Source organism: Cryptomeria japonica, chromosome 11, assembly GCF_030272615.1.
Source record: "Cryptomeria japonica chromosome 11, Sugi_1.0, whole genome shotgun sequence".
Classification (NCBI taxonomy): Eukaryota; Viridiplantae; Streptophyta; class Pinopsida; order Cupressales; family Cupressaceae; genus Cryptomeria; species Cryptomeria japonica.
In genome coordinates, this window is record NC_081415.1 from 385,330,350 (window position 1) to 385,402,438 (window position 72,089).

A 72,089-nucleotide genomic window follows, 5' to 3' on the forward strand; every position below is an offset into this window, starting at 1 on the left:
TATGTTAGACATGTTTGATTGAGAAGGTGGTGTGATGTTATTGAAAGAAGGCATTGATTGAGAATAGGGTGGTGGAACACTATGGTAAGTAGGCATAGGTGATGATTGAGTAGGAAATGGGACACTAAAAGGAGAGATAGAATGATTGGATGAATTTCCCCCTTGTGTCACATTGATTGGTTGAGAGACAATAGGAATACTCATTAAAGGCATAGATAAAGATGGAGGATTGATTGAGGAAGAGGGATTGCCCCCATGACTAATGGTTGTAGGTATGACATTTTGAGTTGATGTAGCCATGATGTTTGAAGTGAAAGTAGGAATGCTAGTAATTGAAGTGGTCAAAGGAATAGAATGATTATTTTGTGTACAAGGTTATGAATAACCTAAGGTCTCAGCACAACTCTTCGTAGGCATAACATTAAAATCAACAATGTGATCAATACCACGCAATATATTAATTTCATTCTTATCACTTTGAATCATGCATTTTAGACCTTCAATTAATGGAAGAGCTTCATTATTAGGATATTCTTGGGACATCCATTGTTGGAAATTGTCAAATTTATTGCCCAATTTTGATAGTTGATCTATGGAAACTCTAGTCAAAGCTTCTTCTTCATCATGGGAATCATCAATTGGGTAGATAGGGATGTTATTACAATGGGAAGTATTAGAATTATCCTCAATGAAGAAGTCACCCAAATTAGGCTCCATCTCTCCAGGAATTAAACCTTGGGAAGCCTTAATTCTAATGCTTCGTCTAACAGGGATAGTATAGGTAGGACTAATAGTTGTAAAACGCATGCACTAAAGGGAAAAATTGAATTTTAAAATTGAATTTTTAATGTTGGGAACAAAGTATGCAAAATTGAATAATGCCAAAAATCCAAGAAAATTATGATTAGACAATTTTAACTTTGTGGAAAGAAGAAATGACACAATTTCTGAGAAAATTTATGATGAGTAAAAAGAAATTAGGGCCAATGGGATACCACTTAATTTCAAATTTAAAATTGACAAAATTAAGATTTTAAAATTAGGGAAGATTATAATTAACCACTTAATTTTAAATGTTTTCTTGAAAATTGTAATATTGAAATTGGGAAGTGTTTTTTTATTTTAAAGGGATCAAAATTCGACAAAATCAACCAATTTTTTGGATTAAGCAATTAAATACAGTCATAACAGTCTCTCAAAATTTTGAGAAAAAAACCAGGGACTAGGTTGAAAGTGTACCTGGTCCGCCCACCTTTTTGGAAATTCTCAGGGATGAAAGCTACGATGATTTGAGAGCTAACCCCCAAAAAATGATTGATTTTACTATATCTAGATAGGCGAAATTAAGATTTGAATGTCAAAATAGGACCCTATTAGGGTTTTGAAAAGGATAAGAAATTGAATTGCAAATTTGAAAAAGGTCAAACCTATAGGATAGGGCCACCTTGAATAATAAGTAGAAAACTAAAATTGTTTGAAATTGATTGAAATTTGCACAAAATCCAAGTAAATTTGAAAATTAGGGTTTTAGGGCCTAACCACTGAATTTTGAAATTTTGAATTTTGGAAAAAGGAGGGAAACTAAAAATTTGAATTTTAGGCAAGAAGACAAGTCTGAAAATAGTCCTTAATCTGAAAATTAAATGTGAATCCAATGTTTGCACAAATTCAAGTTGATTTTTGAAAATTAGGGTTTTGACATGTTAACCACTTAATTTTGTAAATTTGATTTGCAAAATGAAGAAGACAATGAAAGAATTGAATTTGATAAGCAACGTAATTTTTATATCTAAGACAATAGATAGTATTTTTTTTGCAAAACACAAGTTCAATTTCAATTTTGACAACTAGGGTTTGGAATGAATGTCACTAAGTTTTGTAAGGAAATTAAACTTGTAAATGAAAAATATGCAACAATTTTTAATGTAAAGCATGTAAGATGGCGGGTTCACCAAAATGTAATGTGGTGAAAAGTGATGAGAGGAGATCAAGTGGAAATTTTTACCCTCCTCAAGAAAGGAGTGAAAATTTTCACAAAGGATTCCCTTCAACTTCTCACATACATTATATTTAAAAGAGGGGGTTGAATTCACTAGATCCAATCTCAATGGAAAGAGATTGAATGCTAAGTGAATTGTAGGGAATTTGTAATAAATTTGGAAAGTAAAGTAACCCTCTTTTAAAATAGACAAGTTGAATTAAGCGAATTGAGACTAAGTGTAAAGGTGACAAAGAACCAATTATATCTTGAGATGGAGATGCGGGATGAAGTTGTGCACCTAGAATTAGTAGTAAGGTGTTGAGACAAAGCTCCCCTAAAAATTTGAGCAAAAGTTGTTAGGAATGGGTTGAAAGTGTACTTGGTCCTCCAAAAAATCCGTGCGCCAAAAAGGGCTTTTTTGTCTCTGAAAATGGAGTCTAAACCTGCAATTACAACTGCGCACCTGCAACCTACACATAGAAAAGAGAGGAAATGTTGTTGGGATTGGGGGTTTGCCTTCAGGTCAAACCCCATTTTGGAATTACCCAAGTGATTGAAAATACTTGCAAGTAAATGAAAGGAAATGTCTGAAGTAAAATTCACCTCAAGAGAGGATGCAACTAAAATGTTGATAAAATTGATTGAAAGGATACGTGGAATAGAATGTCTTGAATGTTGATAGGGATCTCCTCTTCAATGGTTGAATCCTTGACTTGAATGCAACACCTAGCCTTGAAAGGAGACTTGAAATGCTCAATGCTTGAAGGGATGTTTGAATGCTTGATGATAATGTCGCTTAGTAATTTCACCTTATGATCGCTTATGCTTGATTTCACTTCCTGAACTTATGCAAATATGAGGGGAAATGATCCTTATATACTTTCCAATTAAGCATTTTTAACTATTTTTCCATCTTAGGCTAACATAGGAAAACTTTTTCCCGCTCACAATTGACAAGCCCAATGTAGGATTAGGTCAAGGGAGGCCCAAAATAGGACAGGGATAGGGGTGCCACACCCCTATCCTGCCCTAATTTAGGTCAGGTAGTGATAGAAAGGCAGTGTGAGGTGCCAGAAAATGCAAGTTTTTGATGTTTGAGCATGTCCTGGGTCTCCAATCAAGCTTAGGGATTCATCCACTCATGCGAAGACCCAAATGCGGTCGGAAATTGCAAGGTCACAATTTTATGACGCTACAAGGGGTTTATCTCAAATGGAGATGAAATAGAGGTTTGATAGTGACAAAGTGGAGATGAAGTGAAGATGTGCCCTTGTGCTCCACTTGTTTGGATTTTCCCTTCTTGATTGATGTGGATTTATCTCCAAGATGCACAACAAAGATAAAAGGATGGAGTGATGGGTTCTTAAGTGATGGATATGGATTCTAAGTGGACAATTGACTATAATGGTGATGCTCTTGATGGATTTCTAAAGCTAAATTGACAACATGAAATTACTTGACTTGGAGATGGAAAATGAAGTGGAGGAGACCCCAATTTATAGATTTGAGAGAGGATGAATGGATGGTCAAGATTGAAGATGAATCAAGGGTGAAGATTGAAGGAGAGGGAGCACATGGATTGAGAAAAAATGAGGTGACAAGTGTGGAGATCAAGAGATTTTCCATAAAGGAATTTCTTGTCTCCACACTCCACAATGTACATGGGGAAGATATCCCCAAGTACATTGGAGAATAAAAAGGAATTAAAAATTCCTTGGGCAATGGATGAGGGATTAAAAAATTCCTAAATAATGAAATGCATGGGGAAAGGGAATAAGAAAATGAATTTCAAATTCCTTGCAAAAGGGATGTTGGCATTCTACACTCTTATGAGAATAGTTGATGTTGTCATTGATGGCAACTAACTGGCAACTCATCGGCAATTGGTTTCTACATGCTCAGCATCACAAACTTCATACACCGGCACCGGTAAGCACTTACACTGGCATTCAGATTACATTGGTAACAAAGCATACCGACACTCCAACCAACATGGGATGTACTTTTTTTAATTGTAATATAATTATCTTTTGTAAGCCGACATGGTATATTGTAAAAGACTCATATATGTATGAGATCTTATAGGTCATTTTGGTAGTAGATGAGAAGATATGTATGGTAGAAAATAATTGTTTAGTGGCAGTGAAGGTTTTTGGTTAAGGTATCTATCTAAGCTTAAACTAGTACTGAACCTGGCATTAGAGATGTTGTTTTGAGAAGTACATTGTATTGGATTTAATAATCCATTTTGTAGTCAGTGTGACTCTTCATTGAGTAGTGAGCTCTAGGGTGTTGGCCTCCCTACATGTGCAGGCCCCTTATTTGTCTTTGGGACTGTCATTGGATCTAACAATTGGTATCAGAGCCTGGTCCTCTATTTGCAAAAGCCTAACAGCTTGAGGGAGATTTTGACACCGATACAGATGGAGAACTTAAGAAAATAGTTGGAAGGAGCTCTTGAAGATTTTGATGCAGAAAAATTGAAGAATATCAAACTTGAAGATGATCTGAGGACTACTAAGGAATTCATTAAAGGACTTCAAGAAAATCTAGTTATATCACAAAATAAGAGAAAGGAACTTCATGAGAAGATGCAGAATGATGATGATGAAAAGGAAACTCTTAGAGATATTGCAAATAAGTTGAGACAAGAAAATAGTAATATGAAGAATGAAATGCAAGATATGACTATGAGGTTATGTAAGGATATTGAAGATAGGAAGAATAATGAAGAAGACTTGACTAGGAGACTTAATGATGCAGGAAATGAAAATCTTAGACTTGGTCATGAAAATGACATGTTAAAGACAGATCTGATTCACATGCAACATGATAAAGATGAGCTTGTGAGACAAGTTGTAATTCCGGAAAATGAGTTGGTTACTACAAATAAATACAAAGACAAATTCAAAAAAAGTTCAGAAGAACTTGATGACATTCTTAAAAGATAGAAACCTGATGGAGATACAAATGGACTTGGATTTGACCTTGGAGAAAGTTTTGGTACTGCAAATAATCAGGATCAGAACAAACTGGTAAGACAACCTAATGCTTATAAATTTAATGGGAAATGTTTCAATTGCAACAAATATGGTCATAGAGAAAATCAGTGTAGATTTAGAAATAATCAGAATATAAACTCACCCACTAGTCAATGTTCCAAATGCAACAAAGTTGGTCATAATTCAGAAAATTGCAAAATGAATGTGAAATGCTATGTTTGTGGAAGATTTGGGCATTTATCTAATCAATGCAGATCACAAACCGGTCAAGGATATGGAAAGGCCATTCAGAGGAATAATGTAACTTGTTATGCATGCAACAAGATTGGACATATTGTAAAATTCTGTAGAAGCAAGAATACACTGGCAAACAACAAAGGATCTAGTTTGAAGGGCAAAGAAAAGGTAGATGAAGTAAAGAAAGAATTCTCAAAACAATGGATTAAGAAGAGTGATTAGAGAACTGATGAAACTATCTTTGCACCGGTAGAATAGAGTAATCCTCCACTGGTAGGAGATTCTTCATCTAACTGAGGAATAATCCTTAGGGGGTATTACAACAAGTTTAAAATCATGCATTCTACCCTTGGTTGATGGTGAGAAGATACATTTCTTTTTAACCGGTAGATGTGTTAATTTTTCACTTAATCGGTGAGCATTTAATGCAGTTTTAAAGAACCTTTTTGGCAATAAAGCACCAGAAAACCCTCATTTCAAACTCATCGAGCATTCAAACAATCAGAGAGCATGAAACTGAGCAAGGGTATTCTAAGGTGAAGCTGCAAAGTGATTTTTCAAGCATTCAGAATTTTGGTTAAGAGGTATTTATCTTTTGAAATGGCAACCTCATCTTTTGTTCCCGAGTATATTAAAAACCCTATCATTGTAAAAAATGTCAAACGCCCTAGACTGGTGTTTAAGATTATCCCCAAGATTGCAAAACAAGATGATTTTGTCAGGGCTTTTTCAAAAATTCCGAAGGGTGTAACATTTGTAGAAGACCCTAGAATCTACATACATTGTTACATACAAAACCTAGGGACTGAGGATTTGAAGAAAATATTTAATGAGGTTATTACTGATGGAAATGGTGTGATTAAACCTGAACATAAGATTGTGGAAGACTTAGGTTTTGTAGAGATTGAACATTCCTGAATTTCCAAAGGAAGTTGTAAGACTTGTATTGAGCAGAGTCCATGGAGAGTTTATGTGGTTAGAGTCAGTCTGTAAGATAACCAAGGAAGCAATTAAGGCAGTTACTGGTTTACCTTCAACCGATAGTAGGCCTGATAAAACCAAGAAAATACCTAACAAGGGAGTTATGGTGTTAATCAGAGCCACATCTAATAGCAGGTCACTTAGAGTGAATGATGTTAAGGATATAAATGTGAGATATGTGAGTATGGTACTAGGATACAAAGCAACTCATGCAAATAGACTGAATTTTGTTTCTAGCCTTTGTATTCACAGTGCATATGAGATGGTGAACAATAATGCTAAGATTGATGTGTGTGAATGGCTTAAAGATGAACTAATTGATAACTTAAGGAATATTGAGGGAGACAAGAAAGGTACTTTCCATTTTGGAAACCTACTAGTATGTCTGATGCTATACTTTACCAAAGAGATACCCAACATAGGTCACAAGGATTTTGGTTATGACATCCCGGTAGGAAAACAGATACTTGAAGCTTTCACTGGTATGGGCACTAACTATGATAAGAACATTACAGACTACTTCAAAATGTTTCAAACTAAGATGAGAGCAAGAGAGAGACTACCACAGAGCATAATTGACAAGTATGACAAGGAAATCTATTTTTTCATTAAGCGAGATGAAACTTGGATGGAAGTAGTAAGCCCTAGAACTATTTGGGTTACTAAGATGGGTTATGAGGTAGACCTATTTGTTCTGGAGACATATGCTAAAGCTCTACTTAATGCACCAAGGGAGCCATCTAAGAAATTCTTTGGTAATGCAGAAACTATAGAGAGCAATGTATCTACACAAAGGACAAAAAGAAGAGAAACATTTATCAGAGATGCCTCCAAGAAGGTAAAAGAAATCAAATAAAATGTCATGAATATCAGTGGTATATCAGCAAGTGAGCTTGAAGGAATGCAACCTGAAGCACATGTTTCACCGGTTGTAACATCCTTTGATACTGATAGTGGTAAGGCTATTGAGTTTAAAAGAGTGGAAAGGAAAAGGAAAACCTCACCGGTACCTTCTCCTACTCCTAAGAAAACCAGGACACTAAGGAAGAAGCAACAAGTAGTTAGGGAACCGCAGAAGAAGCTTACACCAAAGAAGAAACAGACACTAGTTACCCCCACACTGGATGATCTATTGAATGAGAATACACATGAAGGTAATCTAGTAAATGTAAATAAATGGTATAACTTTTCAAATGATTCTGACAAAAACACAATTGAAGAAAGCATTATTTTACATTTAGATATTTACAAGAAATTTTTGATAGAAGTGATTGATGAGTTACCGAATGATTTATACATGAGATTGGAAGCCAAAACGCTATCTGTGATGAAACTGGACAAGAAGTTGAAAGTCGAAGCACTCTTGGTTGTACATCCAATAAATTCTAAGGAAGAAATAGATGAGCTTATTTCTGAAGCCAACCGGTCAGTATTTGTTAGTGGACACCAACAAGTGAACCTGATGGCTAGAAGGGTTAAAGAAATTGCAAATGAGGCTGCAGATAAATGGGACATATTCTTTGTAGAGAAGGAAAAGCAAGAGGAAAGAAGCAGACCAAAAATGGAAAAGATATTCAAGGTATATCAAAAGGACAAGGTAAAAGGTAAAGTAGGTGATGTACCCTTTGTAAAGATAACAGATAACATCCCTCCACCAACTCAGGACACCCCTCCATTAGCATCTTCATCATCGGTTCATACGGCTAATCCACCGAATATAGCTATTGAAGGTTTAACCCATGATGATACTAACCTAGAGTCTAAGATACTTTTTACAATGAATGTAGATACTCGGGATATAAACATTGTTGTGGACAAAGAAACTACAGAGGTTAACGCAGATAGTGTTGAGGACAACAAGATTTCTGAGAAACTGGCACACATAGTTGACTCTCAGAACACTGAGATACCAGCTCAAACAGAGCAACCGGAGACTGAGAAACAAACAGAGGACAAGACAACTTGCACAGGGCCACCAGAATCTGAGAAACTGGCAGTGGTATTGACAAAGAAACAATTTGAGGCAGAGGTTCATGTTGAGTCTGTGACACCGACAGTTGTAGAGAAGCTTAATCAGACTAAGAAACCATTCAAGGTAGAGGTACAGACACAGACAGATCCATCGGAAGAAAATATAAGTAAAGTGGATGCATCTGATGGAAGTAAAGAGGATACAGTGAAGGTGATTGGTCAAACATTTGTTGAGAGGAAACCTACAGCAGAACCAAGCACATCTACAGGTGAATTTAGACCCACTAATATTACAGAGGTACTTTTGGATTCCATTAAGAGGATTTCTGATTGCAATTCCTTAGCATTTAAGGAAATTGATAACACATTACCTATTCTGAAGATGATTGCACCTAATTGTAAGATAGATCACATTAATGATTCTTTAGGGAAATTAGACACATTGTCCAAATTCATTGCTGATAATGTAATAACCATAGATAAGGTGAATGAGGACACCATAAAGGAGAGAGTTGACAAAGAGAAAAACACATTCTTTGAAAACACCATAAAGAAATGTACCGATCACTTGGATGCACTTTTACCGGTACTTAATTCTACAATTTTGGAGTATAAGGAGTTATATAGGGAAGCATGTAAACCTCACTATTTGATAGAGGACATTGATGAGGAGATCAAAAAGACAAAAAAAGAAATTGATGACATTGTGGCTAATATAATAGGTTCATCTAGACTTATATCAATTTTTGAGTATGAAATGGTGGTTTTTTAGGAGAAGTTGGAAAAACTTGAGAAAGAGAAGGCAAGAATAAGGTCTAATGTCTGGGAACTAAAGGATAAACTTGGTCTAAGGTTGGATAGTCTTATTACTCAGAGAGTTGAATTATCTAAGGCAATAGTTCAAGGAGAGTGATCACCAGAGCAGCAAATGCACTATCTCACCAGTATGATCCAGTAGACAGAGGCAACTCTAACTGACAGCAACAAGTTTATGCAGAGTTTGAATCTAGTTTTGGCAAACATCTTTCAGATTGTAACCAACCTGGTTACAGACTTTGAGGTAGTATTTTTTTTGGTACTCTTTTTATTATTAATGACATCCTTTGTCATTGATGTGAAAGGGGGAGTAGTGGAGAGAAAAATGCATGTACAGAGGAGGTCACTTGCTCAAGGGGAGCACATCCTTTTGGATTTCAGTTTTTGGAGAACAGTTTTGATTTTTCTCATGAGTGTTGCCATCAATGCCAAAGGGGGAGATTGTTGGCATTATACACTCTTATGAGAATAGTTGATGTTGTCATTGATGGAAACCAACTGGCAACTCATCGGAATTGGTTTCTACATGCCCGACATCACAAACTTCATACACTGGCAGACACCGGCACCGACAGGCACTTACACCATCATTTAGATTACATCGGCAACAAAAGCATACCGGCACTGCATCCGACATGGGATGAACTTTTTTTTATTGTAATATAATTATCTTTTGTAAGCCGACATGGTATATTGTAAAAGACTCATATATGTATGAGATCTTATAGGTCATTTTGGTAGTAGATGAGAAGATATGTATGGTAGAAAATAATTGTTTAGTGGCAGCGAAGGTTTTTGGTTAAGGTATCTATCTAAGCTTAAACTGGTACTGAACCTGACATTAGAGATGTTGTTTTGAGAAGTACATTGTATTGGATTTAATAATCCATTTTGTAGTTAGTGTGACTCTTCATTGAGCAGTGAGCTCTAGGTTGTTGGCCTCTATGCATGTGCAGGCCCCTTATTTGTCTTTGGGACTATCATTGGATCTAACAGGGGATGCATGGGGAGATTCAAAGAATTTGAATTTCTTTGAAAGGATCAAGGTGATTAGGGATGTGCAAATGATTAAGGAGATTGATTAGGTTTTATTCTTCTTTGATATAACATCACTTTATGATGCTATATCAAAGAGGGGCAAAATGTAGACGTCAAAAATTAATTAAATTAAATATTTAGTTAATTTAAGCCTTTCTACATGATTAATTTATTTAATTGTGTTTATCTTTATTCCTCTTAAAATTAATTAAATCAAATTCAATTAATTTTATCACTATAGTCCTATAGTTAATTTATCAAAATTAATTATTCTCCATTCTTCTAAAGTCATCTCAATCATTAATTCTTATAAATTATTCTTAGTTAATTAATTCTAATTAATTAACTTAAGTCATGTGATTCCTACAAATCACTTCTTATAATCCTCACTTAGCCTAATTAATTCTTCTAGAAGCCTGATTATCATTATTCCTCAATTTTATATTCCTCTACTCATTCCCTCTCCTCATGTCACATCCTCTTAACTTTCCCACATGCACTCTAATCCTCATTAAGCCACCTAATCAATCTCCTTAACCATTTGCATATCCACAATCACCTTGATCCTTTCAAAGAAATTCAAATTATTTGAATCTCCCCATGCATCCTCTTTCCACAGAATTTTTAATTCCTTTATCCATTTAGTCTTCCCGCACATCCTCTATTTTGGAATTTTTAATTCATCCTCCCTTCCCCCAAGGAATTTTATATTCCTTTTTCTCTTCCCAATGTACATGGGAGCTCTTCCCCATGTACCTTGAGAGGTGTGGAGACAAGAAATGCCTTTATGGCATGTCTCTTGAATCCCACACCTTGTCCTCTCAATCCTCTCCTCCATTTCAAATCAATCTCAATGATTCTTCCCAAATCAATATTGGCCCTCCATTTTGGCCTCCTCCAATCTATAAATTGGAGCCTCATCTCCTCACAAATCATCTAATTTTTCATCCAATCTTATGATGTCAATTTGAGATCCAAAATCATCCATCATATCATCATAATGCCCAAATATTCCCTTATCTAAACCAAATCCCTCGTATCCATCATCATTCAAGTCCAATACAAATTTAATCTTGTTGTGTAGTGGAGAGAAATATACAATCCACCATCAAATGATCAAATCAAGTAAAGCAACAAGTGTGCCTCTACTTCATCAAGTAGAGCAACAAGGGCGCCTCTACCTGAATGCATTATGTTGTGACAATTAAGCTTGATGAAGTAGAGGTGCCCTTGTTGCTCTACTTGATTTTCTCCTTTGACGTTGGATTGTGGATTTCTCTCCACTACACAACAAGATTAAATTTGGATTGGACTTGAACAATGATGGATGAGAGGGATTTCGCTTAGATGAGGGAATATTTGGGCATTATGATGATATGATGGATGATTTTGGATCTCAAATGGATAGCATAAGGTTTGATGAAAAGTGGATGATTTGTGAGGAGATGAGACTCCAATTTATAGATTGGAGGAGACCAAAATGAAGGGCCAAGATTGATTTCAGAAGAAGGGTTGAGATTTATTTGAAATGTAGGAGGGGATTGAGAGGACAATGTGTGGGATTCAAGAGACATTCCATAAAGGCATTTCTTGTCTCCACACCTCTCAAGGTACATGGGGAAGAGCTCCCCAGTACATTGGGAAAAGAAAAAGGAATATAAAATTCCTTGGGGGAAGGGAGGAGGAATTAAAAATTCCAAAATAGAGGATGTATGGGAAGACAAAATGGATAAAGGAATTAAAAATTTCTTGGGAAGAGGATGCATGGGGAGATTCAAAGAATTTGAATTTCTTTGAAAGGATCAAGGTGATTAGAGATATGCAAATGATTAAGGAGTTTTATTAGGTGGCTTAATGAGGATTATAGTGCAAGTGAGAAAGTTAGGAGGATGTGACATGAGGGGAGAAAATGAGTGGAGGAATATAAAATTGAGGAATAATGATAATCAAGCTTCTAGAAGAATTAATTAGGCTAAGTGAGGATTAGAAGAAGTGATTTGTAGAAATCACATGACTTAAGTTAATTAATTATAATTAATTAACTAAGAGGAATTTAGAAGATTAACAATTGAGACGACTTTAGAAGAATGGGGAATAATTAATTTTGATGAATTAATTATAGGACTATAGTGATAAAGTTAATTGAATTTGATTTAATTAATTTTAAGAGGAATAAGGATAAACATAATTAAATAAATTAATCATGTAGAAAGGCTTAAATTAATTAAATATTTAATTTAATTAATTTTAGACATCTACAAATTATTCAGATAACCAAGGACAATGACTACGCTAAGTTCGTCCAAGTTTATGCCGCATTAAAAGGTTTTGCAATGGCTATTGGTTTAGCTCAGATGGATGCTAAAGATATGATGTATGCCCCCATAGATGGAAGAGCCGATCTATCACAAATAGCACATGTTGTCAGGTTTTCACTACTTGCTTTTATTGCACTTTTTTTTTTTTTGTATTTTTCTTGAAATTTTTTATTTTTGTATTTTTGTATTTTTCCCTTATCCGTGCATTGAATAACTCATGTATAGAACTTTTTGAGGTGAATTTTGTTGATAGGTTCATCAAATAGGTCCCCTTCTGATATAAACAATTGATATGCCTTGAATCCATAGGTTGATATGATGACAAAATGACCTAGCTAATTTGGTTCAAACTTGCCCTACTTTTCCTGATCCTTTTGATTGCGAGGATTTTCCTTTAGTACCAAGTCACCAGTTTAATATGACCTTGGTTTTACTCTATCACTATAGCTCCTACACATGCGTTGTTGATATGCTTTGAGGTGATCAAAAGCACATTATCGACATTCATCTAGTAGCTCTAATTCTTGTAGTCTGTTTACTCGATATTCCTCATCTGGGATGAGTCCCTCCAGTGATACTCTGAGTGACGGAATCTTGACCTCAATAGGTAGAATATCCTCTGATCCATACAAAAGTATGGTGTATCTCCTATAGCCATGCAGATTCTAGTTCTGTAGGCCCATAATGTAGGGTTGAGTTGAACATGCCAATCATGACCAGCCTCGTTCACTATTTTCTTGAGGATTTTTAGGATGATTTTATTTGAGGCCTCTGCATGGCCATTCCCTTGTGGATTGTAAGGTGTGGATAAATGGTGTTGGATATGGAATCATTTCCATAGTTCTCCCATATATTTATTCTTGAGTGGTCTTCCATTATATGTGATAATATAAATAGGAATGCCATACTGACAAATGAGATGATTTAGGGTAAAAGTGTATATTTGCTTGTCGATAACTATAGTTGATGGGATGGCCTCTATCCACTTTGTAAAATACTCAACACCTATGATGATAAAATTATGCCCATTTGATGAGGAAGGATGAATCTTTCCCACTATGTCGAGTCCCCATTGACAAAATGGCCATGATGTAGTGAATGGTTGCAGCTCTGTTGGTGCATGTATAAGATTGCCATGAATTTGGTATTTTGGATTTTTTTGGCAAACTGGTATGATTCCTTTTCCATGGTCGGCCAATAATATCCCATCCCTAGAAGTTTCAAATACCTTCATGAATTTCTTGCAAGGTGGTTTCAGATTCGTTATGATCAAGACATCGAAGAAGAGTACCATCGAGACCTTGGCAGTAAAGTGTGTCAGCGATTAAGGTGTAGTGGGCTTCTAGATGAATAAAGTTGCACTTCTAGTTTTGGGATAGATCTAGTGGAAGGATTTGTCTTTAAGGTAGGCATAGATCTTTCCATAGAGTGGTGAGTTGGACTTGGGATTCAGAATTGTCGTAGGCAAGGGAAAACAATTGTTCCACCAAGAATTCATAATGATTTTGTTTATCTGGTATTTGCAGGAGTGAGGCAATGGTTTCCATGGCGTCTATAGATTTGTTGTCCAACCTTGGAATCTACTCAAATTTGATGTCCACAAAGTACTTCTTGAAGTCATCCACCATTCTCTTGTAGGGTATCAACTTGTCATCCTTTGTTTGATAATCATCATTAACCTGATTAATGACCAATTGGGAGTCTCCATAGACTTTTAACTATGTGATATTCCATTCTATGGACACTTGGATGCTTGTTACTAGAGCTTCATACTCAACTATGTTTGGAAATTCAACATGTATTAGATGATTGTCTTACAATGGAGCTTCTGCTAATTGATCTGTTATGGCTTGACCTTTGATTTCTCTTCTGTCTATGTAGTGAATGTTAAATTAAGTCATTATCATTACCCATTTAGCTAGCCTTCCTATGAGAGCGGCTTTGCTGAGAAGATATTTTAATGGGTCAATTTTTGATACCAGCTTGATTGTGTGAGCTACCATATAGTGTCAAAAATTTTGAGAAGCGAACACTATAGATAAACAAGCCTTTTCAATGAATGTGTAGTTGAGCTCGTAACCATTCAATATCCTACTGATGTAGTATATTTCTCTTTTCTTTCCCGTTGAATCCTCTTGTTCTAACAATGCTCCTAGTGATACCTCTGTAAAGGATATGTAAAGAATGAGAGTTTTTCCTGCTATTGGTGGTACCAAGATAGGTGGATTCATCAGATATTTCTTGATTTGGTGGAATGATTCTACACATTGAACTTCCCATCTAAAAGGGACATTCTTGAGGAGTACATGAGTGAATAGAAGGCACTTGTCAACTAGTTGAGAAATGAATCTTCTTATGGATTGTAGTCATCCCTGTAGAGATCTTAACTGACTAATATTTCTGGGAGGTGGCATCTCCATGATTTCTTGTACCTTTGTGAGGTCCACCTTGATTCCCTTTTCTGAGACTATGTATCCCAAGAGTTTGTCAGATGTTACACTGAAGACGCGCTTATTAGGATTTAATTGGACATTGAATTTCTGTAGCCATTGAAAGACTTTGTCTAATATTTCCAGATGTCCTTCTCTTGTAAATGATTTGGCCAATGTGTCATCTACATAATATTCCATGAATGTGTGCATCATGGCATAAAATATTTGTTGGCATAATTGGCATAATTGATGTAGATCAAGAATGGTTACTGAACCGGTAAAGGACTGTTTGTGATGACATTTTGATGAAGAGATTGAGATTGTATGATCGGATGATTTTGATCAGTTATTTGTGTTGTCATTGATGGCAACTAATGTTTTCTATGTTGTATTTTGTCATCTAAGTCTTTTTGGTCTACCGGAAATGCCTTACCAGTATATAGATAACAAATTGGTAATTGGGACCTTAACAGGTAAACGAGGAATGTTTTGATTTGATATGGCAATTGGTGATGATTGAAGTGTTGTGGTTTGGAATGTGAGCTTGTATCAATTGTAATATGTATTTGACCATAACCGCATCATATTTTCATTATCAGAAATCATGTTTATGATTTATGTTGTATTTTTGCTAGGGTTTAAGAAGGGTTTAAGGAGTGGTAAAGAATTCTCTTAATCGTTAATGATTTTTGGTTTGGTGGTGATCTACATTAAGTTTAAATGTTGACAATGACATGGCACAAACCGCGTGAAGTGTTTGAAAGATGTTTTGGCATGTTTGGAAAGCGAATTTATTGGGAATATGTAAAGAGCTTAGGGGAGTGTTCTAAGGGTTTGACTTTGTATCAGATCGAGATGTGATGATCATTCAACAATTGTAATTGATTTGTAATTGATTGTAATAATCCATGATGATCAATGATGATCTGTAATAAGTTGTAAAAGATCTGTGATGATCTATGTTGTAAGTCTTAGGGTTTTGTAACCAACTAAGTTGTAAAGGTTATTTATGTCGGTAAAGTTGATGTTTGGAGTGTCAGTGGTTTTGAGAAAAGTGTGAAGCCGAACTAGAGTATGAGATCTGCCAGAGTGTATCAGATTTGGAGCTTAATTGGATCTGATCAAGCAAGCAGTTAAGTGTTGTACCCAAATCAGTCACTATTTTTCTCTAACAATTGTAGCAGTCAAAATCCCTTAACCGGGTACATCCTAATAGGCCTTACATTGTAAATCCCTTAACTAGGTAGCTCTATATTAGAGTGTTAAATCCTCTTGTGAGGTTGATCCTAATAGGTCAAAGCTCCTAACAGGGTCTGCTCTTAACAGGGCATCATTGTAAGCTTCTAACCGGGATAGGATCCTAATAGGGTGCATTCCGAAAGAGTGCACAATTTTTGTGGGTACCAATTCCCATCGTGGTTTTTCCCTATTTGGGTTTCCACGTGAAAAACATGGTGTTCATATGATGAATGTTTTTATGTGTTGTTATGTTTTACTTTTAGTTTATGCATATTGATGAACACTTAATGATTTGTTCTAATAAACCAATTTAACAGTTGGTTATCAGTGATTACTAGTAATGGTAAAGAGTTTACTAATAGTTTATGTTTTATTTGAAGAATTTTTATAAGTTCAAGTTTTAAGATTCAAATTACTGTTAATATTGATTCACCCCCTTCTCACTATTAACCAGATCCTCTAACATTATCAATATTGTGGTCATTGCTTGTCGATAGGTCGCTCTCGCATTCTTCGAGCTGAAAGGCATGACATTCTAGCAGTAAGTAACCCATGGACATGTAAATATTGTTTTATCTTGGTCTTCTAGTGCTATTGTGTTTTGATTGTAGCCTGAGAAACTATCCATGAGTGATAACATAGCATGTCCTGCTATTAGATCTATAATTATGTCGATGTTGGGTAAAGGAAAGTCATCCTTTAGACAAGCCTTGTTGAGGTCCCTGAAATTTGTACAAATTATGATACTTTTATTTGGTCTGGATACAAGGACAATGTTGGAGATCCACCCTGCATAGTCGATTGGTCGGATGAATCCTACATCAAGTAGCTTCTTCAATTCTACTTTAACTAAGAGTGTAACATGTGGGTTCATTTTTCTTAGTTTCTGCTTGACTAGCTTAGCTCCAAGAGATATAGTTTAGTGGTGCATGATCAAATCTGGATCTACCCCTAGCATATCTACATAGGACTAAGCAAAATTGATTTTCTTTTCTTTGAAGAATTTGGTGAAGTCAATTCGTTCTTGTTCTGTTAATGACTCTACCATGTGTATGGTTGTAGATGGAGGAAATGGGGTGTCTGAATCAAAGATTCAAACTTGTTTCCAACATCCAATAATGAAGTTTTCCTGCAAAACACACACATGCAAAACAAAAATCTAAGCTAGAAACACACATGCATGCTATGAAAATCCACTTCATTGCACTCCTTAAATCAAAGTCTTGTATTTTTAAGATTTTTGCTCTCAGAGCATTGTACACAAGAGGCTATGATTTATTGGAGATTCGATATGATGAACTAGAATGCAAGAAAAATAGGATTTGAAAATGCAAGCATGCAAATGAAAGATTGAATTTGCTAGATGATTGAAAGAGAGAGGGGTTGGGTTTTTATAGTCGTCCTTAGGGTGAATCCAAGTTGTAGGGTGAATGTGGGATAAAATATGGTTTTGAGATTTGTAAGTGTTTATCCTACATGTGTTAGATGAGTGAGATTGATAGGAGTTGGAGATGATAAATATAAGATAATATTGATTTGGAGGAGATTCGGAAAATGGATTAATGAAATATATTAATGAATTAAATGACTAATAATATAATATTATGATATAATGAAGATTAATGAGATAATATATAGATGAATGAATATTATGATGTAATGGAGAATAATAATAGATAATATATTATGAATAATGAATAATAAGAATATTATATAATAAAGATCCACCTGATAATGGGAAAAATTAAGTTTAATTATGAGGACATTTTAATCGAAATTTTTATGTGTCTACAATGGTCTTTGTTGTTGATTCAGTGTCAATGTTGGTTGATTGAGTTGGTTCAATCAAAATTGGTGATCTCTCCTGATAATATTTAGGAAGAGTGTCAATTCTCTTATCCTTTGGTGCCTCAACGAGGTTTTCACCATTGGATACATCCTTTATTTTTACTTTTTTATGATCTAATACTGTCATTGAATGGTTTTCACCATTAGATTAATTTTTTATTTTATTCATTTTGCGACCAAGAGACTTGGCACTCTCTTGATTGAGAACTTTGTTATGAGATTCGCTAGTGGAACATGTTTCCAGGTTTACTAAACAAAGGTAATGGACAATAGTGTCATCATCTGGGAAGATAGGTATGTTAAGTTGTTCAGGTTGTTCCCAGTCTGAGTTTAGGATATATGAGGGGTAAGGAATTATTAGGTGGATTTAGGTCGAAAACTATAAGGCTCATGATATAAATATTGTCAAAGTTGTCAATAACATGATCAAGGTCTATGATGGTACTTTCTTCGGTATTGTCTATTTTGTATCGATGTTGCTCATTCTCGTTGGCTTCGTAGATATGTTGTGGTCCAAATTCAAATGATCTAGACCTTGAAATTTTTCCTTCATCAGGTGTGGGTGTATATGTATAGATTACATCTATATCAATGTCTTCAGTTACATCAGAACAAGTATCTCATTCATATTCATGCGATTCTATTTCAAAATCACTCTCAAGGACTCTATTGTTGTATATGATGGGGATATCTTTTGGCGAGAAGGGTTTGCTAAAAGTTGGTATAGGTCATGCTTATGTCTCTAAACTAACTTGCATTTTGTTTGAATCAGGCTCTTCTCTTGGTTTCAATCTATGAATCTTCTTATAGAAGTTGTGAGAAGCCTCCTCCCTTTGTATGGAAAGCTCTTCTTGTTGTTTTTCATACTCCTCTTCCTTGTGCTTTCGGGTTGCCTCATCAATTGTATGTTGTTGTACTAATTCTTGTTTCTTTTGTTGTCATTATGTGGTTTCTTATTGTCAATTATGTTGCCATGCAGATTCTTGTTGTTGATTTTGCTGATCAAGTTGATGTTGATTCTGTCCATATCCTAGTCCAGATTTATCCTTGGCCAGTCGCGAGTGTGGTTGAATTGGTTCTATGATACCCTCTTGTCGTTTTTGGATAGGACATTTTCCTATGTATCCTATCCTTTGTATGATTCTGAATCCATTGTCATATTGCTCTGTTGGGATTGTGACACTTAACATTGTTCCTCGTGTGTCCTCTTCATCTTTGTACAACCAGTTCAAGACATCCTTGTCTTTTGTTTCATCTACTAGTGTTCCTGCTTGAATAAACATACCATCAAAGATTTTGATGGGTTGTGAAGATTTTTTCTTGATTGTTGATGGTTGTCCATGAGACTGGTGAAATTGGCAATTTTGATAGACATAAGGATAGTTCAAAAGATTATTCTCCCATGCCTTCATCTTTTTACTTCATGCTTTTCTCAAAATTTATGGATAGAGATTTGAGTTGATCCTTACTGTTTGATGATGTGGAAGCAAGATCTTCCTTGTTGTGTGGTACAAGAATGTTTTGAGTTGCTTTCAGATTGTTGCAATACTAAAAACAGGATTGATTAGTGTCCACTGTGATGGAAATTTCTTGTCCATCATATGGGAATTTCAGGCACTGGTGGTATGTAGATGTTATTGCTTGCATTTCATGGATCCAAGGATGACCCAAAAGTATTTTGTAAGATAAGTCTATGTCCAAGACTTGACATAGAGTATTTCTCTGAATTGGTCGTACTTGAATAGGTAATACTACGAGCCCTTTTGATGATCTTTCTTCATCATCATATACTTTGATTGTTATCTTTTTCTTAGGATCAATGGTTTTTTCTAAGAAACCCAGTGCATGGATAAGTTCTAGAGTACAAATATTTAGAGCGGCTCCTCCATCTATTAGTACTCATTTCACTTGATGTTTATAGACTAGGACTTCAATATGGAGTGGGGTATTGTATGGATGATTCAAAGAGACGTCATCATGTTCTGAGAATGATAGGTTATGAGGTGCGGTCAAATGTCCCACCATGGCTTGGAATCAATCAATATCTAGGGTGTTTGGAACCATAGTGTCAGCAAGAACTTTTTCAAGAATATCCTTCTGTGCTGGTGAAATCTTGAGAAGCTCTAGTATTGATATGTGCGAAGGTGTCTTCTTCAATTGTTCTACAAGGCTATATTTCTCTTTTAGGGGATTGGACATGTTGGAAGTGTTTCCTTTCAAAATATACTTTGATTGGGCTCGTGTAGTCACATTTACCAGGACTTGTGCTTGCTTGTCCTTGATTTTATAATATTGATCCGATTGTCGTATACTGAGATGTGATTTATGATATTATTGTATACATGATTTATATGGACCCCTTGTTGTTTGAGGATGATGATGCGCCTTTGTCATAATTTGGAAGTAGATTCTTGAAAGCCTCATGATCATTGATGGTTTTATGACCATCTACCATTATGTCACCCTTGTCTAGTAAATCTTGAACCAAAATTTTCAACCTGAGGCAATCATTTGTTCTATTTCCTTTGTTTCTATGATACTCGCAGTAGTGAGTGCCATTCCACCATGAGCGTTTGACTTGGGGTTCAAAATCCCTTGGGTTTGGTAATTAATAAGTTTGTTTGTCAATAGTTCTCGAAATGCTAATTCAAGAGATCGTCCCAAAGGTGTGAACTTCCTTTGATATGGTGCAGGTTTTGTGTTAGTGTTGTTCCCTTGATTGTTGTTCCCTTGATAATTGTTCCCTTGATAGTTGTTTCCTTGATTGGTATTTCCTTGATTGGTGTTTGGTCGAGTATTACCCGATAACTTTAACACATGTTGTTGTTTTTTAACATTGTTAGCATCAACTACACCATCATTGACGATATTTTTATTCCTTGTCCAAAATTTGGATTTGTTTGAGTTGTTGTAGTTATAGTAGTTGTTTCTATAGTTTTTTGATGAACTAGCACCTTTGGAAAATTTAAAAACTCCCTTTCTAATTAAGGCCTCTTCTAAATAGATGTCAGTATCAATCAACTTTTGAAAACTAGGTAGACATTGTAGTTTAAGTTGATAACTCATCGCGTCATTTAGATTGTCTATAAAGATTCCTATTTTCTCCTTTTTAGGTATGGTCGAGGGATATCTAGAGATCAATCATCTCCATATTTGTAAGAACATCATGAATGGTTCATTGTTCTTTTGTTTTGTGTTGAAAAGGTCAAGCATGGTGACCTCATGTTGAATGTTATAACAGTATTGTGAGATAAACTTGTTCACCAACTCTTCAAATGATCTAATGGGAGGTGTGAGATTTGAAAGACAATCCATCGTTTGTCCTCCTAGGCTTTGTGGAAATAACCTCATCATGTAAGTGTCATTGTGGGCAAACTCCAAGCTCATTGTGCAAAATTCCCTTATATTATCGTGGGGATCACTCTTACCATTGCATTTGTTAGGCTTTGGTATTTCAGAGTTTGGTGGGAATGGTACCATGTTTAAACTTCTATCAAATGGATAAGGACAAATATCCTCTAATAAATATCACATTGTGGTCCCTTGTTGCATGTCTTGCATTTGTTGTTGAAGCGCTTGTACTTGTTGCATAAGTGTAGTAAGGGGATTGTCTTCATTGTTGGTATCCCGATTGTTGGTGTTATCTTGATCATTAGCATTGTCTTGATCATTAGTATTGTCATGATCATTTGTATTGTTATGACCGTGCATATTGTTATGATTAGTGTTGTAGGTCTATGTTATTGATTTTGTCCTTTTTATGCTCTCAGTTTGTTTCGACTGATTCATGTCAAAATATTCAAGGATCTTATCACCTTTGCTAGATAGAAAAAGGAAGTATTTTTGTTTGTCTATTTCAATGAGTCTCTATAGGATTTTTTGTAGGCTAGGGTCTTATTGGGCCTCCTCGATAACGTCATCTGTTATATCTTTCTCATCCATACTTAGGTACTTTTTCTAGGTGTTAGTTTCTCTATGTTCCATGCTTGATTCAGGTTCTACATCCCACTCATTTTTTTTATGGGATCATGTAAAAAATAGCATGATTTGATTTGATTTAGTAAGTGATTGGATCCTTGGGTAGATAAGCTAAGTTGATCTTTCCTCCTTTGTTGAGGCATTGAGAGAATGTTGACTTTTGTTCAAAGGTGCATGCTTGCAAGGTTTCCTTGTCAAACTCAGTTCCTTTACCGCGTAGATAGATATGAAAGTGGTATAATAAATCATGATATTTTAGGAAGAGTTTGCGGTTTATGTAGAGAAACTTCCTTCTCTTTATGAGTTCCTATTAACTAGGTTGTCTTCTTTTCAAATTGGTCTTTTGACGAAGATTCTTCCTTCCTAAATGCTAAGGAGTGGTCATACAAGTGCTCAAAGTTTATGTTTTTGATAGGTTGATTTGATAATAAATTCCTTGTTTGGATACTCAAGCCTACTAAGTCGAATAGACACTAGTAGAAATATGGCCAATAAATGACCAGGTGACTAAAAATTTTAGTCACAATAAGTAAAAATGACCAAATTTTAGTCATTTTTTGCAACACAACTATAAATGACTAAATAAATGACTAATTTGGTCATCGAGTAAGAAAACACAACTACAAATGACTAATTTGGTCATCGGGTAAGAAAACACAACTATAAATGACTAAATAAATGACTAATTTGGTCATTAGTCACATTTGGTTAGTCGGTGAAGTTGGTAATCTTATTACAAAAGATTAACATGGCACATAATAAGACTAACTCTAAGCCTTTAGAGAATATGTCCTAGTTACACTAAGAGATGTATAAAACCTTACACCAAATGATTTAAAACAAAAGACAACTTGTAATAGAAGATTATATTTTTTACTCCTAAACATAAATTTGACATCCATTTACAAACATACAAAAAAAATAAAAAATTATATTACACATAATAGAAATGATATAATTTAAATATTCAAATATAATATACAAATAAATTTATAATTATATTATACTAATATATAAATCTAAATCATTTAAAATAAAATAAAACAATTATAAGCTAAAGAAAATTCATTTTCGCTCTTTAAGTTGAAGAAAATCCATTACCATCTATTTCTATTCACAATAAAGCGATAGTTGACCAAAATGATAATTTATAATAGATTGACAATTTATAAGAATATCTAATCTAAAACAACCTTAAAACAAACAATCTAACCATTCTATTCAAAAAGTAAAGCTTAAAAAATATGTAAATTTTCAGATCAAAATTCATAATAGAAAATGATCAAAATTTATAATAGAAAATCTAAAGAGTAAAGAGATAAAGGCTTTTGTTATAGATAAGTTTCACAAGTTTATTTGGGGTAAAGAGCTAGTGAGAAGAAAAAAATATTATATCACTGAGTTCAATCCCACTCGTGATCATCATTAAAAAGCATATATAGGAGCCAATATTTAGTGGAAAGCTAAAAGTTTAATTGCTCAACTAAGAACTAACTCCCATCAATATCGTTGTGAAATTGGTCAATGGAAAAGGCCAAAAGAAGTGTGGGAAGAAAGGATGTGTACGTTTTGCTCATTCGAGAAAGTAGAAACATAAAAACACTTCATTTTAGAATGTGAGACCTTTAAGGATAGCAAAGACAAATACGGTAATCTGATAGCTAGATCTTGTTAAAATTTATTTAGCAAGTATTTTGTTGAGAAGCTGGGGCCCCTCATCATTACCTTGCATAGAAAACAGACAACATTGCAAAAATCTTAATGATCAGATGAACTATCCCAAAAAATTTATTAGTCTCGTAGACATTAAAATTATTTATTTATTTCTTTCTTTCTAACATTGCGAATAATTTTCAAATGGAGATTGCTCCTTTTCATCCATTAGACTGTTTGATTTAGTGAATATCATTAAAAATCTTTTATTCATTGTATGGGTACCGCCTAGCAGGAGATTTTAAAAGTGCAAAAAAACGACACAACTGGAAATTAAGAAAACCCGACCATCACATCGGTAGTTTTGAATTTGGAAATGTTTTTTAACAAAAGTGAATTGCATTGCCACAATAAATGTTAAATTGACGCAAGACAAGGACATTAATATATTTGATATTTATTTATACTTTGTACAGTCTATTTTCCCGCCCTTTCATAGCCACAACAATAGCCAAAACCTTGATCGAAGCTGCTGCAGCAGCAGAGAAAATCCCTCAAACGCTTTGCCGATCTGTGCATACACATTCTTTACTTAGTTTCTTTGTCTTTCTTTTCTTGCAAATAAATACGGATCAATTGTGATTACGGGAACGACTTACTTTTAATAGGTTTAACACACTAATTGAAATACCTATGTTGTGTTGCCATATGTTTGGATGTCAGGTTAAACATGTATGCAGAATGTAGAGGCATAGACAGGGCACACAAACTGTTTGACAAAATGGGATATGCACATAATGGATTTGGTAAGTTTGTGCCTCACTCTTTTTTCATGATTTAGGGTTTTATAATTTTGTTAATGTCTCAATACATTGCAGGCGGCAGGCGGTAGATCCCAAATTTAGTCCATCAGCAGACGACAAGCTCACTAGAGTGTAGTTTTGGAGCTCATATGGCGGGCTATAGCTTGCAATCAACAGGAAAAAGTGACAATGTTTTGGCTTTATTTGTCGCGACTCCTTTTCCTAAGGCCAAATGCTTAGGATTGTTTCTCAAAAGCAGGTGTGAATTGTGATAGAGTTTGTTTAGGCATTCTGTCAAATACTTTGCAATCATCGATCACATTTGACTTTTTTTTTCTATGTGGTTGACATATTTGTAAGAAGGAATGGTTGTAAATGCAGATCCGATAAATTCGAAGCATATAAGTGTTGGTGGGGTATAATGGGCTCAAAATGATAATGTTCATTAGACTGAGTTCACACTTTTGGCATCTAATACTTATATGACTTAGTAGCAATATCACCTATTATCTCATTGTAGAAAATTCTATGATCACACTCATGGATTGTGTTTCTAAATTTACCTGTTAATGAGAGGCACTACTTGATCTTATTTACCATCCATGTACTTGTAGTGAGTTTACTAGACTTTAAGAAGGATTCTTTGTGATTTCCAGGTCTTTAAATTTCTCTCATTCGCTAGTTGTAAGCCTGTAAGTGTTGCAATTGCACAGCTTTCATTGCCTATTGGTATGCTTGTTTTGGTCTGTTTATAAATTGTAGGGAAAGAGCATTACTTGAGACATTTAAATTTTTAAAATAAAAATGAAACTTTAAATTTGAGTTGCCACCTAGAATATAGAATACATAACATTATATATCACTTGGGCAACAAATATTGTAAGACAATATTTCATGGAAAAAATCTACTATTAATTTCCAACTCTGAATCTAAATAACATTCATCAAATGAAATGAATTAACATTTCCTTGTTAACTAGTTTTTTTAAAAGATGTTTCAATGAGAAATGATTTAATAGACATTACTAGAAAAGACAAAGGAACATAGATATGCCCTGTATGATTACTGGCGCAGTCCTCTATCAATCTTTTTGAAATAAATAAATACATAGGATGGTATTGGAATATTTTAGAGGTTGAGTCATAAACATTAACTAAAATTATTCATTTATAATAAAAAAATTGTAGTATTCTCTTTCATCTCTAAAATCTATTTTTTAGCTAGCAGAGAAGCAAATTTGATAGTTCCCCATCCTCCTACAGGGACACTTATAGTGTTTATTTATGGAGGATCTACTAGATTGAAGTTTGATTTGTATGAATTGTAGTTGCCAAATGCTTAACTTACTAAGTAAAAGCTGAAATCTTGTAGGTTAACTCGATGGTTCTCTCTTCCAGTAGTTCTTGTATTTTGTAGAATCAATTGCATTCTTGATACATACTCTCTTCTAGCAATTAGCTTAGTTGCAAAAGTAGACAGTGTATCCACAACCAGATACTAATTGTTTACTAAATATTATTAAGAAACACTATATTTCCCCTTTCCCTACATATACTTCCTTTGGAAATAACACCCCTATCCTGAAACATAATTTATTTTTGAACTTGTCATAGCCTATAACAAAAGAGAATTTCATTTATCTCCAAACAAATTAGGAAAAACCAAAAACTATTCTTCCAAACTTTGGCAGGAACTTCGTTGCTTGTAGCTCTTGTTAAGATACCCAAGTTTGAGCTCGCCTATGTAGAAAATTTTAGCATGATATATACAAACGCCACCAGAGGCAAGTGATCCGACACAGGAAGAATCTTCTCAGAGCTTTTAATGGTAAATACTAAAAGGCTTACAGCATCACCTCCCCATATTAGGCACTGTGTTTTTTGCTACTTGTTTGGATGTAACTGTTGGTGCTAATGGCAACTTGGCATGAAAGACTTGGAATGTAATAAGAAAATTTGATTGAAATGACCCTGCCAGAACAAGGGCTTTTTAACTACAAGATAGAAAATACTTGTATCTTTATGAATTTATTCCTGAGATGGACATTAAATAGTTCTTTTTTTGTTAAGATTTTGGCTTGCAAATTTAGCATTCACCTTCATTTGTCCAACAAATTTTAAGCAGGCCTTATATTCTAGGTCTTTTTGTTTGCATTCTTTAGGTCCATCTTTAGGCATGGCAAAAATTGATGAATAGTCATAATTTTCTCCTGAATTTACTTCAACATCTGGATTGCATCCTTTGTAGACTTAAAAGTGTTACATTGGTGGTAGGAACATATTTTAACAATTCTGATTAGTTATTGTAATATGTTGTGTTTAAGAGTTTGAGTGACCGGCCTACTAAATTCATCAGCGAATATTAATAACATTTCTCTTTCTATGAAAGAGCAGGTGGAGGAGGACAAAGACAACGTCAACACCCAGATTGCCCGTAATGAGAAGGCTTTGAAAAGCCTTATGAACCACAGTCTCCAGGTCCTTAAAGTTTCTTCCCAGAATATGAACGCGCTAGTGGATCATTTGGAAAAGAAAAATCAGGATAAGAACCTGGTAATTATAGAAGATGCTCCAACCTCTAGCCCTACCCACCAGAACCCTAGGCGCAGAACTAGGCAGACCACTATTGAGAAGGACACCAAAATGCAAGAGAGTTAGATTGGACAGGAAAATAACAACCTGAGGGAAGCGGCCAAGGTGATGATGCTCTTGGTATAGAATGCTGAGGAAACTATGAAGAGTTTTTAAGTATCTTGTAATGCTGGGCTTGGGGTCAATTTCTTTCTGGCCTCTTACTGTCCTTTTCTCTGCTGCTAGTTTTTTTTGCTGGTCTTTTGCAGTTGTCTTGTTTTGTTTCCTTCTTGAATATCTTTTGAATGTAATCGGGTTTCGGATCCCTTAAAACCTGTTTTTACTTAATCAAAAACATTTCTCTTTCTAAATATTTTAACATCGTAGACCTAGACTATTTGGATAACTTTCTATCATCCTTAGATTTTATTGGTCGCATCAATAGTTATGAAAGAGAAGAACAATTAGAAGCTTGTATATATTGTGAATGTTTATAAAAAATGTAGTGGAGATGATCCTTTTTGCAGATAGTAGCTCACTACTTCCTGGTATTGTATGCTTTTGATAATATATCATAAAAGAAACTTAAATCTTTGCATTTTGATTAGTTGTAGGATGGGTGTGGAGAATTATCATGTTGTAGAGTTAGTTGGTGAAGGTTCATTTGGAAAGGTGTATAAAGGAAGACGGAAGTACACGAGGCAGGTTAGTTACTAGTATATACAATGGAGTATATTCTTTAACTCCAAATTTCTTTTATGTATTTATCCAAATTTTTCTAGTTTTAACATTCAAAGCAAACAAGGATTTAGTAGCTGAAGTAACTAATGGTTTCCTATTTTCAGACTGTTGCAATGAAGTTTATTCTGAAATATGGTAAGAGTGAAAAAGACAGATAATTTGAGGCAAGAAATTGAGGTAAAGCAAGTGGTATTTTAGTTTAAACAAATAGATATTATTGTTTGTTGCATCCTATTTTGTGTATGTCATTTTGATTTGACCTTCTCACTTGCTACTTAGTTTTAAGTATTTCCCCCTTGTCTGTTTCCTTAACTCTTAATTTCATAGCATCTTGTTGAGAGTTGATGTGTAATTGACATTGTTTTATGTTTTACTTATATGTTGATTCGATGCAATTTGCTAGTGAAACTGAATTTATCTAGGTGTAAAATTGATGTTTGTTACAGATGTATCATAAAAAACTTGAAATGTATACACGCTCATCTTTTTGAGAGTTAAGGTGTAATTGACATTGTTTTACATTTTGCTTATAGGTTGATTCAATGCAATTTGCGAGTGAAACCTACTTTATGTAGGTGTAAAATTGATTTTTGTTATAGATGTATCAAATCTTTTAAACAACTTGAAATGTATACATGCCTACATTGCTTTAAATCGGATTCATACCCTTATATGTCACCACCAATGTGTGATTCTTCCCTCTTCACAAATTCAATAGTGTATCAAGGGCATGTCGGTTCCTTGATTTCCAAGTGATTGATTTTTACTTCTAGTCATGGTAAGCCAAGAACTATGCTTGAAATCAACTCAACATATGATTGTAATGTGTTTCTCAAGTGCTAAAATTGAAATCAGCATGAAGGAAATGAATAATCAAACAAATAAGAAGCAAAAAACACACTACACAATAAGAATGAAAAACATGATGCATGAAATGTTGTGCCTCCTTATTTCAACTAAAATCAGTAAGTTCAAAAGTGATACCTCTTCATTGGAGCCAAACATTGTGTATTACATTGATAACTAAAAAATGCTTTTCCTTTCTCAGTCTACTCTACAACTCACTCAAACAACTTCATCCTATCTCCTACACTTGGGTGAAATATATATGTCATCCATTGATTCCAATTGCTTAATTATATATGAAAAATGCTTTGCAAATGGCCAATGAGCACATATATTTCCAAGTCAGATTGCAAAATGCACCATCTTCTGATTTGGGTTGTTGTTCTTCACCCTTGTTGCATTTGGCATATTTGGTAGCACATATCAATGTCTTAAGTTGAATGTGTCAATTTCCAGCTTGCCTACCAGTGACATATTCTTCTCTGCTAAATTTAATGCTTTCCCTCTTTTTTGGTCCTGTGGTTCCAAATCATCCTCAAGGCCTTCTCCATCTTTCTGCTACTCTGTACGTTTCCTTCAAGAATCCGGTTTTATATTCTTGCAAGTCTTCATTATATGCAATGTGGCTTGTGAGATAAACAGATTTTGCTTAAGTGTCTTTATGGTCATACAAATCATACTTACGAACTACAAATCAATTCAATTATTGGCTGATCCATTTATTCCATATTTGTATTTCATATAAATTCTTATCGACTTTTGTATTTTTTCCAGGAGACTCCATTCAAAAAATGGAAAACAGATGCTTGTTATAAATCTTTATAGATTAGCTGTTTTTGTTTTTGAGTCTTCCATTGTTACTTCATATTTACTTTTTTAAGGTTGGCTATGTGGATGGATGCTTTGCGAAATCCTTTCAGGATTTTTATCATGATATACACTCTTCCTTTCTTCTTGGCTCCAAGCAACAACTTAACAATTGAAAACACCCAAAATTCTTGTGTATTTGATCATGTTCCATATCTTTAATAGACTGCAACCAAAAGATTTTCAAAATCATATTTTCATTTTATTATTTAAAATTGTAATCTATGTAATCTCTTCTCATTCCATGCTTTGAAGGTATGTATTGCCAAAATAATTTTTTGTTTTAAAACCTTGAGACACCTACCTCTTTTATCACGAAGGGGGTCAACAAACAAAAAATCATGTGTTGGTCGACTGGGCAGGAGTGCTCGCAATACAAAATCATCTGGGAGAACAAGCTTTCTCAATAATTCAAAGTTGTGAATCCCAAGCTTGTTGCTACAAGATCAGCAAGAAAATTTGTATTTTGGCATTTGCATTTTCAAGTTCTTGTGGATCCTTGTATGTTTTGATCACCACAAATCACTGTTCATGTAGACCAAATGCTTTTGTATCTCATTGTGATCAATCCATGTACAAAATGATTGATACAACCAAAATAGTGCAACACAAGAACAATAGTGAGAAAGCCTTACATTGTAAGGTAGTTAAATCACTTTCTATGTAATGGCTCAATGATAAAGATATTTCAATGAAAAGAACATACACGCCATGGATCACTAATATTGTATAGTTTTTAACCCAAAAGCGCAAGAGAAATGATCAAAGAACATTAATAATTTAATGATGGGGATTCACTATGATTGTGTATTTATACTAAAGATGGTATTGATTGCCTTTATCTTTGTCATTGAGACTATTGTTTGAGTGCATCATCATTGTGCACTTTGAATGGTCTATATTTTTTAAGTTACAACTATTTCTTTTATGCTACAAACCCTACTCATCACCGTACATGGTTGCTCCTAAGGTCTAAGATCATCTTTGTGCTATTTCAAAATCAAATTTTTTATATCCTTCATACCTCGATGGGTGTTTCTCTAAATATATGTGCCTTTCTATGGTTATGCAAATCCTTTGTGGTTTGATGACTGCAAATATGAATTCTTTCATGCTATAACACTGCTAATGGCAGATATATCATTGAACCTACTGTCTTTATTGGCACCATCTTGAGTCTTATTTACTGTTATTTGACAATCTCCTCACAATCCTCTATCCTTGCTCTATTAAATGAAATCCTCCTTTTAAGATTGTTTATTCATTGCTTTCTAGAATCACCAACCTATGACTCTTTATGTCTAGATTGCAACAGGGGAAGGAATGGAATAAAGGAGGCCTGTCTCCATCAACCAAAGTTTTGTAAAGTATTTACATAAAGTTTTGAATAGACATTGTGTTTAAATTTGTAGATTTGTTGTTCATTACTTGGTTCAGACATGTTTTCTCAGTTTGTTTTGCCTATTCATGTCAGTAGATGGATTTGAAGGGTCTTATAATAATTTGGATTGGTTAACATGGTGTCTTAACTCTCTTCTCACTACTCTTTCAAATACAATTGGTTTCAGATGAAATGGTTTAGTATGGTAGGAGTAATTTGATGCCCTAGCAGGCTAAATGTTGAATTTTCTGAGTTGTTTATGACAGTAAATATGGACCTCAGTACAGGGGGTATAACTCTCAAACGAACCGTTGGATCTAGCTATATTCTATATATGTTTTTATAATCCTAGTTCTCTACATCTCCACTAACGTGATTTTCCAAATATTGTCTTGAATGAAATTTGTGAATAAAAGAGTGTGGTACTGTCAAACTGTCACAATTATGCCAGTCGCATTTGTGAGAGGACAACTTATTAAATGATTGGTTATTGTTGTGTGGATCAATATTGGAATTTGGCTTATGATGGTTGTTATAGGTTATGAACACTAAGGGTAAAGAATCAAGACTTGTTGATCAAGGTTGAATGGTTGTAATGAGATTTGAAGGTAACCTTTGATGTTGAGTGACAATAAAGCTTGGTTCATACTAATGCTTGTATGTGTGGAAGAGTGATCAGAGGATTGGTATTTTGGCCAATATGTTGGAAGCCTTTTCTTGTGGTAAGAATCAGAGTATGAATCTTTAGGTCTATTCTTTGAGTTGCATCTTACTATTAATGACCTGTCACTGTAGAGATTTTTGAGTGTCCTATGACTGATGACTATTCTTTTATGGCCCTTAAAGCTTTCTATGCTTTTGAATGGTCTCTGAACCTTGAAGTTTCTTTTATCTCCTTTATGGCTGCTCATAGTACCATGTAAAATCTGAAGGATTGAGCCACATTAATACTCTTGGTTGTTGTGCTCTTTCATATTTGTGATGACTGTCTTATTAAGACTATCATGCCCTATTAAATCAGCCCTTGGAATGTCATAAATGTATTCACTTTGTTCTAAGCTTCTTGTCCTTAGGTTTTTGTTTTTAAATTTAGCTCCTTTGATATCTTTGTCACTATATTTGATACTGGATTGACTTTGATTTGATTTGTGAATCAACCTCTTAAAGCTTTTGTAGCTTTGTGAATGATTCTTTTGATAGTGATATGCCATCGTCTAGGTACTCATTGCTACTCATATATCTTAGCTTGTCTCAAATCTCAAGCTCATGCATCGAATCTATTTGTATCTCTTAGCATTCTCTAACTCTTTGTGACTCCGAGTTTGCTACCATTATCATGAACAACACTAACAACAAGATACTATTCCTTGGACTAAACTGGACTTAATGACCACTGGAGCCAATTCTTAAACAATGAAAACCCTATGTATGCAGCGATGAACTTTTGGGAAAAAGATGAAACTTTTAAATGTGCTCTCCTAACTATATAAGTATACTTTAGAAAAATTAAGTGAACACCACTAAAGGCAAAAGTAGACATAAGATAAGCTTTCTCATATACACCAAATCATGAAAGCGAATCACAGATATATCAAGTCTAAAAGTGTAGAACATACTGACAAGGTATCCCTATCAAATATTACACAAAGATATGACTAACATAGTATCAAAACAATCCCAAACCTGCAAACGATAGTCAACATAGTGTGTGAGGTCCATAAGAATTATCAATGGGATTGAAAATAGTAATGCATTCATGTTATAAGCATAGTACAGTGAGTTTATTTCAAAGTTATAGAGGTCAAGACACAAATAATAGATCAAATAATAGCGAACAAAGGTCACAAGCACATGAGATAATGATCATCAGCATTCATAATGCAACCAAAGGACAACACAATGGTATTGTAAGAATCTAATTTGACTGAGAACTTCATTTTTATCACATAAACTCATTAACGTATAAAGCATTCAAATAATGGTTAAAAGGGTAGTAAACACAACACAATGATGGATAAAAGACACCAAATCTGAACAAATAGCAGTATCATGCGTAAATATTCAGAGGTTCGAAATCAAAGATTACTGACTACCAATATATATAGGTAAATAATGAAAAGACAATCTCAGCAAGTGAGAAAAGAGGTCAAAGGAGACAAAAGCATGAAATGATAGACCCAAGATTATGAGTCCAAAAGATGCAAAATGCCAAATATTATGAGTCCATATCGAACTGCTCGCTGAAGAATACGTCGAAGTACATATTCATGACCCTCATTACCTGCAACGTGCATGCAAATGGTTCATGAGCACTTGTTATGAGAATTGAAAGCAAAACCAACTCCATGACATTCAACTTAAAGCCACTACCATTGTCTTTTAATCTTTGTGACATTGTGATCAATCCTCTGTATCTTACTTTAATTGTAATTGTTATATTCATTAGGACTATCATTAAGCTTTCGGTGCTCTTTGTCTAAGATCATTGGACTGCCCTATAAAAATAATGTACTAATAAATATTTTCATCATTCCTAGATGTTAGTCAAATACCCGTTTTGGGATTCCTACCTCTTAGTCCAAGTGTCTTGCACCCTTGACAATAGACTATGATCTTCATAAATGCTATCTTTGTCTTCCTCTTAAAGCTATCACAAATCTACCTTAGATTTGAATGCTTTGTCATAACTACTGGAGCTATGCATGAGAGGTATAAGAAAGTATGCATTGATTCTTATGTGTCTTGTTTGTCACGATTGATTATCATCCACTTGGATGCTCATGGTCATGATGATCATTGAGAATGTTTGAACTTTTGTTGATTGGTATGACTATGAAAAATATTTGTATTATTCTAAGAGGCTTACTTGTGTGGATCCATTCTATACTTTATTGTTCTAATCATTGTCTTTGATCTGAGCATTTCACTTATATGTGCTTTTTATACCTCTAGTGTATATTCACTTTCTTTGATGCCTAGACCAATGAAAAACCATTGTGCTTATCATAGTACAGTGGTTGTATATTGGTTGAGTTTGTGCTTCCCACTCCTTTATTTATATTTGCTCCTTGCCTGAGGTCCTAGCTATGATAGTGACCTATTTTCTTTGATTGTAGCATTGTTTCTGTGTGTTTTCTGATCTTCAAAAGGAGTTCAAGGAATAGATTGACACATAGATTATGAAGAGGTCTTCAATAGTGAGAAAGAAAAAAGGTTTTCTAGTCCTTAATTCCATGCATGGGCAACTAGTTCTCATATTTTTAACGTGATAAGGGGGATCTTGAATACAAATAACATGTGAGGAATCTTCCTTGATTCTATGCAAAGGAGAACAAGACCACCAATTTGATAACAGGTTAGTTTTATCTATATAAATTATTTCTATTGTTATTCATAAAAAGGGAAACTATGGTATGGGTCATGCATAGACAAAGAGTTGTCATTAATGATAGTAAAAGATTTCCCCTTAAACCCTTTAGGTTTTCATAGAAACAAAGATACAAGAGTAGAAGGCTTGTAGTATGTGTCCATAAGGAGAGACCCAGTAAAGGTCTAAACACAGTCATCTCAAGCATTAGGATACAAAATTCATTGAGGATTGCAACAAAGAAATAAATGTGCAGTCACAATGCGTTGAAGACAGCCAACCTTTAAGCTTTGGAAGAAAAAAGAGATATTAGCAATCCAAAGATAGAGTCAAGGATCAATGGAAAATTTATTGTGATAACCAAAAGGGTATAACAAACAATTTGTACCAACAATGTTTAGATTAAGTTTGCAGTCACAGAGGGAAGTCATCTAGTATTTGTTTTGAGCAGTAGATCCTAATCAGATCACAGTGAGAAGTTCATGATAGAAGACACCATAAAAGATAATGACAGCACAAACATCTTCCTTCTATGCACTATGTGATTATTATCCATAAACTTCAAAATGCTCTCCCACTATTTTGACCTAGGGCCATGAAAGGGATCTTTTCTTTCCTTACTCATAGCTATTATAATATCTCTTTTCATTGCTCACTTTTTTTATTCTTGGGACTGCAACCAAAAAATGGAGATATGTTGTCATGTCAGTCTTTGACAGTCCCTTACATATCTCTATAACCCTTCATAATAGTGATTTGTAGCTTTGAAATGGTATCTATCATAAATTGTCTTCGGCCTCTTGGGCTATGAGGCATGTCTTTTTCTTTTGTGACTATCACTACCTCTTGAAGCTTGATCACTATTTTGACAATGGATCATGTATTACAATGTTCTTATGTTGCAAAACATCTTTATGATCTACTTTCTCTATCTGTTACATAACTGAGACTCCCTTCACCCTGAGTTCCTTGTGAGTGCCTGTGACTTTGACTGCAGCTTTTTATGGACCTTTTGACAGTCTTTTATGGCTATGACTATGTTGGTAACAATCATGAATGATTATTTCATTATGGAGAAGATTGTCAATTAAAAATAATGTCACAGTTCCCTTTTGACATTACAGGTCATGAGTTTGTCTATACTATTCTAGGGCTCGAACCTTTAACTGATTCTTATGCCATCTACAGTTATATCTTCTACCTCCTGCAAGATTTGATGGTGTTCAATAGACCTGAGTTTCCATATCCGTGTTCACGACTATATATCCCTCATTATTACAACTCTACCCCTACCCTGACAAAGATTTATGCATGTTGTCTTTGTTTCATGCATGAGGGAACTGATATGTCTTTGAGTTTGAAAATATTTGTAATTTGTTACTATCAAATATAGTAACACATGGGCTCTTCTTTATGTTAGACAGTTTAAATAATCGGAAGACAACTGAGAGCGGGGGGGGGGGGGTGAATCAGTTGTCACAGATTACCAAAAGTATTAGCCATTTAAACTTTAATACCAGAACCCAAAACCATAATATTGGAATAGATGTTAATCCAATTAAGTATAAACAATACACATAATAAATACCATCCACACAACACCAATATTTGTATGTGGAAAACCCGGCACTAATACATTTGGACTAGATTTTTGACTGAGGTTTCCGACGGAGAAGGTATATTGTGGCCAAATTTGATTTTTTTGAAAAAATGCTCGCATTCGTCGTAATTCCAACGGAAAATACACATTTGGTTTCGACGAAGAAGGCATTAGCAATGAGAATTTTCTTTTTTTCAAAAAAGTGCTTGAGTTTGTCGTAATTCTGATGACAGTGGTCATTACAAAATAAAAAAAGAGGCGGGGAATTGATTTGTGAATTGCAATCCCACGTAGGCGTCCATGGTGACTTCAACCCCCAAGAACAACAAACCCGTGTCGAAGGCAATCCCACGCAGGAGGTAGATTCAAATTGCCCTAGTTTTTAATTTCATGTTGCAAAAAATATACATGTTTTGGTTAATTGTCCTAGTTTAATCTTGTAAAACCATAGAACTATGATTGAGGAGTGAGTGTTCAATTTTGTATCAGCAATCCCTTCCTCCCGTATACATGCGTGTTGATTGTTCACATGAGATCACATCTCTTTGCGGCATCATATCAAACAATTCATGAGCCTTGTCCATGTTTCCACATTTTGCATTCATGTCAAGCAGGGCATTTGCAAGTACAACACCTAACAAAATTCCTCTATCCATTATGCTTTGATGGATGTCCATACCCTGTTCCAAAGCTCCCATTTTTTCACAGGCAGGGAGGATGTTGGCAAAGTTTGTGGAATTTGGCTTTATGCCTTCCAATTTCATTTTCTTGAAAGTGTCTAAAGCCTTTTCGACAAATCCATTTTGTGCATATCCAGCAATCATTGCAGTCCACGAGACAACATTTCTTTCAGGCATTCTATCAAATAGTTCACATGCCTTATCTATGCTTCCACATTTTGCATACATGTCTACCAAGGCAGTTACAACTACAACATCTGACAAAATTTCTCTATCCTTTATGCTTCGATGAATGTCCATACCTTGTTCCAAATCTCCCATTTCGGCACAGGCAGGGAGGATAGTAGCAATGGTCGTGGAATTTGGCTTTACACCTGTCGATTGCTTTTGATTGAAAGTTTCTAAAGCCTTCTCAACAAATCCATTTTGTGCAATTGCAACTACATCTGACAAAATTCCTCTATCTTTTATGCTTTAATGGATGTCCATACCCTGTTCCAAAGCTCCCATTTTGGCATAGGCTGGGAGTAGGCTGGCAAACGTAACTAAAGAAATGCAATGATCAGCTCCAAAGACATCAAACCACTACTAACTAAACTGAGAGTCTAAAATATAATAGGGAATAGTGTGAGCTGTCCTGAAATAAAATATTTTATTTTCAATTTCAACTAAAACATAATTACTCAGCCATTTAATGTTATTAATAAGTGTTTAATTTATGAAAGAGATAAATGGTTGGCCACAAGTACATGAGTTACTAAATGCACACAAATAAGTGAATTTGATATTCAAAACTATCTACAATTAATTCAATTCTTGTCCATTATTCATTTATGTTTGCAATAAGCATCTTTCTTTGTTTTTCTTAGTCTTTATTCATAGTTATGTGTATATTTCACATTCTATAATTAGGATATCAATTGCTATGGTTGAACACTAGCATGATGTTTGTGTTGTGGTATAGATGCGTGGAAACATAATTATGGGATTGTTATATTATAGAGATCATAAATCTAGATATCGCATATTAGTTCTAGCTCTTCTTGGATTGAGTCTAAAGTTGACATACAATCATAAAGCCATTATTAGCAGATCTATCCATTTCTAGTAAAGACAATTGAGAAAGTCATTTTGATATTGAGAGTTTCTTATCTATTTACCTATTGATCATTATTAAGCCATAATATTTAGGTCTATTTATCTCTCTTGCAAAACCTCTGTAAGTGTCCTAGATTGTTCCTACTACTCACTCTTCAATTCGGAAAAATGGAGTTCTAAAGATTTGTTGCACAAGATGGTGTTGAACGTATCAACAAGGCTAGCATGAAAGGCATGTTCAAGATTCCACTTGTACAACTTACAACAAATGATTTGTTGATAGAAGAAATTCTTGAAATAGGGATACAATCGAAAGACAAGTAAGTACATACAAACCTCCTCAGTTGAAAGTAAAATCTGTGTATAAAAAGAGTACATTGAATCCCAATCCATAAACACAATAGAGATACCGATGGAGACTTAATTGGATGTAGCATGTCGCACCAAAGTTTTTAGAGTATGCTAAGCTAGTACATAATGTTTCGTAAAGCCACATTAGTATTTTACCCAGATCATTATCTACCAAAACTAACTATAGTAATCCTTTTGAGGATTAATTTCATGGTGCTATATCTTCATTTAGTTCCACTTCTTGTTGGAGAAAAGAACAGTTATTTCTTGAGGTAGATGAATATCCCATCAACAAAGGAAAAGACCCTTTCCAGAATATAACAAATTCTACTCCAACAAAAGATCATGGGGGTTTCACTAGAGATATTGAATAAGAGATAGACTTCTATTGCTGCATTAAAAGCATTGGCATGTTCTTCATTTATTGATGTAAACTCTCTATGATGCCACCACAACCAACAAAGGTGTAAAAAGTTGTTTGCAATGCATGGATTTTTAGGATTGTCCTTTGAGAAAACAGAATTAAAGTATGGAAGCAGGATCTGCCAGCTCCTAAGGGAAAGACCATGTCAGACAATAATTTCTATTTTCTTGCTTGTGAAGAAAGACCATGTCAGACAATATCAACGAACAACAAAATAAGGAGATAATTGCTAGATTGTGGTCTAACTTGAAAAGAAAAGGTGATGGAAAATGTTATTGTCCGTGCAAAATTTGTAAGGGGTTAAAGACTAGAAGACTTCTAATCAAAACAACGAAGAAACATTGTAGGCCGCATGGTCACATTGAAGATGGACATGATTATCATCCATTGGTAAGTTTTTCATTATATCGTTTTGACAATTTATATACATAATAAATCACATGATGATGAGATCATGATCACGGTTTATTTATGTATATCAATTTTATATAGGTTGAGCACCCTGGAGCACATGGTATGGATCAACACAACCTTGAGAATATGGTTTTCGAAGTGGATGAACATGGAAGTGTGAATATCAAAGCTGAAGATAATGATCCCATGGAAGATAATGATCATGAGCCAGAAAACACAATTGAAGATGATGATACAAATACATTGATCCATGACTCATTTAGTACTTGTGCAGTTGATCATGATGATGAAGATGACCTTGATGTTGTTCATGATGTCCCTCTACTTGAGAAGGCATCTAAGGCCCTTTATGAAGGCTCGTAGGCAACTCTTCTCTCCGTTGTATTGTTGTTGGTGAACTTGAAGGTTATGAATGGTTTATCCAACATAACAATGTCATGTATGTTAAGGCATGTCATATATGTCATAATAAACTGTGAATCATGTTGTACCATTAATATTCTTTATTATAACAAATTATATTTTGTTGCTTTAGATTGATAGGTGAGTTTTTGTTACCACAATCAAATATTCTACCTTGCTCATACCGAGAATTATCTATCGTTATGAAAGATATTGGAATGGAGTATCAAGCAATAAATGTTTGTCCCAATGATCATATTATATATCATAAACAACATGAATTTTGAACTGAATGCCCTGAATGTCATATCAGTAGATATCGAACAGATCAAATAACAAAAAGGGTTCCTCGCAAGGTTCTTCGCTATATTCCCATTATTCCATGTATGCAACGATTATTCAAGTGCACTAGCTTGGCACAATTTATGGATTACCATGCATGCAATAGAAGTCAAGATGACATTATTCGAATGCCTACGGATGGCTCAACATTTATGGACATAGAGGAAAAGTGGCCACACTTTAAAGAAGAACCTCATAATCTCAGGCTTTCATTGGCAGCGGACGGTGTCAATCCATTTGGAGAGATGAGATCTGTTTACTCAATGTGGTCTGTTTTTGTTATCAACAATAACATTCCTCCATGGATGTCAATAAAGAGGGAGCACATAATGTTGGCAATGATTGTTCCAAGTATTTTATCATTTAAATATAGTCGTCTAAATTTAATTATAAATATTGCAATAAAATGGTCATAATAATTATGTAATGTTTTTGTTCATTCGATTAGGTAAGTACCAAGTTAAAGATATGAATGTATATATCGAGCCTCTTATCGACGAGTTGTTGGAGTTATGGAATGGTGTCACTATGTATGACGTCTCTAGACCAATAGGACAAAGACAATTTCAATTCCATGCGATGCTTCTATGGACAATACACGATGCCCCGGGGCTAACACATTTTTGCGGTATGTTATAGTGTTTAAGTTGTGCATGAACATTATAATTCAAAAAATTATCATATTTAATCCAATTATACATTATCTTGTAGGTCTTCAAACAAAGGGAAAATTTGCATGTCTCGTTTGTGGTCCAAAGATGAAATCTCGTCATTCAAAAAGTTTAAGAAAGCAGGTGTTTGATGAGTATAGGCACTTTCTCCACAAAAATCATAAGTATCGAAATACTGAAAAACATCTTTTCAATGGGAAAGAAGAGAATACATCAAAGCCACGAAGAATGACACCTCACCTATGGAAGTTGGAATATAATAGAATTAATCATCAAGGTAATGCCATTCCATCTATTGGTTTGTCATAAAACATCTTTTCTATTTTGTTTTGTTTACTGATGATGTGATTGATGATCATGAAGGTCGTGAAGGCATAAATGACCACCTTCCTAAGGGAATAAAAAGTTATCCCCAACAATTTAGTAGGTTTCCCTACTACGAGCAGTTACAAATTGTTCATTTGTTTGATAGTATGCATATTGGAAAGAATATAACAAAGACATTATGGAAAATATTGGATGGAAGGCATGACAAAGAAAAAATTGTCAAAATATGTAGTGACATTCAGGATTCCAATCATGCAATGATAAATGTCATTCAATCAAATAGCCATGGAGACCAGATTAATATAAGTGAGCTTCCTTGGTTATTAATGGACTAGCAAAGAAATGCTATAAAAGAAGTCATACGAAAAATTCGATTTCCCACAGGATTTGCTGCGAACATAAATAATCTCATATCAAAGAAAAGTAAATTTGGGCCAGGGATGAAAATGCATGATTGGAATACCTTCATTAAGGTAATTCATGTTCTTGTGTTTTTAGTATGTATTTAAGTACTGCGCATACGTGTACTTTTCATTATGTTACAAAAAAATGAAAAGATAATTTTATAATTGTTGCAGTACGTTCTACCTCTATCTCTCCCAGACGACTTCGACAATAATGTCAAGCAAGTCATATATGATCTTAGAAAATACATGAGGTAAGTAGTGATATTTGTTTAGTTCGTTGTATAGATATTATATTTGCGATTTGTTTTACTTCTTATGTAATATATTTTTTTGCGTCTTGAATACCTTGTAGGTGGTTGTCATGTAAAGAAATCCATAAAGATGATATAAAATATTGGAAGAGAAAAATTCCTCATTTAATGTGTGAAATGCAAAAGTTTCTACCTCCAGCTTTTTTCAATGCACAAGAACACTACCTCATACACCGAGTTGAGCTGATTAAATTGTGTTGACCTGTACACACTAGGTCAATGTGGATGGTTGAGAGGCACGTGAAATTTTTTAAGGCTTTGGTTTGACAAAGAGCACATCCCGAGGGTTCTATGGTGGAGGGATATATGGTATACCAGACTATGGTGTACATTTCTGAATATCTTCCTAAGTTTGCAGCAAAGATCCACGTGGATCGCATTTGGGATCCCAACACCATTAACAAATTTGAAGGGGAGTACTTGATGGGGAAAGGTAGATTGAGGAAAGTGAGAGGTAATTATAAGATGTTATTGTAGTTAATTAATTCTTAATCTTCAAAATAAATCGATTGTAAGACATCTATTTATTTTTTGTACAGTTGGTCGAGAGTGGGATGCACTACATTTGTATATTGCAAACAATTTTGATTGGATGACGGTATGGATTGAACGTTGTCAACATTCTGGACACACGTTAACATGGGAAGGTGTGGCTTCATTGGTTAAAGAAGCACATCATAATGGAGATTCCAAAGTTATGCAAAGGGAAATTGATTTAGCATATGGTTTAAGAGATAAACAGGTATGTATAAATTTATTAATCACCCATATGTTTATCAACTCACAATGCAATAAATTTTACATGTTTGACATATCGCAGGTCAAACACCACAACGCTATGTGCTACAATGGTCATAAATTTCGCATTAAAAAGTTGGATGACATGAAGAAAACTTGTGATTCTGGCATCACTGTAGTCTTTGAGGCGACAAATATTCCATCGAGAAATGACATTCATCCTCAACAGTATCAAAATTGATACTATGGCATTTTGGATGATATACTTGAGTGTGACTTTAATTCCTTCAAATTAGTTTTGTTCGTCGTCAAATGGTACAGGCTACGATTGAATAAAAATGATCCTGATAGAACTATTATTGAACATGATAATGGTTTTATAATGCTAAATACAAGGTCATTTGAACCAGTTGGGGATGAGCTCTATGTTCTTCCAAGCCAATGTGAGCAAGTATTTTACTCAGAGGTTCCACATAAACTGGGTTGGTCATTTGTTGTTAGACATGATCCAAGAGGAAGGTCGATAAAGTATAATGTGATGGAAGAAGAAGATACCAAAGAAGTAGAAGATGAAGTGGATGATGACCATGATCGACGGTTTCACAATGATGATGAAGAAGAACAAGAACAAGAAGAAGAAGAAGAAGAAGAAGAAGAAGAAGAAGATGATGATGATGATGATGATGATGATGATGATGATGATGATGATGGTGATGATGGTGATGATGATGGCGAAGATGTTGATGATGATGGCGAAGACGTTGATGATGATGATGATGATGATGATGATGATGATGATGATGATGATGATGAAGAATGAAATGTATGAGGAATGCGATTAGTATATTATCTATTTAATATTGACTTCTTGATAGAATTTTTTTTACACAATTAATTCATTTTTTTTTGAATTCTAATGCCATTACACAATTAATTCATGATGCACCTTTTAATATGGAGATGGAGATAGGGAGTGTGACTAGTTATGTGACAATTCTTAAACTGTGTTTATTTATGGAAATTGGATTGTTTATTAGCTATGTGATCATTTAGTTGAGGATCATGCATAGTCTACATAAAGTAAAGATAAGGAATTGAAAAATTTACAATGATTTTGATGACAACATCTTTTTAATATTTAATACTCTTTTTGTCTACAAAGTTCATGTTGTTCATGTTGTGTATGATGTAATTTTGCTAATGTTTTTTATATTTTTTCTTTGTCATAGGCCGACATGGATCCATCACATATCACAGACAAAGATGTATCTTGCGACACTTCTACCGAGCAGGTAAACCTCATTGTAATTGTACAAATTAGGTAGAAGCAAACTGTTACATTATTATGTTCTTTTTTTTAGTGATTTATACTAATTTTGTAATTGTTAATGATATTCTTGACACAGACAGATGTTCGGGGAAAGGGAAAGGGAGTTGCAGTACCTGAGCACCTTTCTATGGATGTGGAATCATTAGGGTTAAGCAATGATGACCCTGAAGATCCCACAGACCTTGTGAAATTCTTTAAAATGTCTCTTATAAAAATTAGAAAAGAGATTGTTGCTTTGGCAGTCGTGCATCCTACCATTGATGAGATACGATAGAGGGTGGAATTATTGTATAAGACAGCAGAAAACTTGCAAGTAAGCAGTAATGAAAGCTTTAATTATAACAAAAGTTCAATAATGGTTTATATTTTATTCTCTTTTTATGTCATTAACTAAAATATGTACGTATTGTTTTTACAGCAATTTATCCGCCCTCATGAAATTCGTTCCTACGATCAAGGTGTTGCAGGATCAGGGGATGACAATTTTCTTATATTATCACTTGCTTGGCTTATCACTCCGAGTACCCAAAAGACATCATACTTGATACTGTCAATTTTCAAAATAAAGGTTCATCCTTGGTTACAATTCTTGCACTTTTCATATATTTAATGTTTGATATATTTAATGTATTATTCTTTAGGTGTTGTCAATGTTATTGTGCAAATACTGACGCCGCCTCATCAGAGGTCAACCTCACCTATATTGCTGACTACAATGTCGGCAACATGTAGCATGCAGACATCCTCTAGTGCACGTCATATTGGCCCGCCCACTATTGGTAGATCCCTCTTTTGCTCTATCTTTTGTCATGTGTTTATTTCCCTTCAAGCGTTCTTTCTTGAATTCTAATGCCATTTCATAGTGGATTCATTTTTTGCAGGAGGAGATGCACATGAGGATGTGCCACAAGCGACTAATACTGATAACATAGCATCGTTTCCTAGATCTTCTCGTATTGCTAGTATGGGAACATTGCAGGCCACATTCGTGGTGAGCGACGAAGAAATGCTTCCCTTAAAGATACAAAAGGTTCCAGGTACTTTAAAATTATTATTATATATACTCTAATTGTAATTTACTTTATGATCACTCATTTTGGACTAATGATCCCATGAATTTTTTGCAAGCAATGATATTTTCTATAAACATCTTAGTGACATTGCATTGCAGATATTTGGGCCCACCATACGTACAAGGTGGTACATCATATGTGAACTAACCCTTATCCACTTTTGATTTCATATCATTGCTAGAATACTTTTCCTTTGATCCATTTCTTGAAGTGTAATAAATGTAGCTTCAGTTCATTTCTGAATCTAACAGGTTTGTTTTTGCTTTAAAAGGTGGAATGACCAAGAAAAAAGGTTAAAAGATGAATTGATAAACCAAATGGTTGAGTGGTTTGGAAATGACACCTTTGACAAAATCAAGCTCCTTGAAAAAGTTGGCACATATCTAAAGTATGTGAGGGACCAATACAGGACCCATTTGGAGAGGAACCTAAAGTATGAGCATTCCCCCATGATTCCAGAGAGGGAGTGGAAGGACCTGATTTTGGATGCCAAGGAGAGAATTGAAAGGAAAAAAGGAAATACACCAATACACGCCAGAAGAAGGTACGGGATACTATTAAGAATGTAATTATGTACTAATTAATTACTCTTTATATTTATATAATCTAACATATTTCAAACTTTTTATAGACTGAGTGACACGTCAAAGGCAACCAAGGCAAGGCAAGAAAAGCACGGGCAACACAAACTCGTCTTTGGTGGTTACATGGAATTTGCAACACGAATTGTAAGTATCTCATGTAAACTCCCATATTGTCTCAAAATATTAATAAATTACAAACGTTTTTTTTTTATCAAACAATGCAAGCAAAATTCACGGTACCAAGCAAAAATGCAGGGCTCTAAATTTAATAGAGTGCCCACAGAAGATGACAAGAGAATTGCCTACCCGCAAGGCTATTCAGTTGTGGTTGATCAGCTACGAGAATTGAGTGGGCATACACAACATTCGAGTGCATCCGTCACACAGGAAAATATGCTAAATGGAAGTTGTTTCAAATTGAATACTTTACCAATAATCTAATTGATGTTGAGTTCCAACATAAAGTGACTATATTTGTTTTAAATAAGCAAGCAATGATAACAATGTGCATGTCATTGGAATGCAGCCTACTAATTGTGAAACACCACCTGCACATGAAGGTCTGGATGTGCATCCCAGTAGTGGAGGTGTTCATTTGCTATTCAAATTTATTTATTTAGCTATTAATACAATTAAACATCTTAATTTGTAATTAGAGTAGTAATTAATGTAACCTTTCTTGTTAATATTTTAGAGCATGTAGTTGGTGGTGAGCAAGTGGAGCATGATCTGGGTACACAACCTCAAGAACGTGATGTTCCCCACTCAGGTAAAGAGGACCATTGTTATTGCTTTAAACAAATATAATTGCAATTGGTGTTCAGCATGTTGAGGTTGAGGCTACACAAAATGATGTGGCCCCATCAGGTAAAGAGCACAACAATTATGTTCTCTAAATTAACCGAAATACTTGTAACAATAATAATTTTTTTTTTGAATTTAACCCATTTCTTTTTTATTGCAGAGGACCCCCCTTCGCTTTAGTATCCTCGTCCTCAGTATAGGACTAGGCATACATTGAGATCATGAGCAGTTGGCGGAACATCTGCAGAGGGGGGAAATGATGAAGACACCAATGTTCCACTTAGTCTTTTCATCGCTTCAAAGAAAAAACAAAGAAAGAAATGATTGTAATCTAACTTATTTGATAATGACTGATTTTTATGTGTTAGTGAATGTAATTATGTGCTAATTAATGGTTATGGATGATATGTGTTAATTAATATTGATGAATGTTTCATGTTAATTAATGTTAATCAATGTTATGTGTTAATGAACATTATGTGATATTAATGAATGAATGCTATATTTTATTAATGGTAGAAAGAATTATTGAATGAATGTTACAAGATGTTAACGGGGAATTTAGAGTGATGTTGGGGGGGGGGAGGGGCCAAATGTGTTGGCATATGCACACTCCAATGAGACATTGTAGGTGATTGAAGGTTTTGTCATTGATGACAACCTTGCAATCCTATGGCACCGGCAAGGCATTACACCAACAAGATAGTGCACCGGCATCAACAGATCACACTCAAGACACCAGCACCGACACAAAGAAAGGAATTATACTGGCACAAAAGTCGACAAGATTTTGTTATATTATATTTTGTTTATTATTGTAAAAACCTTGTAAGCCGACTAGGAAAATTGTAAAATGACTCATATATAAAAGAGATCATTGTAGACATTTGGTAAGCGAAGGAAGAAAAAGAAAAAATATAAGGCAGACCTATTATGCGAAATATAGGCTAAAAGGTTTATGTAAGAAGTAGAGCAGCAACTGGTACTGGATCTGGCATTATAGATGCTATTATAAAGCAGTACAAGATATTGGATTTGTATAATCCACATTGTAAGTCAGTGAGACTTCCCATTGAGCAGTGAGCTCTAGGCAGTTGGCCTTCCTGCATGTGCAAGCCCCTATTGTAAGTAATATTCTCTTATTGGCCAGTGAGTGAATATTGTGGGTCACAAATCCCACCGAGGTTTTTCCCACACCGGGTTTCCTCATTAAATCCTTGTGTTATGGTGTGCTTTTCATGTGGATGTTCTTGATTCTATTTATTGCATTATTTCTTGCATACCGGTACTCTGTTATAATATGTTCTGCATGTTTTAAGTTAAGAAATTCTAATTACCGGTTAGATACTGATTCAGCCCCCCTCTCAGTATCTGTGGGATTCCTAACAAAATGAGCTTCCACCTTCACATGGTTGGCCCTGTTAAGTAGAGAATATTAAACTATTCTCGAAACCAAGCAAAGCTCAACAAGGTAACACACTTTTCAATATTTCATTATGTTGCACAGTTAATCTTATTGAATAATGTATATTGAATCTTAATTGCAGGGTCCAACAGAGCCAACACAAATAAAAACACCACAAGTTGTTGGGTATAAAGAACTCCCATATTGTATTGTCTATACACGAACAATATTAGTTGCTTCTAGTGTTGATATCCAAGGCAGGACTGCAAAAGTTATGAATATGCCTCATCCTTGTAAGTTTTTTTATTACAACTCCTAATGCTTGAGACTAAACTTTTTGTTCTTGATGTTTTTCACTAGTTGTCATAACCTCTGACTTTGATGCTTGTGCCTTAATAGAACTAGATGTTTCTTATATGCATACTTGGTCAAGGACTGCATTAATACTCATGTTTCAATGTTGACCTACAAGACATGTAAAAGGACAACTACAATTTATACCAGTGCCTTATCCAGGCCACAAAGTCATCTAAGTTTAAGCAATACTCCCACAAACAAATATCTCCACACATCCCATCACCTCGGCTTCTATAAAACCCCACATATGCTTGACATACATAAGAATTTACCCTTATCAAACTAGACTACATTCATCAAATTCAAAATCTCCCTCAAGGAATTTACTGATAGAAATGCTTCATGCATATTTAATTTCCCTCCTGGAAAGAAAAGCTAAGAAACGCCTCTATTTAAGATTGCCTTACAATCCATACTAAAATGAATAACCCTAGATTACTCATATTGAAAATAGTAAATATTTGCAAGTAGACCAGAAGACAACACAAAATTTAGGCTCGAAAGTTGATAGTCTGTATATTGATATTAATTTTGAGAAAATATTACAAAACTCAGAGTATTCTCCATAAGACTAGAAAAAAGCTCAGATAAATTTCTGCAGTGTTTTCTTACAATTACTTGCGATCATTTTTTTAGGAGTCTTGGTATCCATTTATAATAGTATGGATGCATACAAGCTTTGGACCCTTCAAAAGAAATTTTGTTACAAACAACCGATCGTTTTCAAGAAGCGATTATAAGTCCTTTTCAGCATCTGCAGCTTCCTCTACTTGTTGTTCTGTTGCAACCCCCTATAACTTCTCCCGAGCATCTTCTTTCTGTCCCATATACTTATCTCTCCACTCCTGATACACATCATCACTAGGCCAAGCAAAACTAGCAATCTTTTGTTTCATATCTTCTAGCCCCTTCCAAGTGACTTGTACATGCCCAATCTCTATTTCTATGAAACCATAATGAGATTTCACTTTTTCAATTTCCTCAATTGTTTGGACAAATAAGGATGTGTCATCAGTACTAATAATCTGATTGATCCTTAGGGACAAATTGTGGTCCACCTCCTTTAACCAAGTCTTCTCTTCCTTTAGTTGGACAAGACCAATGAAACCTCCTGGAAACATTTCAAATTTATGATTTGAATATTCTTTCCTATAAAGTTTGGCTTTTCTTTTTATACCTGCTCCTTCCACTGAAAGAATATTCATCTCTTTTATAAAATCACATGTGGACCTTAGATTGTCATTCTCTTTTGCATCTGCATGGGAAGAACACATGAGCTCTAACTCTTTACCTCTAGGCACCCACTTATTCAGGATTGGTTCCAAAGTGGCTTCTTCTTCTCTAAATTTGATCAAAATCTCAAGAATCCTCTTCGTATTTATGTATAAATTGGAGGTTTTGATTGAGTCAGCAAACTTTAAGATGGTGGCTTTCACCTTCTCCTAATATTTGTTTGCATACAATGTCTGAGCTTGTTTCAATTTTTCCAACTCATGTTGGACATTTTCAGGTAATTGGGAACTAGAAGGCATAGGAGAAGGGGGATATTCAATGATGGGACTAGTAGGAGGGGGTCTTGCTGGAGAGGAGGCTATGATGAGTGTAGAAGATTCACCAGAATGATATTGACCTGCCAGTTGACTCTAGAGTCTAGCAATTATGTTGTCTCTGTTGGCTATTCATTCTTTAGCATCATTGTAAGCTTTTAAAATAGTCTCCAACTTCAATTGGAGATTAGCCTTTTTGTGTGCCTCTTTCTCTACCACTAAATTTTGCAGTCTCTAGGACTGTGCTTGCAGCTTCCACTACCCCTGTGTCTTGGACTCTTTTAACTATCATGCCTCTTAAGAGGCTAGAATCTGATGCATCCTTCCTTCTTTTGTTTTCATCCTTCTTTAAAGACCATATGACAAGAGCAACATTATCCTTGTTGAATGTCACTCCTTCCATAGGCTTTGTTTCTTTTCTCACTGCATCAAGCACTAAGGCATCAGCTATATCCCATTCAGGGAGAATCAACACACCAACCTTTGCTACCATTTCTCTTCCTTTCTCAGGGGTGATTACTTTGAACTCCTCCATCATTTCTTGCTTAACCTCTTCTTCTACCTGAGTTGTATTTTTAAGAGGTTGTTCACTTTTCCTCTGTTCACATCTAGTCTTGAATTGATCAATATTTTGCTTCCATAGAAACTGTATAAAAGCTCTTGATGTGACAAAATTACTATCAGCTAGGAATTCTTCACTAGCTTGCTTAACAAATCTTGGCCCTTTAACTCACCATTAGTCAAATCCATTTCATCATTAGGTGGCTCTTCGAGCATCCCCTCTTGGGTCTCCTCATAGGTATAGGCAATCTCACCGAGTCTCCCTAACTGCAATAATTGTTCAGCCACAACTTGTTCATCTCCAATGTGGATAGGAGACTAAGATGGAGAATATTGAGGCTCATCAGTTTCAATTTCCTTTCCCACTCTCTGCTTCTTAGGGGAATCCTAGATGTCAATGACATCTTCAATTTTCCTCTTCCCTTTTGAAGTGGAAGGCTCACCTATCACTGGCATTATCATAGTGTACTTTGACCTTCTGTGCATTACATAGTCACCAGGTGGGATATCTCTAGCAAAGGCAGGCTTAGCCAATACCATCTTAGCCTTATCAGGCTCATTTTGCATTATGGCCTCCCTCTTTTCTTTTAAGGTTTGCATGAGATCTTCAAAATAAAGAATCACGAATTTTATTTTCTCCTCAAACGGATTGAAGCTAGAAAGGGGGTCATAGCCAGTGTCAAATTGATGGATAAAATCAAGGGCTTTCTTATAGGCCACCCACTTCTCCTTCCTCAATTCTTGCTCATCTCAGCTGAATTCATTTCTAATCAAATCTTCTGGGAACTGAAATTGATGTGGCCTACCTCTGCACACTACTCTTTTTCTAAACATGCCATTGAAAAAATCCTCAGGGTCTGCACATCTTGACACTGCAGTAGACAGCCTATATGGCTTAAAGAATTCTTCAAAAAATCTCCATCCACCCTTAGTGATCACAAACTGGTGAGCCATGGTAATAGTTGGGAAAATAGTCCCTTTATCTCTATTGGTTAGCTCTACTTCTTGTACTCCCCCAATTTGTCTCAGGACTTCTGCAATCCCTATCTTCAATGGGACCTGATAGGGTAGTAAAAAGGGGGTGCCTCTAAATCCAAACACTCTAAAAATAGTAGACACAGGGTACAAATATATGTCTCCCCAATTGTGAACAATCTTGATATCCTCTACAAACTCCTTTGGTCTGAGAAACTCCAAAAGAGCCTTAGGAATTCTAGGGTTTTCTCTGCATAGAAGAATCCTAATTTTAGATGTAAAGCATCTATCAAACTTTAAATAACTTGCATCTTCTCTATCCCAAGATAGAACAGTACTCCACAATTGCACTGGCATCTCCTCTTTATCCTTGACCTTAATCAGGTCCATCTCCTTTCCAAAATAATCAGCCCCTTTGAACAGAAACATATAAATTAACATGGATTACCATCCAAATGGCTTATCCACCTTACCATTTTTTATTCCTACTAGCCCTTTATGAATTGCATCAGCAAGGTATGAGGCATAATCAAATGTTATTGCTAGGGAGGGGTTTAGAATTTGTGCAATCATTAACATATAATGGGTTGGCATATTCTTTTCAGCATCCTCTCCAAAAATCTGGCATAATGCCCAATGCATACCCTTAGCTCTCAGAGTGAATAGGTTGAGAGAGAATGGTTCCATTGTGCTGGGGCCTACAACTATTAACCCCCCTATCTTTACAAAGAATTCTTTCAATGGGCCACTTCTAAGATGATCCCTTTGTGTGTTGTAAACCTAGGCTAACGACTCAAAGTCAATAGGTTCTAGCAAATTGGAGGACTCACCGAGTTTAAACACTTTCCTGAATTCATCTTCATTTATCTCAATCAAGACTGATCCCTTTATGTTCTTGATGCGTCTTGCCACACAGCCATAATTCTATGCAATCAAGGCTAACAGATCTACATCCATAAAAACACCTAGGACCACAAGCTTTCCTACATCCTGCTCCCATATGCCATTCAAAAGAGTTGGGGAATTCCTCTGCCCAAAACCAACTTTGAAGAGTCCTAAGCCTAACAATCCTATTTCAGGGTCCCTCAACCAATTACCCTTATCATAAAGGCCATCTCCAATTTTTAGACGAGGGTTCTTAGGTACTAGCTCTTTGGCCTTAGCCCCAACATTGGTGGACATGGTTAATTGCTCTAAAAAATCATCACAGATATTTCGGTCCTAGTAATTCACCTTCCCCATCAATTCTCTTTTGGGTGCCATTCTGGTCGAACAATTATACCACTAGCAACTAGCACAGACCTCTAATGAAGTAATTCACACAGCAGTATTTGAGAACAAACCAAGAGTTATCAAGAAAAGCAAAAGAAACCTGTTTATTCGCCTAAAGAAAATCGCTCTGCAACAATTCGCCCTGCAACAAACTTCGATGAAACAATACTTAGCAATCAAGTTGATGCGAACTCAAAAAGGACAAGTTGGCATTTAAGTTTTAGAAATTAACTCTGCATGCTTCAGCTTTCTTTTTAGAATTGAATTAGCCAAATCGAATTCAAAACTGGCTCCAACGGGTCATAATTCCTCTAAGTCTTTCCTGTGTTTCTCTCTTTTGCTATTTCGTAGAACATAAAATCCATTCTCTTTTCTTTCACGAAACAACGTTGGTCATTGGATCATGAGAACTTGCATCGCCTTTATCTCCGTTTGATCTCTTTTCTTTAGTGTCGAGCCCTACCTCCTTTTCGCCACTTCGCGTACTTTAATAGTCGTTCACTTTTCCTTCGCAAGGCCATGCCAAGCGTTAGATCAAACTCAAATCACCCGGCCTTTAACTCCAACTGGGACCGTCAATCCGTTTAATTAACCGTGCCTCACCTTGACGGCTAACGGTTTTCGCCATTTCACTGAGGTTCAGCTGCGGGCATCTTAGGGCCACGAAACAACGAGAAGTGTTGGATCAATCTTGAGATGAATGCCTTTTAAGTGGGTCCTTTACCTGGGAACTACTTACCCCACTTGTTCTTTGGTTAATAAACGCCACATTGCAGTCGGCCATTAGTCCTAGAAACTCCTTTTGTTTCCACCCTTAATCCGCCGCATGTTCCCTTTTACTATTCCCACATAATTGCTGACCTTAGGCGGGCCCTCAACCACTTTTAGAGCCATGTGGCATTCGACACATTGCTATCAAGCTCTACAAAAAGCGGTAGCTATTATGCCACGTCACACCTCCGTGTGAATTCCACCTGTCTTTCGCGACTTCGCGAACATTATACTTCATTTGGCTTGCGGCCGTGAATCAACATGAGCCTTTGATCTTTTTCCAACCTGATCATTCTTTAACCAAAGAAGACTGCTTATCTCTGGGACCCGCCAAACCCTTTCACCACTTCGCAAAGGTTAAAACACGTTCAGCTTGATCTCACGAAACCACATTGTTCGTCTGATCAGATGAAACTTGATCGGTGTTTAGCTTTGGTCCAAACCTATATGCCAGGTCCACCTTCGCCTTTCACTACTTTGCGAAAACTAGGTTTCGAGCACTTTTTGGTCGTGAATCAACGCAGGCCGTCAGATCAATAGAAAATCGCATGATACTTATAAGGCCCGACGGACATTAGAAAATGCAGATTAAAAGCCAACAAGAATAAAATATTTAAAGGGACTTCCTAGGTAAATGACAAGGGGAGAACACTTTTATGATAAATGGACGCATCGCTTAAGTGAATAAAGTAATGCCAAATTAGAAACCAAAAGGGCTTTTCTCAGGTTTTGAAGTGACTTAAAACCTAAACCCTGAACCCCTTAGGATTTAAAACAAATTGAAAGAACACAGGCGTACCAGACACAAAATTTTCAAAAAACCCCATTTATGGATTGAGAACATCCATTTTTAAAATAGTGATAATAGGACCATCCCTTTCGGTGAGTCTTTTTGCATCGATAGTGTTATATCCTTGAAGACCTTTTCTTGTCGATGCAAACCATCTCCACTTTCCTCAATATCTTTTATCGATGGAGTTACTGTCTTCGATGAGTCCTTTCTGAATTTCATTAGCGTTTGCTTTCTTCGATGCCCTTTTTATATCGATGAGACATCGCTGGGTCTCATCGATACTGTTCGAATCTTAGATACTTCGATAGAATGCTTTTAGACTTGTTCAATAACTTATGGGTTATTACGGTATCAATGAAAATGATGATTTCTTCCAAAGAGAGATGGCTTCTATCGATGAAACCATGTGTATCGAAGACATGCCTTTTAGTCTCCTCGAAACTCATTCTCATCGAAATCTTTTTGTTGTCCGTCGGGTTTCATGTCGAAGAGACTTTGGACTTCGGTGACTTCTTTTGTCCTCCCATCGAAACTCATATCCTTATCGATATCATTCATCGATGTAGTTTTCTTCTGTTTTATCGATATCACTTTTTCGATGAGAATGCTTCTTTTGGTGAATCTTCTTTATCTTGCATCGATGATATTGTTTCTTCGAAAGCCTTTTCTCATCGGTGGGGGCCACCTCTACTTTCTTTGATACCTTTTGTTGGTGGGACCATCCCTTTCAGTGAGTCTTTTTGCATCGATAGTGTTATATCCTCGAAGACCTTTTGTTGTCGATGAGAACCATCTCCACTTTCCTCAATATCTTTTATCGATGGAGTTACTATCTTCGATGAGTCCTTTCTGAAGTTCATCGACGTTTTCTTTCTTTGATGCCCCTTTTATATCGATGAGACATCACTGGGTCTCATCGATAATGTTTGAATCTTAGATACTTCGATAGAATGCTTTTAGCCAAGAAAGAAGTTCTTATCACTGGGTCCCGCCAAACCTTTTCGCTACTACAAAATAGGTAACTTTCGGGCATGTTGAGTTTGCAAATCCATGCGGGCCATCCGATTGACTGAGAGTTGCACGACAATTACAAGACCCGACAGTCATTAGAAAAGGCAATTTAAAGGCGAATAAAAATTAAAACATTTAAAAGGACCACCTAGGTAAAAAACAATGGGGGGAACACTTTGCATGACAAAAGGACCCATTACTTAAGTGAATAAAGTAACACGGAAATAGAATTATAAGGGTTTTTTCTCAGACATTTTGAAAGTGATTAAACCTAAACCCTAAACCCTCTTTAGGACCCAAAGCAATAGAAGTCACAAGGCCATACCAGACCCAATAATTTCATAGACTTAGCCAATTATGGAAAAGAATACCCATTTTTTAAATAGTGATAATAGTAACCTCTGAACCTTTATCTCTTCCCTCAAAAATGAAACTTGCCATTTGAATTCCTTTCTCATATTGATTAGCTTAATAATATTTGTTCAGTGTTTTTTATCGTTAAAAGATTACCTTCCTTTTAGATAAATTAGTTAGATTCTTATTATGTTGAAGAACATTTAGTTAGTTTTCTCCTTTAATTGAAGTAGTTATGTTTTATTTTTAAATGCTCAATTTTTTTATCTTAATATAGATCACAATTTATTTTCTTTAAGTAAATTAATGGAATATTACATATGGTATTAGAGCAACCAAGTTTGACATTGAACCTCAGGCTTTCCACCTATAAACAAAACTATATACATATGTAGGCACACCATGGTTGAGATAATATGCATACGCACTATATACAAAACTATATTCACAAGTAAATCTTTTATTCAAATCCACAATATGAAACACAGAGTTTTACTGGAAGAACACAAGTAACCTTATCTCCTTTAGATAATATCACAAGCAACTACCTATAGAAAGATGCAGTAATCCACAGCATATACACAAAGGAAAGAGGACTAATTATATTATGTATGTTCACAAAATGGTACAACAGTAAGCCCGAGGCTATATTCTACTTCTTCTCTAATGATCCTTATTGTTACAAAAATTCTCTCATTTATATGAGGGTATACATTGTCGCCAAGCATCGTGGCTTTTCAGCACATAACTATTAATTAGCACTTTTGTTAACAAACTGGAAGATAAACAAGTTCAACATTCCTATGTGTTCAATGTACTTATCATATTTATACATTAGAACGTCATTGTTTAGTGTCCTCATGTCGCTTTCTATCTGGAAATGATTGGATAGAATATTGTTAACACAAAGTGACAAATCTTTGTCTCGATCCAACTCTGCTACTGCTCGATTCTTCTCATCACTGAAATCTTGTTTCCACTGTTCCAATGATACTAACTCACCATTAATATAAAAAGAGGGCACCCTAGGGGTATTCCCATCATCCAGCCTCTAATTCTCTTTCCTTAATTGATTTGCCAATTCATCATGGGACTTCAAGTGAGCCTCGGCTTCAATTTTCTCACCTGGATTCATCAGACTATTGTCATTCATCAATCCTTCCAACCGAGACCTGAGCCTTTCATGCTCTTTCATAGCTTTGATTGTTCCAGTGTATGTCTTCCAATAGATTTCTGCAACCTGCATCATACTTTTGAATCTATGGTCAACGACCTCGAGAACTAACTTATCCATCTTTTGTTGTTCCTTTTTTAGTTGCCAAGATGTCTTTTTGGCCCTGTTCCTCCAATACATAGCATCTATCAAGGCATCCATGGCATCTCTGTCAACACCGTATGTCATCCCTGTTTGACTGGTACTTGTATCAATCTGAAGCAATCTTGCTTGGAGCCTCTGTTTTTCTTCATCGGTTTTCTCATATAAGCTTTTGTATGTACATTTTTCTCGGACCAGAAACTCTATCTAATTTTGGTTCAGTTTAGCGACATCCAAATTTAGTTTGGCAATTGTTCTAGGGTCAGTCTTTCCAACCTGCTGCACCATCAAATGTCCAAAAGCTTCTTTTGTATCAACCAATATAGGTCTTTTATCTTTGGGATAGATAGCCCATTGTAGAAGAGCCTTCTGATCTGGATCATATCCTGATCCTCTAAAGAGTTTATCAATCTCTTTTGGCATCATTTGCCTACTTGGGTCTTGTTTCTTGAGGAATCCATCAAACAAGGCAGAGTTCATGTCCCATCTAGAGTATAATAGCACACCAACTTCCTTAAGCAACTGTCTTCCCTTCTCAGGTGTCATTTCTCTCATCACAAGATCCATCTCCTCTTGTAACTTTTGAAGTTGCTACTCTTCTTCACTATTTCTCATGTTATTCCTAATTTGAGATCCTTTATGTTGATAGAGGAATGTGGTGAACTCCTTGGAAGCAATGAAGTCACTATCAGCAATGAAATCCTCATGCTCCAGGAATCTGATGTCAGCCACTTCTCGGACATTCAGTTGTCCTGTTGCCAAGTCTATCGGTGTATCCTCTGCATAACCAGGGGGTAATCCTCTACATAACTGGGGGGGTAATCCTCTCGAGGAGTGAATGGAACGATGCCAAATGTGGAAGAAGGAGACATATGAGTCAAAGGCTCTGTAATCCTAATAGTATCAATGTAATCCCTAAAAACATGAGGTGGGACTCCCTCAAGTATTTCCAATTCATGCTCCACAAGTTTCTTGGCCAACTCCAAGTGGTCTTCAATCTTTTGTAGCACGTTCTCATCCATTTTCCTTCTATAAAGCTTCCATTTATAAGCTTGGATTTCTTTCTCAAACTTTATTTGCTTCACTCTGGCCTCTTCGCTGCCAATGTTCTTCATGAGGTCATCCAATAGGTAAGATTTATGCTCTCCAGCCTTCAGCTTTTGTGATGACCGGGCTATCCTTATGTATCCTTTAGGATCAAAATTGGGGCTTGGATCCCCCATAGCCATGCCATAATAATCCAATTTTGTCTGCAGCAGGCCATAACTCTTTGAACTTTTCACAATAAAATCTGAAAATACTAACAACCCAGGTACAATTGATTGTTTTCCATGGCTTGTCAGATATTATATACTCACTATTGACAGTTGCCTCACAATTTCCAGACAAGCCACTCTGTTAGGGACTGTAAGTGGTAGTAAGTATGGTCTCCCTTCGAACTTGTATACCCTGACTTGTGTGTAGCCTGATAAACAATACCAATCTCCCCAATTGTGTTCAATTGAGGGATCTTCAGCAAAATCTTTTGGTCTTAGGAATCTTTGAACCTCTGGTGCAAGGGCATGATCGCACGGGCATCCCAATAGTCTATATAATGGCTTGACAAAGAACTCCTCAAAATGCCAATATTGATTATTCACATACCTTTGGTCCCATGAAGAAACCCATAGTTGCACTGATTTTCTCATTCCAGCATTGTCATATGTCCTAACACATAACTCTTCTGGCCATAACCCTTCATCTTGGCCCACATACAATAGCATATGCATAAGTAAGGAATAATGCTTGAAATGAAAATTGATGACATCCCCCTTTAACTTTTCTAACCCATGATTCAAAACCTCAACCAAATAAGCAGAAAAATCAAAGAAGCGGGGGTCCTTAGATTGCAAATCGGCACAAATGACCATGGCTACAATATCCATCAAAGGATGGGATTTTATCCCTAGCACTTGGGCAACATAGTAATAGGTATACTTGAAATATGGATGGAAAGAGTTGACATCATAGCGATCTTTGTCATCTTGACCTAGTGGCACTAAGGACCCTGCATTCCTAGGTCTATGTATAGGGAGTCTCCACATTTTGTAAATGTTCTCTAGGTTAAAATATTCACTTGTTAACTTCTTGAGGTCAATCAATTCTTCAAATCCCCAATCCAACTTGAACATGGTGTCAATAACCTCCTTTGTGATTGCAAGAATTGGCTCATCCATGTAGTTATATATGGTCCTAGTTTTATGGTCATAATTCTTTGCCAATGCCTTCATGAGCTCCACATTCATGAATACATTAGCCACAACTAACCTTCCTAAGTTCAATCACCATAAATTGTTGATAGGTTGAGGGGCAACACTTCTATTGTACCCATATATGAATAATTCATACCCTCTCAACTCTGCCCATATGTCTCCAAGATCCTCAAACCGGTCCTCCAGGCCTTCCTCATCAGCTCTAATCTTCTTGGACCTCAAACTAGATGATGGGCACTGGTCAATCAGGTCCTGGGCCAAAGAACGCCCTTCCCTTTTCTGTCTTTTAGGTTTTTCTTCTGTAGCGATAGGTTCTTTTCCCTTTCTGGTCTTATTAGTTTTAGATGATGATTCCATTTGAATTTTGAAAAAGAGGTATGTGTGCAAACAACTTACTTGGAATTAGTGAGCTTTATCTATGAATTCGCCCAATTCCTGCTTTCAGTTTGTCGCCTGTGAATTCCTTAATGTTGTGCCCTTTGATGGTTGATCCACTACTTATGGCGTATTTAATCAATTAGTAATGGCGCTTTGGACAACGGTCACTTGGGCACACATTTGAATTTAATGGTGATGTGACCTTCCCTGGGATTTATTTATGATTTTTGCAGAAATCAATAATCATTTTGATGAGGATATGTCTTTCAATCATTTGTTTCTTTAATCCATTGATCTCTTTGTTTCTATCAACAATACTTTTGTTTCGAATATTACTTCAATCAAGTATTTTTTCCCTTCATCGAAATACTGTATTCAGTCAGTATGGCTATCTCCTCATCGAGACATATCTGATATCCATTAGGTCTTATGTTGAAGAAACCTTGGGCTTCGGTGTCCTCCTTTATTTTTCCATCGATATCACTATGCCCTATCGACGAATGAGTCGATTATCTCACCGAAGCTTTTCTTTATTTTCCCTTATCATTCTTCACCGATAAAGTTACATCGGCAAAACCACGCATATCGAGAACATGCCTTTTAACCTCCTTGAAACCTATATCCTCATCGATATCTTTTATCGATGTAGCTTCCTTTTGTCTGATCGATATTATTATTTTGATGAAAACTCTCCTTTTGGTGGGTCCTTTTTATGTTGCACCGATAGTATTATTTCCTCAAGAACTTTTCCCATCGATGAAGACTCTCTCTGCTTTCTTTGATATCTTTTGTCGATGAAGTTTAACCTCCTCAAAACCTATATCCTCATCAATATCTTTTATCGATGTAGCTTCTTTTTGTCTGATTGATATTATTCTTTCGATGAAAACGCTCCTTTCGGTGGGTCCTTTTTATGTTGCACCGATAGTATTATTTCCTCGAGAACTTTTCCCGTCGATGAATACCCTCTCTGCTTTCTTCGATATCTTTTGTCGATGAAGTTATTATATTTGGTGAGTCCTTTCTGCATTTCCTTCCTTCGATGGCTCTTTTATATCGATGATAATTTTAGTTTTTTTTAATAAAAATGATCATCGTCAGAATTACGACAAATACCAAGCTTTCGACCGACGACTTCTTTGACCGTCGACAGAGTCCATTGGATTGTCAAATTTTCGACGGGCATGGAATCATCAACCAATCCAATGTTGAGTTTTTGACAGTGGATTTTGTCAACACTCCAACAAAAATTCATCAAAAATCTGACAAACGGTCGTCAGAAATCAGCTCCGAATGTACTAGTGCGGTAAAGGGAAAAACCACGGTGACAAGCCTACCCACAGTCAAATAATACTTCTGCAGTAAGTATGTGAATTTACAATGAAGGGGTATGCACTTGTAGGTAGGCCAACAACCTAAAGCACACTGCTCATCACAAAATGAGCCTCACTGACTACGTACAAATCCAGACTACAATCCGGAGAAGTGTTGAACTACAAAAGATAGCATCTCCTATGCCTGAGTACAGTTCTAGTTAAGCTCAATACCAGAGGACTAAATCCTCTTACACAAACCCAATTCGATCTCCAATGATCGACCAACTCCTCTGCCAGAGTGATATTACATTATTTGCACATTAGATTCCTTGACCATGACCTCTTACAATAACCATGATGATCTAGAATGAGATCTTACATCTTATTTATACAACCCTCGACCATAAACAATTAGGTCAGCTACCAGATAATAAACCAATTACATAATTACAAACCATGTCAGCCTTAGACCGAAACAAATAATATCCAACACATAAGACATCCCGAAAATACAACAATGGGTCATATCCACACATTACATCAATGTCGGTCCATAACCCAGATCAATCGGGACCAAGTATAGGTCCACACGCTTCAATAATGATCTCAAAATCCAAGTCTCGAACATGATCACCAATAGCATCCTGAAACTCCATCAGAAGTTGCACCAACACCAATTATACAATGCATCAAAGATCTCCACCAAAAGCTCTATCGATGAAACCCTTGTTGGAACCAGAAACCAATCTTTAAGTAAGAATGATAGAATCCAATCACTATACCAAAACCAACTGACCAAATGTGAGTATACGCATCATGAACAAGCCAATTCTATCACCAGATTATACTAAAGTCAACCGGATCATGTCGGATCCAAGTTAACCAAAAACCACTCAACCAACCGGGACCAGAAGGGTGCCGGTAAAGCATCCAATCAGCTAGTGTTGACATCAATGACAAAACGTCAATGCAACACATAGTCAATTCCACCAAATGGCCAACAATCTCCCCCTTTGGCATTGATGGCAACACTAGATGTGAAAAAAATCTAAGTACCAAGAAATGCCAAACAAGTCTCCCCTTGTGGAAGATAGCCAACAACCTCCTGCATATAGCTCTAAATATCAATAACTCTCCCCCTTTGAATACTCTCTATAAAATTCTGAATTTCTTTTTCACATCACTATCTCTCCCCCTTTGACATCAATGCCATAAATCTAACAAAAATATCAAAGAAAAAACATAAGCTTCTAAATCTCAAAGGTGACTACTCCCCCTGAGCAGTAGCATCCCACATCAGTGCCATAATTAATAGTATCTTTGATAATGCATGTCGGACTGATGCCAAACCGCATCAAACAAGTCTTTGTCGAAGGTGCAAAAACCCCCAATCTATCTCTCAGGTACTCAAATGATTCCTTGGATAAAGGTTTAGTGAAAATATCTACAATCTATTCTTTAGTGTTCACATAAACCAATTTAACTTTATTTGCTTCCACCTTCTCCTTCAAAAACTTATACTTGATAGATATGTGTTTTGTCTTAGAGTGAAATACCAGATTCTTTGATATATCAATAGCAGCAGAGTTATCACAGTGAATAACTACTGGTGCATCACAATCCACCTTTATATCCTTCAACATTTGCTTCATCCATAAAACTTGTGTACAATTAGTAGCAATAGCAACATACTTAGCTTCAGCAATAGATAAAAAAGTACATGACTATTTCTTGTTGATCCATGAAACCAACTTCTTTCCAAGAAAGAAAGCTCCACCGGAAGTACTTTTTTGGTCATCAACATCTCCATCCCAATCAACATATGTATATGCACATAAAGTAAATTTATCATCCTTAGGGTACCATAAACCACATTCTAATGTACCTTGCAAGTATCTAAAAATCCTTTTCACTGCCATCTCATGATTTTCTCTAGGATCACTCTAAAATCTTGAAACAATGCAAACAACATTCATAATATCAGGCCTAGTCTGATTCAAATAAAGTAGACCTCCAATCATAGATTTATATCTTCTAGGATTAATCGGTGCAGAAACATCTTTCCTTGTCAATTTCTCACTTGTAATCATAGATGTACTTACCAGTTTAGAATCTCTCATACCGAATTTCTTCAACAATTTCTTAGCATATTTAGTTTGACACATAAAAATACCTTTGTGAGTCTGAGTAATCTGCAAACCTATGAAAAATTTCATCTCACCAATCATAGACATCTCAAATTCTTTCTCCATGTTCTTACAAAATTCTATGCATAATTTATCTTCACCTCCAAAAATAATGTCATCAAAAAATACTTCAACAATCAGTATATCATCATCAGTGATTTTATAATATAAATTATTGTCAGCACTGCCCTTAGTAAAACCAAGCTTCAAAAGATATTTATCCAACCTTGCATACCAAGCTCTAGGTGCTTGTTTCAATCCATATAAAGTTTTCCTTAACCTGCAAACCATATCAGCATCATCTGATAGTGAAAAACCATCAGGTTGCTCAATATAAACTTCCTCATCAAGATCCCCATTCAAGAATGCACATTTAACATCTATCTGATAAACCTTGTAGTTTTTATAGCAGCATAGGCAAGAAATAATCTTACAGCTTCAATCCTAGCTACCGGTGCAAAAGTTTCTCCATAATCTATTCCTTCCTTCTGAGAATATCCTTTACAAACCAATATAGCCTTATTCCTTATAACTTGACCATCCTCATTCAATTTATTCCTAAAAAATCCATTTAGTTCCAATAACATTTTTATTTTTTAGGTTGGGGAACTAAAGTCCATGTGTTATTTTTCTCATTCTAATCTAATTCTTCTTCCATAGATTTTAACGAAAAATTATCTTTACATGCCTCAATTACTGATACCGGTTCAACTTGTGAAATTAAACATACCTCATTATTTTCCAATCTTCTTCTTGTTGTCACTCCATTTCTCTTATCCCCAAAGATTTGATCTTTAGAATGACTCAATCTCACATACCTAGGAGTCTTCTGGCTCTCTGTTCCTCTTCCTTGTTCTTCAGTTACTGTAGAATTCTCTGATGTTGTCAGAGTAACTGGTTCAACTCTTTGTTCTGGTAAAGGTGCTACTAGTTTAGATATAATCATTTCCACTGTCGGTTCCTTCTCATAAATTCTAATTCGACTTTTTCTCAGCTCATCTACTTTAACATTAGCACTCTTCACAATTCTCTAAAATATCTTGTTATAACATCTCTATGCTTTGCTTTCATTAGAATAACCAAGAAATATGCCTTCATCACTTATAGGATCAAATTTCCCAATAGTATCATCTCTCCTGATATAACATTTAATACCAAAAATTTTGAAATACTTAACTATAGGTGTATTGCCAAACCATAATTCATAAGGTGTCTTAACGGTTTCTCCTTTGATATGTACTCCGTTGAATGTGTAAACCATTGTACTCACTGCTTCTCTCTAGTAGATATGAGGTAGACTTGCTTCCATCATTATTGTTCTAGCAGCATCCAAGATAGTTTTGTTTTTCCTTTCCACAACTCCATGCTACCGAGGTGTCCGAGGAGCAGAAAATTGCCTTCTTATACCATGTTTGTCACAAAAGTTATTAAATTCACCGGATGTGAATTCTCCATCATGATCTGATCTCAAACATTTAATCTTCAATCCCGTCTCAATTTCCACTTTAGCCTTAGAGATTTTAAACTTTTCAAATGATTCGGATTTTTCTCTCAAAAAAGTAACCCACATCATCCTAGAATAATCATCAATGATTAGCATGAAATATCTATCACCATGAAAACTTTTAACTCTAGCAGGGACACACAAATTAGTATGAATAAGATCTTTATACACCTAAAAATGGTCTGAAGATAGTTAATTAAATACGCAATTATTTGATTAATTCCCCTTCCCAATTAATTGAATTCACAAGCAATTTAATTAATTTCTCTATTCATCTACTAGTAAATAAATCTACATGATTTATTTATATAGTTCATTTCATATCCCCCTTTGATTAATTAATTCTAAATTAATTAATGTCCCCCCATATAAATCAATTCTTCTAATCCCTAATTAAGATTAGCAAACTCAAGTTTGTTGAAATTAATTATCATTTTTCTAATCATTTTAATTTTTAAATTCAAATGAGCGCATGGCTCCTAACTTCTAACCACCTAACCTAACCATCCCTCTAACCTAACTCATTCCATCTAACACTGGGTTTAACTAACCCTATCCTATCTTGCACATCCTAACCTCCTTATCTTAACCTCCTATGGTGTGGATATTCTCCCCTTGAGACACATGTCTCCTCCCTTGGACACTTTCCCTCTCATGAGCAAGGCTCCTTGACACTTGTCACCACAAAGATGACAAGTGTCCCTTCCTCCAACCTCTTCTCCAACTTCCTCAATCTTGGCCCTTGATATCTTCAGATCAGATCAGGACCGTCGATTCTCGCCACCTCAGCTTTGGCCTTGGAATTCCTATAAATATCCCCCATTTTGGAGCAATAAGGATCCCTTGCATTCATATTCTTAGCATCATTACTATAGGCAATTTGGATATCAATTATCTAGCAATTAGCTTTTGGATTTATCATAGCATGTTAATCTAGTTTCTTAAATCATACATTTCATATCATCTCCATAGTCAATCATGATCAAATAGCTACTCAACTCTTCAGTTGCCACTTTGGAGGTCATTGCTCCATTGAGAGCTCATCAATCCAACACCTTCAAGGTCCTCAAGAATAGATGAAAATGGGACATTTCAAGGAAGGCTTATGGTTTGCATTTCTAATCTAATTTTTAATTAAGCTTTTCAATTACAATTTATTGTCTCATTATATGTGTATGCCTTCTATATACCACATTTTTAGCATCACATTAATTGGCGCCCACCGTGGGGCCTAGCCCCTTTTGATCTTTAACAAGTTTTCTTGCAGGAAATTTCATTGACAAGTTGATTAGCTCTTTCAGAGTGCAAATTAGCTCTCTTGGGCTCCCGAATCACGTTCTTGGTCTCTATTTTGGCGTTCTGGCACCTCAAATGGCATTTTTGGGAGACTTCTCAACTCTATTTTCATATTTTTTTGTACTTTAGCATTTTTGGTATGTATTGTGGCATTTTTGGCACATTTTTCAACGTTTTCAGTCTATTTGATAGCATTTCTGGTGTATAGAACAATGTTTCTGGTGTGCAGAGCAGTGTTTCTGGTGTGTAGAGTAGCGTTTTGGGTCCATTTGGCAACGTTCTTGGCACATATGATGGCGTTCTTGGTCAATTTGATGGAATTTTTAGATTTTTATTGATTTTGCAAATATTGTATGTTGCATTCCTCATTTTTGCTTCTGGACTGTCATTTTCTTGAACCTAATTTGCAGATTGTTGGTTTTACAGGTACTTATTTCGCTGTGAAAGACCAAAGTCGTTAACTATTTCACCATCAAAGAATGCAATATAAACTACTAACTTTGTTTGCAGCCATGGGATTTTGTACTTATTTTATATAAAATTAGGCACATAGACTAATTACAATGGAAATGAACACAAGTCTTATGTGTTTTAGTGATAGGCGAGTATGCTCTCACCTTTCTTAGGTGATCAGAAAGCCAAAATCATCCTTTTCTTTCAATAGTGCATATCTTTAGCAGGCCTGCCCTCCCAAGGAGCTAATAACTCTAAGCCATTAAGGTCGGTGAGAGGGGAACGACCCAAGTGGGAATAGCTAACGCCAAGTACTCCAACCCACTTTAAAATAAATGTGATTTGATGAAAATCAAGTCAACAAAAGTGCTCGGGAATAGCTCTCCTTTGTACCTTCGGGTATATCAAACCTTGGTTTTCAAGGCTGGGAGACCTCTTAATTGAGTTTATACCCTGATGCGTCGAACGGATCCCTTACTAGTTCTAATTAAATTAGAAGCTACTTGGTTTACCTTTGAACATTATTAAATTCTTAGTGCATGGAGGGGGAAGAATCTCTCCTTAAGATACTCACCATATGTCCCTCTTGAGCGTATGTGTGAACTCCCCTTTTGAGACCTTATTACTAGGCTCATAATGGGACTCCACTAGCTCTCGCAAAGGCAAAAACATGGGTGCCCTTTAGGGGGTGACAAGGTTGTGTGAGCTGATAGGGTACCAAGTTGTGGGCTAAGAACTAATAATGAAGCCAATCTCCTCAGGATAGACTGATTGATGTGTTTTTAATTGTTCAAAACTCATGAAACTTGTTCTTTCTTTAAAGATTCTTGAATATACACTTTATGTGTCCTTTGGGACAAAAATACAATCTGATTTTTGTGTTTGTAAGTCAAGTCAAGATCTCATCCATTGAAATACAACAAACATTAAAAACTCAAACTTCAAATTGTCAAATTCATAAGTTTCATAGCAGATTAGCTCTTTCAGTCCAAACAGATGCACCTACGGTCCAAACAGTCACATTCATAGTCCAAACATTAGCCCTTTTGGTCCAAACATTACCTCTATGAGTCCAAACAGTCACACTTACAGTCCAAACAGTCGCATTTTCAGTCCAAACGTCAGCTCTCTTGGTGTGAATGTTAACTTTCTCATATTTCAACATTAACTCTCCAAGGTTGAGCACATTAAAGTTTCTGGTCTAAACAGCAGAGTTTCTAGTCTAAACAACAGAGTTCCTGGTCTAAACAACAGAGTTCTTAGTCTAAACAGTAGCTCTCTTGGTCTAAAGGTCAGCTCCCTTGGTCTAATCAACAACTCTTGTGAGTTGAATGTCAAATTGCTCATGTTGTAGCATTAGATCTCCTAGTTTGTACTTGTTAGGTCTAAATATCAGTTCTCGGAGTCTAAAAATCATAAAGTTGGATTAAAATTGCAATCTCCTAGGTTCAAACACTTAATTTGCTAAGTCTACACATCATTATTTTGAACTTTAGAGTCACTGTATTGCAAAACAACGTTTCTGGTCTGTTTCTCAGTGTTTTTGGTCTGTTTCTCAGCATTTCTGGTCTATTTCTCAGCGATTCTAGTCTGTCTGTCAGCATTTCTGGTTAGTATAGCAGCGTTTCTAGTCAGTATAGCAGCATTTCTTGTAAGTTTGTTAACGTTTCTGGTAAACTACATCAAAATCAGAAAATAAAAACAACCCATTTCTCAAACAGTCAAACATGGAGACTAGGTCATCTTCTTGGGTCATTCAATCAGGTTATCTTTTGTCAAAATAGATTTAAGAGCTAGACACGCTAGAGGTCTCAAGTATTCACCTCAAACAAGTTTAAAGATCTAACACCTTAGAGTGCAACATCAAATTTTCTTAGATAAATTAATCGTTCAAACATAGTTTCTCATCACGATCTATCATCCTTTATCATGAAACTACAACGCTTGATTAGAATAACCTCGTTCTTTATCATAGGATATATTGTTATTATTGAACTTGGTCATATAAAAAATCACAAAATCTGCACTCCAAAACTAAGATCGAAAAACTTGCCAACAAACAAATACTTGAAAAGATCATTTCCTCAACAATTGATCACTTATTGCGACACATTATGCAAGATTTAAATCTTGCAAAAACATTCAAAACACGTGTATGTCTGTTCTAACCAGGGCTCAGAAATGAGAGATTGCAGAGATGAAAATTGAAACATTGGAAAAAACTGAAGAGCATAGAACCATGGAACATGAAGATGAAATACAAGTTGAAGGAGAAATAACAGAACAAAATATCAGAGACATCAAAAAAGATCCTCAATTTGATAAATTTATGCAAAAATTATTGGAGGGAGAAAAAGAAAAATATTTCCTAAAGTTAGCAAAATCTAGTGATACACTTCCCCAAGATTTTGATGTGAACAAATTGACACAAAAGAGAAGTGACACCCTCCTTAATAATGAACAATATGAGGATATTTTTGGTCTCAAACTCAATGACACGTCAATTCCTAGTAACACCACAACCAATGAGGAAACTTACATTCCCACAAGGGATGAAGTATAAATTCTATATAACGCTCAATCCAATGAGGCTACAAGAAGGGGTAGAGATGATACAAGAAGAGATCAAGATCCTCCTAGAATGCAAAATCATGGTTATACAAGAACAAATCATGTTGATAATCCTATCACAACTCTTGCACAACAAATACAAACACTGCAAACACAAATTCAAGATATACAGAGAGGAAATGTTAGAAGATACTCACTTTAAGAAATCTATCCTTATCCATTCGACAGGAATCTAAACATGAGACCATTTCCTATAGGTTTTGAAACTCCTAGATATGAAAAATATGATGGAAGCTTTGACCCCCAAGATCATATACGATAATTTTCAACAATAAGTATGGATTTTGCACATGAGGATACCTACTTGATGAGATTATTTCCAAAAAGCTTAACTGGACTAGCTATGGAATGGTTCTCCAAACTTACACCTGGAATCAAATCATTCTCAGAATTGGTGGATAAGTTTTTTTCACAATACTCTTACAACATACAACATGAAGTAACAATGCTAGACCTATGTAACGCCAAACAAAAGAGTGGAGAACCTTTCATGATATTTTTACAGAAATGGAGATGGTTAGCTTCACGATATTCTCGTACAGTGCCAAAGTATGAAAAAATGGACATATTCATCGACAACCTAAATGATCAAATGAGTTATTATCTAAAAATGAAAGGAAATCAAAGTTTTAGAATAATGATTGATAATGGAATCAGAATGGAGGAAGCCATGATAAAGAAAGGTGAGTTGAAAATATACAAAGAAGAAGTTCACCCTCCTAACAACACTAACAACAACAATCACAATGATAAGCCAAAGTTTTGGAATAGAAATCATAATGTCTTCAATGATGGGATAGTGGATAACAACAATGTGAAACCAAAGCAACTGGTTTTTAATTTATCCAATCACTCAGCAACGGCTCAGCAAAACAACAATCACCAAAAAGCAACTATCAAAAATTTCTTTCGAAGGTAATTTACAAACATTGGTGAACCCCTTGGATCCGCATTAAAAATGCTTATCGCAAACAAATTGATTACTTTACCAGAAGAAAGAAACTTTGAACCCAAGGTAAAACCTGCTTGGTGGAATGACAACCGTTATTGTGATTTCCATCGAAACAAAGGACACCAAATAGATGCTTGTTAACGATTAAAACATGTCATCCAAGATTAGATTGATAATGGAGTAATAACTATGGATGGACATGCAACAAATGAATCTCACACAACTTTCAAAACTCTGCTTCCTAACTATGAGAAGGGTGAATCATCAACAGGGCAGAATGGTAAAGGTAAAGCAAAGGTAAACTATGCTCATGCATATGACAATGTGGTAAATGTGATCATGATTAAAGAGAAACAACATCAAGAACCCACTCATGTCATCACATAAAGCAAAGCCAAAGTAGTCTTTCTGGGTCCTACAACAAACACGTCATGCACTACCAAACAATACAATCTAGTGGATCAATTACAAAAAACACCCGCACAAATATCCATCTTAGAACTTTTAAAGCTTTCACCTGCACACAAAGAAATTCTAGAAAGAGCATTAATCGATACAACAGTATCCAAAGATCTTGATATAGATCAATTCCAAACCTTGGTGGGACACCTCACAACCCCTCACTACTTATCATTTACCGAAGAAGACAACATGTCCTTGCAACATCCCCATAACTCTCCCTATCATATTGAAGTTCTCATTCACAAGACGTGAGTTAAATGTGTCCTAATAAATGGTGGAGCTGGTTTAAATATTTGCTCATTGAGTCTTGTCTGTGCTCTAGGTTATTCAGAAGATGCAGTTGATCCCTGGAAAAAGATCACCATCAAAGCATATGATGAAGAAGAGCATTCCTCCAAAGGAATTATGATATTACCCATCAGAGTGGGACCTTTGCAGAAAGACACATCATGCCAAGTTCTAGACTTGGACTTATTATACAACATACTCCTAGGAAGACCTTGGATACATGACATATAAGCTATTCCATCCATATATCATCAATGCCTAAAATTTCCCTACAATGGGCAAGAAATCTCGATTTCGGCAGATTCAAATCCATTTCAGTATTGTAGTAATCTCAAACCAGCTCAAGAAGTCATTGTTCCTCATAACAAGGAGGCATCATCTTCAAACACACAAACTAAAGAAAAATCATTTGCCTCAATTTTGTCAAGTATGGAAAAACAAATGCAGCTAAGAGATCGAGGGAACAAAGAATATTCAATATCCGAATTACCACTTTCTCCTAAATCCTATGGAAAACCATCAAACTCTAAACAACAACCCATTGTGAAACATCTTCCAATATTTGATGGAGCATTTGTTAGTGCTGGGACCTTATCAGAGGAAACAGAAGACAAAGATGTGCTATAGTGGCTATACAAAGATGAAGAAGTCCAACAAAAGATCAACAATGTCAAAATACCCACTAAAAAGTATGGAAAAGGTTTAACATTCTTCAAAAAATGGGATACACTGGAACAGGTCCGGTAGGAAAATGACAAGAAGGTATCTCAGAACCTATCCAACCTCATACTCAACAGGCTACAGACAAAATAGGCTTAGGGTACAGACAATTTACTCTACCAGAGAACGCATCCTCTAACCAGCACCAAGAGGAATATAAAAATAAACAAGAACAATGTGCAATTGAAAGGGAAAAAGCATCTGCCAAGCAACAAGCACAAACAAACATGAAATGGCAAAAGAAGAAATCCTCAAATCAACAAGAGAAACAAACCAATGATTCCTCCCAAGCAACATTAACTCTCAATCAAAACAAGCATGAACCTAGTACTAATCAAGGAGAGTTGATAGTAAAGTTGACAGATTTCAATCTCAGTCTAGAAGAAGTTGAATATGAAAGAAGAAAAGATATAGCAAGAAAAATAGAAGAAACACATCAGAAGCTATATGAACAAATTTGTAGATTGCAAGTTGCAAGTGAGATAGATTCTAACGAATGGGAATGGGATTCCTATCATTCTAAAGAATCAGCTGAAGAAAATTGCTTTGAAGAAGATGTAGAAGTCGATGTAGTTCACATGTATGCAGGGAAAACATTAGGAACTAGTTCACTTGAATTAGAATCAAATTCGGTTGACTTGGACTTAATCAAGGATGATCAAGAACTTCTTGTGCGAGGTCATTATGATGAGGGTACTGTTCTAGACATTGACATACATATTGAAAACTTTGATAGCTCAATCATGACCCTAAATACTCTTGAAACATCTCAACCTAATGACCCCCTACCTCTAATCCACCCCGAACTTATTGATTGGGAAAATGAAGGACATACTGCCATTGATACCTTTCCGAATGACCATGCCATATTCGCATATCTTAATGCAATCAAACCCGCAACAACTTTCACCAGGAATTTCAACAACGCATCTTCCAGTCAAGTGGGTGCCAAATCTCCTAGTCGCAAAAAGGAAAATAAAGAAAACAATATCAGGTCTAATGCTGAAAACCATTTCTTGGCAACATTAGATTAGGAAAAATTAAAAAAGAAAGGACACATCTAATGGTGAAAACCTCCTCGAGGCACTAGAAGATGGGAGATTCGACACTTTACCTGAGTACTATCAAGAAAGGTCATCAATTTTGATCGAACCAATAGAGGCAGTTAACTTTGGGATAACAGAACAACCAAAGATCCTACATCTAGCAACTTCTCTGTCAGAAGAATAAAGGAAACAATATATGGAATTCTTCAAACGATGACAAATCAGTTTCACTTGGTCATATGTAGACATGCCAGGATTGGATCCAGAGCTTATTATGCATCAATTAAATCTCACTCCAGGAGCCAAACCAGTCAAACAAAAATTAAGGAAGATGCATCCACATATCACTCTCATGGTCAAAGTAGAACTAAAGAAATTAGAGGATGGAGGATTCATTAGACCTGTAGCATATCCTCAATGGGTATCAAACATCGTTCCTATTTCAAAACCAGACAAAAGTATCAGATTATGCACAGACTTCAAAGATCTTAATAATGCATGTCCAAAGGATGACTTTCCTTTGCCCAACATTGACATCATTGTAGATTTTACGGCTAGACACTCCATGTTTTCTCTAATGGATGGTTTCTTCGAATACAATCAAATTAAAATAGCACC

General features: G+C 35.5%; 1 protein-coding gene and 1 long non-coding RNA gene across 7 annotated transcripts; both read left to right on the forward strand.

Annotated features, from left to right (window-relative positions):
* Window positions 1-24,148: 24,148 nt before the first annotated feature.
* LOC131071623 (serine/threonine-protein kinase TIO-like) lies at window positions 24,149-43,128 on the forward strand. 6 transcript variants are annotated; one of them, XR_009359318.1, is made up of 6 exons: window positions 24,174-24,300; window positions 24,373-24,556; window positions 26,692-26,994; window positions 27,477-27,573; window positions 27,714-27,786; window positions 43,065-43,128. XR_009359318.1 is itself a non-coding variant. In XM_059213758.1 (4 exons), the coding sequence occupies exons 2-4, from the start codon at window positions 24,447-24,449 to the stop codon at window positions 27,765-27,767; spliced, it is 261 nt and encodes an 86-aa protein (XP_059069741.1). In that variant the 5' UTR covers window positions 24,149-24,300; window positions 24,380-24,446; the 3' UTR covers window positions 27,768-28,615. The 6 variants fall into 6 exon arrangements, 2 of the variants coding, with proteins under 2 accessions (XP_059069741.1, XP_059069740.1); XM_059213758.1 differs by lacking the exons at window positions 26,692-26,994; window positions 43,065-43,128 and having other exon boundaries at window positions 24,149-24,300; window positions 24,380-24,556; window positions 27,714-28,615; XM_059213757.1 differs by lacking the exons at window positions 26,692-26,994; window positions 43,065-43,128 and having other exon boundaries at window positions 27,714-28,615.
* Window positions 43,129-44,878: 1,750 nt separating this feature from the next.
* LOC131071552 (uncharacterized) lies at window positions 44,879-45,969 on the forward strand. The gene is made up of 4 exons (XR_009112538.2): window positions 44,879-44,966; window positions 45,078-45,409; window positions 45,517-45,591; window positions 45,787-45,969. It is a non-coding gene; the product is annotated as an uncharacterized LOC131071552 (long non-coding RNA).
* Window positions 45,970-72,089: the final 26,120 nt, after the last annotated feature.

What these genes read in the sequence shown, in the direction of transcription:
- LOC131071623 (XM_059213758.1), top strand. Translation starts at nt 24,447, where the DNA reads ATGGCGGGCTATAGCTTGCAATCAACAGGAAAAAGTGACAATGTTTTG. An exon ending in GGATTGTTTCTCAAAAGCAG is followed by an intron (nt 24,557 to 27,476) that starts GTGTGAATTGTG and finishes CATTTTGATTAG; the next exon opens with TTGTAGGATGGGTGTGGAGA. An exon ending in GACGGAAGTACACGAGGCAG is followed by an intron (nt 27,574 to 27,713) that starts GTTAGTTACTAG and finishes TCCTATTTTCAG; the next exon opens with ACTGTTGCAATGAAGTTTAT.